Source organism: Pseudochaenichthys georgianus, chromosome 16, assembly GCF_902827115.2.
Source record: "Pseudochaenichthys georgianus chromosome 16, fPseGeo1.2, whole genome shotgun sequence".
Classification (NCBI taxonomy): domain Eukaryota; kingdom Metazoa; phylum Chordata; class Actinopteri; order Perciformes; family Channichthyidae; genus Pseudochaenichthys; species Pseudochaenichthys georgianus.
Genome location: NC_047518.2, coordinates 12,992,339 through 13,064,427, shown reverse-complemented (window position 1 = coordinate 13,064,427; position 72,089 = coordinate 12,992,339). Strand labels below are relative to the sequence as shown.

At 43.7% G+C, this 72,089-nt stretch overlaps 2 protein-coding genes across 3 annotated transcripts; one reads left to right on the top strand and one right to left on the bottom strand.

Annotated features, from left to right (window-relative positions):
- Positions 1–21,106: 21,106 nt before the first annotated feature.
- On the bottom strand, positions 21,107–57,593 carry LOC117460448 (teashirt homolog 1-like). Of its 2 annotated transcripts, none has more exons than XM_034101854.2 (3): positions 57,314–57,593; positions 54,884–55,416; positions 21,107–25,911 (listed from the first exon to the last, which is right to left on the bottom strand). In XM_034101854.2, exons 2-3 carry the CDS (start codon positions 54,921–54,923, stop codon positions 22,406–22,408), a joined length of 3,546 nt encoding a protein of 1,181 aa, XP_033957745.1. In that variant the 5' UTR covers positions 54,924–55,416; positions 57,314–57,593; the 3' UTR covers positions 21,107–22,405. The 2 variants fall into 2 exon arrangements, with proteins under 2 accessions (XP_033957745.1, XP_033957744.1); XM_034101853.2 differs by lacking the exon at positions 57,314–57,593 and adding an exon at positions 55,621–56,446.
- Positions 56,593–60,697, top strand: LOC117460449 (prostaglandin reductase 3-like). Its single transcript, XM_034101855.2, has 2 exons — positions 56,593–57,165; positions 59,468–60,697. The coding sequence occupies exons 1-2, from the start codon at positions 56,882–56,884 to the stop codon at positions 60,396–60,398; spliced, it is 1,215 nt and encodes a 404-aa protein (XP_033957746.1). The 5' UTR covers positions 56,593–56,881; the 3' UTR covers positions 60,399–60,697.
- The last annotated feature ends 11,392 nt before the right edge of the window (positions 60,698–72,089 follow it).

Sequence of the window (72,089 nt, the reverse complement as noted above, 5' to 3'; positions counted from 1 at the left end):
AGTTTGTCATTGGCATAGACATCAGAACTTTCCTTTTGTTTTACAATGTTAGATTCCAGTGGAGAAATCTTCAAATACATTCTCATTTAAAAAAGAAGACTATAACATTAAATATAAGACTAAAAGACTCAATGACAGTGAGGGAGTTCTTTCTTCCTTCTTGCAGTGATCGGAAGCGTGAGGAAATAAAGAGGAATGAGAATGATATCTCTCTCATCCTTCTTCCAGTCACACAGCCGGCCTCTCAGCCTCTCCGTGTTGAAAGGATGGAGTGAAAAAAGATGAGAATGAGGGATGATTTAAGGAGGGGAGAGCCAGCACCGTGCCCAGGGAGGCCTTGTGCCTACTGAGCGTGCCCAATGAGTGGCGGAGACTGAGGCGTGTTGGATCTATAAGCAAAGTATTTATCCTGCCAGAGACCCTGAGAGATTAGCCTCCGCAATGGTGATTTATACCGACACACCGCCATCCTTTACCTTATAGTACAGACACTCTCCCTCTCTGTATCCCTTCATTCCCTGTGGATTGTGTCTGTCAGTGGGCCCTGATGCCCAGTTAGCCTCCAGCTATGATATTTGATCATAGTAACTACTGACTCTGTCACCTCCATTTCTTTTCTGTTCCGATACATTATATATAAGGCTGCAGAGACTTGGATGTATGGTTGATAGGGTAAGGAATCATATGGAGATGGATTAAAACATGTCTGATGAATAGAGCGGCTTCGGAGTGCCATGCGAGGTTTATTTAGCTTCGTGACAAGCTGCTTGTCTCTCTGTATAAACATGACAGCGCCGAATACATCACAGTAATCAAATGTATGAGGTGTTGTTAAATTGTAGTTATTTAAAGCTTAAAACGAGTGTCAGTTACAGAGCGTTGGAGGAGTGTGGAGATATAAGCAAACTTTAATTTATTTGAGTTTCCAACCAATCCTCCTTTTAAATCCTCCGCTGCTCAATAGTAGGGAAAGTTCAATAACAGCGCTGAGGAAGAAAATCATATATCACAATATTTTGACCAAAAGGCTTGATATAAAACATTGAAGATATTGGGTTGTTGACTATTAATGCTTTGAAATAATATGAACACAGTGAAAGTTTTAGATGACAAAGCAGGTAAAAGAAAAGAAAAATCAGCAAATCAGGTCAATTCTGAAAATGACGTGCCTTCTAATGTTGTAGCCTTTAAAACAAGTAAACCTTTCGAATATCTAGTCTAATGTTACCGTATCGATATTATATCCATATATTGCCCAGCCCTACACGTAATGTAACCTGTACAGTACCTCAATGAAGTTGCTAAAAAATGTGAGCTAATGGATTGTATCATATAATAAAAATTGTATTTCCCCCTATATCCAATTCAGTGATTTTCGCCAATTCTGAGTACTGTACCTTTAATAAACTAGGTAAACGTCTTGCCCCGCAGTGTCCAAGCTAACTGACAGTGACACGGTGGTGAACAGTTAACAATAAATCCAATGTAGCCTATATTAACATACACTTATTTTATATATTTGCATTCGTTTTTATAATGCATAATTTCCTCTCTAATATCTATTCAACTAATGTTAACATCATCATTTACATTTGGCCAATACTAAATTATACTGAATAGAGCAATGTAAAACAAGAAACAAAAAACAATAATAGTGTCAGAATTGCACAGGAATTGCTTTACACCAATACTCAAGTACACACTTACTTAGCCAGTAACATCCAAGCCTCATACACATACATCAGGCTTCTATTGCGAGCAACAGCCAGTTGGATGTGGCTGATCACGTGAGCCTCTATTTGCCCCCAATGTAGCCCCCTCCCCCCCTGTTGTGCATCGCCTCTGTAATTGGCTGGGCTCAGACAAATACAGTGTGACAGCTAAAAGCAGCAGACAAGTTGGGACATTATGCTAATTATGAGATGTCATTACATCTTTAAGGGAATGGCTGGTGGGCTCAGAGAGAGGACGGAGGACGCCAGCAGAAGCCATATCAACACAAGCTCAATCCATTAAACGCCCCACACTCTATCCCCCCAACAACCCCCCAGCCCCCCCTCCTTCCCTCTTTAACATCTCACCCTTGACACCAGCACCCTACAGGCCTGTAATTGTCTCGTAGACCCAGTAATGCATCTGTCCAGTGCTTTGACATATCATCTCATGGCCTCACCTCAACAGGTAATGAAGAGATGAAGACTGTTACTGATAAAAGCAAGCGTGTAATTGACACCATCATCATCGAAGCAAATCTAGGTGTCTTCAAAGCTGTGCCCCCAAAAATATACAAATAAATGTTTATGTCCTTATGAAACATGAAGCAGAACTTTATTTTACTAGATCCAAAAAGGAGGCTATGCACATTGTATCAAATGTGACCCTTGACATTGAACGTTTTAAAAATAAACAGAAAATCTATGATTAAAATATTTATATACGTTAAGTTGAAAAGACTCCTTTGTTTTCTTCTGTAACATATTAGGCGCTTTCACACCGGAGTACTTTTCCCCCCGAACTAGGCTGATAAGGGGGGGGAGATTTGGGTTCACACCAAAAAGGATCTGGAACTAGTCCCTAGTTCCCGCAAACCTTTTCACCCCCAGATAGTCCCTGCTAGACAGGTAGTACTTTCCTGAGGAGGAAATGTTTCGTGGGTGCGTCAGCCACACTAACAATTTCTGACTGGCTGGGCCAATTGCAAACCACGGCCCGTAAAACTCTGAAAAGTTTTGTGAAGCCGTCATTTTATTTGCTCGCATTAGCCCAGCGCACCAACGGAGAGAGACTAACTTATGGCAACACAAAAGAAAACATGGGAGCGGTGGAGTGATGAGGAGGTGTCGGTGCTTCTGGCTATTTACTCGGAAGACGCAACCCAGCAGCTTCTACTGAAGACAGTCCCCAACTCCGGGGGACTCCGGGACTTCGGGTGGCAGTATAAGCGGTGAAGTTGTTTGCGGCCTGCCAGTAAACCCAAAGCAGAAGAAGAAGAAGTGACGTCAGCGGCTTCATTTGCCTCATCCTCCCTCGGGAACTTATTCCGGTGAGAACGCAATCTACTAGGACAGTTTGAGGGACTAAAAAGTTCGGGGGGAACAAGTACCGGCTAAGTACTTGGTGTGAAAGCGGCTAATGACATCACTATGTCACACTTGCATTTCGATTGGCTAGCGCTCCAACACATTGTATGTAAAATGCAGTTGACCAATCACAACAGAGCTGGCCAGCTAACCAATCAGAGCAGACTTGGCTCTGGTTTCAGACAGAGGGTGAAAAGAGGTGCTTTTTTTGAACATTGAAGCATGTAAACATATCACAGAAGGGGCACAAAATACAAATAGGAAACCTGAAAATAACTGCATTAAAAGGTAAGAATACAAATATGTATGATTGAAAAGTAAGGCCACTATCTGTAAGGCAAGTCAAGTCTATTTATATAACACCTTTCAACACAAGGCAATTGAAAGTCCTTTCTGTAATGCTAAAATTGCAGCTAATTTGGAAAGGAACACAAATGTCAATAATAACACATAAACTCACACATTTTGTATTCAGTCTGAAAGCACTAGTTTGATTGAATAAAGAAAAATGTACAAACAAATGGTCTTAAATGTCGAAAATTATTTTAAAAACTAACCCAGATATGGACATACACAATTTAAGTGTTTATTATTAGAGGCCATTTAATGGCTTTGTAAAAAAACGACAGTTTGGGGTGGACTCTCTCTTAGGTCACTGAAATGACCTGTCACAGCAAAGTGTCAACTCACACACTATGTATTATGTATGTTATTCATAGTAAATAAGTATTTATCAAATATGACTTTCATATCTAACTAAATATGCCACACTGTGAATCTAAGTGTATTTAAATGGCCATATTAGAGTATGAACCTCCATGGTTGTTGATTGTGTCATTGCTGGCAAATATGTGATATTTTCCCCCCACCGTGACAACAGGTAGAGTGGGTACTGGGTAATCAGAAACGCATACACACACGCACACACGTGGACTCACACATTCACACTCAGGCATTCATCTCTCACTAATCTAACCACAGGGATCCCTCACATGTGTGGCCCCTAATAGCAGGAGCTGTCAATATGGACAAGGTTAGTGAACCCTGGGCCATAACAAGCCCTGCCACCCGCCACCATATGCACACACACACACCCAGAATACACACAATAAACACACTGCCTGGGCTCACTTCAATCACACACATTAACATGGTTATCATTTCAGAGTAGTAGACAAAATAGCAATGAATGTGAATAAGCCCTTATACACCTCAGTCTGGTGCTAATTGAATTGTATCCATTATACCCCAGACTCCACGGTGGTATAAGGCACAACATAGCATTTAAATGAACCATTCATTTTCAATGGCATACTATTATATGGATGTTATCACCAGGCCTCTGTCAGGGGACTTGTATTGATGAGTTCATCTGGAGTAAAAATCTCAATGTAAAGAGGAAGTGCATGTGTTCCCCCTGCCCATAACTGAGATAAATAAATAAAAAGTCAAAAGAAGAATCATCTCAACGATAATAGGATTATTGTTTGTTGTTTGTTTGTTATGGGGCGGATTAAAAAGCAAACCAGGGTTAAACGCGGGGAAGATTAGCACGGGCTGCGTAGTTATCGCCCTGCCGTTTCATAAAATTAGCAAACGCAACAGACTGAGAGCTCATTTGCATGAGGAGATAACGCTGGCATTGTTGTACGAGTGTTGCCGCTAATTAGAGGTTGTGCGAATACTGTTATGATGAATTAAACCCTTCATCATTAACACTGAGAAAAACTCACAAATGATTGGACAGAGGGGGGAATAGCTGGAGCAGGAGCTTGAGAGCGTATTTACAGGGTGTCAAGTTGAATGACATCTCCCTTCCCCACCCCAAAAAAAAACCATCAAGGGAGGGGCGGCTTTCCTCTTTCCGAATATTATCAAAGTCAGTAAAGCCCCCAGATTGAAATATTATGGGCTTTAATAAGACTGGGGGGGTGTGACCTGCTTCTGTGAGTGTCTGGATGTGATGGGTGTGTGCGTTTCTGTACCATACTGTATGTGTGCTTGCTTTATCTAAAGTGGTTAATTAAATAGGAGAGTGGAATTGTCATTTAGTTTTAATTATGTGCCATAAATGAGGAGCAGCCGGCTCGCTCCCCCGTCTCTCTATGAACTGGTCCTTCAAAAACATCAGTGAATAAAAAACCCTAATATACTGTTCAGTTGGAAGTTATGCAATCTGACGAGAAGTGGGGGTGTAAGGAGGAGGAGGGAGGGAGGGTAAAAAAAGAGAGACGGTGCTAATTAAAGTCAGCTCTCTGTCAGTTCTGGTGGATAAACACTTCAAGAAGCTTTGCAGATAGACGAGAGATGCCTTTGTGTCAGGAAAATCTCTCTTACGTGGAAACGTACTCCGCAAAGGGTGACAATCCCCGGGGAGAGAGCGTCTGATAAGGACCTTGTCTCAGTTTTTTAAAAGCCAGAACGGGCCTCATTAAGGACCAAAGTCATATGGATGTGCCCTTCGTCTAGTTTCTATAGCCATCACCCAAAAAAAAACAATGGGAACATTTGGACTGCCAATTGTGCCAACAGAATGAGGGCTTTATTTATGCCACTTTCAAATGTGCAACGAATCTGATGCACTATAAAATGCCATGAAAACACCTGCGTCTGGCTTTTTAAAATAATAATTAGCAACAAAATAGAACAAACAAAGCTCTTGCTTAGGACCACGGCTAAAGCCTTTGACATTATATTAGGTGTGTGACAGAAACCAAGGGCTGCAGGATTTAGATTGGACTATCTTGACTGATAATACAATTGCTAAATGATTTGCAACATTAAAAAGAGTTATAATTTGTTTTAAACATTATTCTCATTATGGTTATGTGGTATGTGGGTCTACAGCTCCACAATTTGTTATTCTCTAGGATATATGTTAACAAATGTTGCCTTCACCAAATATTGTGGTTATAATATTCAGTACCACTTTACAATAAGACTACCCTTATAAAGGATTCATAAATGGTTTATAATTAGGTTATGAATTAGGTTGTAAACACTTTATTAATCATTAAGGACCATTTATAAACCAGTTATATATGTCAACACTTTGTTGTCAACACTTTGTCAAAGCACTTTGAGCACCAGGAAAAGCGCTTTATAAATGTAATGTATTATTATTATTATTAACACAGGCTCACTATTTGGCAAGATGACTAAGCCTTATATTGGCTACTTAGCGAGAATCAACTCAGTGAACAACAGATACCAAGGATGCTGGCTGATGAAGAAGATGAAGTAAGCTAGGTAGCCAATATAAGACATAGCAGTACAGATAAATGTGGGCTCACTATTTGGCAAGCAACCGGTCACAGTTGCCCTCTTTATCTCATGTCTTATTAAGCTTATTAATGATTTATAAAGTGTTCACAACCTAATTAATAAATTAATTACAAACTATTTGTATTGTAACCCTTTATAAGGGTAGTCTTATTGTAAAGTGGTACCGAATTGTACAACATCAATGGTTGTTTAAGAACTACACTTTTTTTAAACTACAATTTCCATGACCAACATTTTTAAATGTTGAGCTTTAATGTTTTGTAACACATTCCATGAGTGTTGTTTTTGTTTTAGTTCTGGTCAACTCTAGTAGTGGGTCTTCGTAAATTAACCATAATAACCATTAAGAATTTAACTTAAATTCCATGAAATGAAGCTTTTCGATATTATAACCACGGTAATCCACGACGACAAAAATACTATTTTTAGAACATCGCTTAAAATGCGGTGTTGACACTTACTTTATATTATGTCCGTTTCGTCACCATTGTTGCTTTCCAACGAAGGAATTCAGTCTGTATCCTCTTCACAATATTTTTAATGGAGCAGCGGTGTATTTAGAGACTTCATAAAATATAACAGAAAGTGTTAAAGTAGTTGGTGTTGTCGTTAGCCGTTAGCTTTAGCTTTACAGGGGTAAGGTGTGTGGGTGTTTCCCATGATGATTTTGGGTCGAGCCTGTTGACGAATCAGACGCTGTCTCGAATGCTGCTTTCATGTGGTGTCAGAATAATCTGAAAAATCACTCTCCATTAAGAAAATCCACATTCAATCATTAACAAATCTCAAAGTCACAATTTGCTAAATTGGTCATATTTTTATTTAGCCTATTCAATGACAGCTTTAATTTATAATTCAGTTTTAAGTTTATAAAATATGATTTTTTTGGTATGAGTTATACATTAAATTAGCCAAATGTACAAGAACAGTTTAGTTGCTTAACTAACTAACTAACTAACCAATTGACAGCAAATGAATTGGCACCTATACACATTTAAAAGCATCTGTTTCTGAAATCAATCAATGCTTTAACTACACTTTACTGATCATATCTTACTTTTACTTACATTTTAAATGCATTTTAAAATACTTTAACAAAGTATGTACAGTGTGGTTTTAATACATTTATTTAAGTAGAGGATCTGAATACTCCAACTCCGAGTCAGTGGAAGATGTGTTGCAACTTTGTGGGGTCATTGGCAGCTGTTGTCAGTGAATCATGGCTACATGCAGTGTAACCCTCTTTCTTGTAATGCTCATACGAGCTGCTTTTCCAGTGTTACCACATTTGTTGTCCTTAATTTGTACCTCACACACCATCTGAGGTTATTAGCAAAGTAACCTCTTTCCTTTTGTTAGCTGTTGATCCTGTGATAATGTGTCTGCTTTGCCTTGCTGATGTTATTGTGTTACTTCCTGGTCAGCAGACTCAGCCGCTGCTTCTATTCTGTAGATGTTGGTGTAGGGATGAAATGAGCGGCTGCTGCATCTCCGAGGGGCCCTGTGCCTGCAGGCAAAGCTGACCCTGCCGTCCTGTCTGCGATGAGGCGGCGATCCTCGCTTCAGGCTACAAACATACAAGGGGATGCAGGGAGGGATGGAGGGAAGGAGGTGAGGGGGAGGGCAAAACTGCATGGGGCTAAGGCTTAATTTGTCTGTTTTGTCACTACATTTGAAAAAAGGGAGCTGCTCAGAAGTGTAACATTTTACACAGTGTTTAATCCCACTCTGTCGTGGCAAACAAGGGGCTAATGGGGGGAAATGGGGTGAGGGAGTCGGTGGTTTTCCCTGAAATGTGGGAAGATAGTCGACTGGTGGTTTGCATGAATATTTACATCCAAGACACAGCAGAATTGCATCCTATTTATGACATGAAGTATATTTAATTATAAAACAATGGAATCTGCAATCAAGACAGTAACCTGCAGACTTTATGAAGGATTTTCAGTGTCTATTATTGTTATTTCTATGACTTTTCTCAATAATAATGAAACAAGTAGTTTTAAAGTAATATTAATTGTCTGCTTTTAGCAGCAAAGGGTAAAGACATTTGACATTACATCTCCAAGATAAACCTCTTAAGGAGGACATTGAGCTTAATGGTTGGCCTGACAACACCAGGAACTGCAGTTTGTATCCCATTCCTCCTCTCTAACACTGGTTTTCTTCAAACTATCAAGGCAATCTTTTCACAACCATTACCATTAACCTGAACTTGTAATGTTTGTACAGTATTTTCTTTGTTTCTTCTTCTTGTTTCTTTGTTATGCTGCCAAGTCCATTAGCAATACACTAGCGTATAGCTAAAAGTGACAGATTACCGCCCTTTTATGCTTATGTGAATAACTTTAAAGCCGTATTCTAGCTAGCTGTTTCTTAAGTAAATCAAAGATTGCACTTATTGTTCGTAATCCTTCTGGTTACCACCAACAGCAGACTTACTAACTTTTATATTTACTACAATAACACTTTGCACCACGTCCTAGTGGCTGTTAAAAGGAGAGAAAGCAGACAAAAAGGTATTTGGTGAAGGTTTTTTATTTGGACCTACACCACATTTCTCTTTGAGTGACAGCCAGCAGTATTTTCAAGGCTTTCCTTCCTAGTGTAGCCTGGGCGACAAACTGCACATCACAAGCCGGCCAAGATGGCATCCATCGCACAGCCCTGCCACTGATCTCACCGCCATCGGCCGCCAATCAGACTCGTATAGCTGCCTTCTGCTTGCTGACAGCAGCCAGGGCCAAGAAAGTTAACTCTTCCTCCACCAGTATGGACAACAACAAAAAAACTAGCCCTTTCTGAGACTCGCATTCTCTTTGTTTCTGGTCAGATTGTACCTGCAGACAACAGGACTGAACCACAACAAGCGATCACTCTCTCCAGGATCCACCTTAAGCCAACTCGCTGTCACCAGGGCAGAAATGCAGCTGTTCATTTCTTACCTCTTCTTTCTGTACAGCTAGGCCAGCCGTATCATCTCAGTTTGCATGCACAACACTGTGGTGGATTATTGTGTGAATGTGCATGGTGAACATCTCTAACTTAATTGGGAATATTGAATAGCAGATAATTAGATATTTGATGTGACACGTGGCGTCTAATGGGCTTGATGCAGTGGTCTCATGTTGTTCCCATAGCGAGAGGGATTTTTGATGTGTTGTCAGGCCCCAGTGTAAAAATAACTGAAGTGACAGCAGTGACTTGGTTGTCAGTGTTGTCGAGGCTGGTGCGGATTTTCACAGCCGTGGGTCCTGTGTGTGTGTGTGTGTGTGTGTGTGTGTGTGTGTCTGTGTGTGTGTGTGTGTGTGTGTGTGTGTGTGTATACGTGTGTGTATATACGTGTGTGTGTGTGTGTGTGTGTGTGTGTGTGTGTGTGTGTGTGTGTGTGTGTGTGTTTGTGCACGGCAATGTTGTGGGTGACAGTGCTGATCGCTGTGTGATGACAGCCTATCATTGTCGCTGTGCAAGAGTGAGAGTGGCAGGGGGGCCTTTTTGGCATGTGTTTTCTCCACGCCTTCATCTGTGTCTATGGCACTTCGAGCTTGGCTTAACAAAGGATAAGCAGGGTGGTGAGGTGGGGGGTAGCTGGGTGCCGGATGTTGGAGGCTGGGTGGGGCTAGCCGTGAAGAAAATGTGTTGCCAGCGCAGTCACATGGTGTCACTTCCATCCACGGTTCAGGAACAGGAAGCAGAATTCACAAACTCTGTGGGGCAAAAAAGTCACCATGGCAACCAGCATGGTATTTTTCTTGTGTGTTTGCAGCAGAAATCAAGGCTAACTGTTTAACCATCAGTAACATTTAAAGGGACAATTCAACCCAACTTAATAAAAAACATGCAATCATGAGTCCTAAGGCACAGTAATACGGTTAGTTCCTTTCCATTATAGTTACATTATAGTCAAGAGAAAGCAGACATCTCTACTGCCAGTATCTTAGTAATAGCTAGATGGTAACCCTTGATTTGCCAAACTCTTGCAAAATAGTATACTATTTTGCAATACCCTATAGGGGTTGGGTATTGTCCTTGAAGGGTTAAGGGCCGATGCGCAGAATTTTTGCAAGAGTTTTCACCAATTTAGGGCTACCATCTACTCACAACTCAATATCTCCAAAACTCTGCAAGTCACACCAAGTCAATCTTAATTGATACACAGCAAGTTAGGAACAGTACAGATTTAGGTGGGAACTGACCTAAGGTGTACACAGTAGTTGCTAAAGGTTTGGTGTTGGCAAATCCAGAAACCAAAACAGTTGCACCAAGAAGCTCAACTGCATTTATTAATTGGTTTTGATTGCGTAGGCTATAAGGCACCAACAAATACCAAGCAAACATGCCATTATCAACAAGTGCCTTGTGGGAGCAGTTATTTATTTCTATGGTCAGAAATCTGGTATGGGTAAGAACTCAAAAACGTGTCTTAAGCCATTATTCACAGTGTGTTTCAAGCAGACGGATTACATGCATCTCTGTCCAAACAGAGCTCAGCAGGTGCTGGTAAGGAAATGGTGCAAAAAGCATATTTATTTGTGTTGTTACCACTGTTTTCACAAACCAACCAAAACAGCATGATGCTGGTAATAGTTTCTCCACAATAACTACTGTAGGAGTGAAAATGCCCAGAGAGGGTCGATAGAGCAAAGACTCCGATTAATGCAGTTTACCGTAGGGCTAAAGGGGACATTATGGCGGAGCGCGGTGCGTTCAGGGACCTCTGCAAAAAATCGGCCCTTTCTGTGTCGACCCTCCATGGGCAGAACTTCCCTTCACGGGGAGATTTGCGGCCGAACGGGTCACCAGGGAGTACCACAGCTTTATAGCTGGGGGAGAGTGAGGTGAGAACGTCTGTCAGTCATCCTAGTGGCTCCGGATCGCGTCAGGGCGCCGTGGTTCTCAGAGATGACACAGATGAAGGTGGGCCAGCCCTGGGCGATTCCCCAGTTCTGGGGGGCGATGTCTCAAGAAGCAGGTGCAATTGTCTGACAGAGTTATTCAGTCTATCCAGGCAGCTAGAGCGGGATCCACCACAGCCTGTTACAGGTCAAAGTGACTGGGATTCCAGCGATGGTGTGAGGAGCGGAGAATAGAGCCCCTATCTTTTGAGTTGGGCTCTATGTTGTCCTACTTACAGTTACTGGTGGACAGGGGGCTGGCTCATTCCACAGCGAAAATGTATGCAGCAGCCATCTCGTCCTGCCATGAGGGATTTGGCGGCAGGTCAGTCTTTAGTCAGCCACTGATGTCACGGTTTTTGCAGGGGGTCAGGAGGCAGCGCCCAGTAGTGCACACCTCCGCCCCGCATTGGGACCTGCCGTTGGTGCTCGAGGCTTTGGTCACAGAAACATTTGAGCCTCTGGAGCTCTCCTCCCTGAAAGCACTGTTGTGGAAGACAGCATTGCTACTTGCTTTAACGTCAGCCAAGAGAGTGTCCGAGTTAACCGCTCTATCGGTGCCCCCAAGTTGCTTGTTGATCTGGGGTGACCAGAGAGGGGCGACACTCAGGCCGAACCCCTCCTTTGTGCCCAAGAGCCTAAGGAGTGCGTTCAGGTTGAAGGCTATTCAGTTAGGGGGCTTTAGTCTTCCACCCTATAGTGGGGCCAGGGAAGCTAAACTGTACCTCCTCTGCCCAGTGCGTGCGCTAGCATGTTATGTGGAGTGCACGGCTGCCTTTAGATGCACTGAACAGCTGTTTGTGTGCTTTGGGGGCGGGGTGACCGGGAAAGCTCTGTCCAAGAAACGCCTGGCAGGATGGCTCTGCGAGTGCATTGCACATGCCTACGGACAGGCGGGGAGAGCCTGCCCCGCAGAGGTCCGTGCACACTCGACACGGGCTGTGGCTGTGTCGACAGCCTTATTCAACGGCGTGAGTGTAGAGGACATATGCACGGCGGCGTCTTGGTCAACGCAAGGCCCCTTCATAACGTGTTATCTCTTGGACATGTCTGGCTCTTTCTCATCGTCTGTGCTTGCTGGGGCAACACAGGAGTGGTGAGGAGGGGGGGGGCTGTGGGTTAGTGGGCATCTGACCCCCACCCCGAACGTCATATAAGCACAGGTGGAGCCCTCTACTCGGGGCACTGTCGGTCCTATGCCGCTCGCTGAAGAGAGGTGTAGGATGACAGTCAGGAGGCGAGGCCTCGTTTTATACAGCTAGATACGCGCGCATTCAAGTAGGCCCGCCCCGGGGCCGGCTAGGTTTTTAGAAGTCTCAGTGGATGAATGCTTGTATGATATGATCAAGGGGTAGTACCCATAGAGTCCAGTAGAGGGCTCCGCCTGTGCTTATATGACAAGGGTTACCATACGTAACCCCTCGTTACGGCTGTTGAATATACACAAACAGCACATACACACATACCATGGGGGAAGTACAATTATTTATTATTATTAGGAACTGTAGCTACTGTACCTTCCTTACGACTACGGTGATGCATGGCCATTAGCAGTCTGTACTCTCCACATTCACCAAAGCTTTTCACTCATCTGCAGCCCCTTCCAAGCAATTGATTCTGATCTGTCAATCCTTTTAATATTAACTTTTATTCATGTTTTTTTTTACATTTGCTACTGTTCATTCCTCTGCTTTCATTTGTTTTCAAGTTCAGGCTGAGTTTACATTTTTCTTTCTCGGTTATTTATTCCAGACATACTGTGACAAAATCTGTCATTAAGTTTTTTTATCCGAGGCGAAAACAAACTTTTTCAGTTGCGTCAGAAACAATCCGCTGCATGTTCTAAACTCTGAGGACTGTGAGAAACGCATGCTTCATAAGTGTGGAGGCAGTTAACCTTTGATAAACAGATGGACAACTCCAAATGGTGCTGTGAAATTAACAGGCTCAAAATAACAACGGGACAATTACATGCAAGCTGCCTACAATGGCAGTCTGCTTAGTTTTTCGTTCATTTTACTTTTGTTTCTTAATACAGTAATCAGAAGTTCTCAAAGTAAGGACTTTCCACAAATCCAGTACATTTCATAGGGTATTACCCCAGCACCTATTGTGTTGAAACACACCTTCTGCTATTTCAACTGATTCATTTCCATTGTGAATTTAGACATTTTGCCCAAAACTTTATTGGAATCAGAATTAAAGATCACAGCATTCATGCCACACAAAGCCCACATGTCAGTTATTTATCCCAGCAACAAAAAGTCCAAGAACCCCTGTCAGCAACCTCCGACTACAAAAACCAATAATGGTAATGGAGGGTCACAAGGGAGCAGTGATTGAGCTTGTTGGGGGTAATGCAGGGATACCGCTTCCAAACAAACACTATGTAGTTCAACGGATGGACAATACATGCCCCCGAGGGCCAAATCCTCTGGGAAATAATCATTTTATACAAGTCTTAGAAACAGCGTTTAGAGCTTTACTGAACACTAAAACTCCCCATAAAAGAGCTTCCACTGCATGTTTTCCCCCACACATCATTAGAATAATTGTTGTGGCCGCACATATGATCTTAAAGTTATATTAAGAGATATATATTGACTACAGTTGTGGTCGGGAAGGAACCACCATTATCACCCAGGAGATAAGATCATCTGTATCAACACAATCGCACACACAGAACAATTACCCAGTATGTAGTTTGAAAAGCCTATAGCTTATTTTCTAAATTCCATACATTCTGATTTCAATAGAAGTGAAGGTCCCAGCCTTGCAATTGTCATTGGTGAATACAAAATATTCAATTTTAAGAATATATTCCTTAATGTTCGGAATGGGATTCATCAGATGTCAATTGTGATAAATGAATAGCAATATTTTAATAAATACAAAATAGTTGGTATATTGTTGTTTCTTAGCATCGGCTGATGGAGAGGCCCAACAAATTCAGGTCCTAGAAATACCTGTTAATCACGTTTAGATTAACCACTTTAATAACAATCAGGTTAAACTCGTCAATATAAAAAATATTTGTTAGTGAAGACTTCTTGACAATTCCTAATAAACATTACATACCTAACCTTCAACACTAAATGAAGTGGCCTAAGCTTGGCCTAAACGTCAGTCATACCAGAGATCCCTCTGATTGTTCAAGAGCCAATTGTTGATGGTTCAGAGGATTATTCAGGCGTTGTGACTCCCATCAAACTGCACATGAAAGGGCAACTGATCCGGCCAGATATGTACAATGTCTGACCGACTTTAGGCTTCATCGCAACAGACTGGAGCTAAAATTAATATTTCCCATCAGGCACCAGCATCAGCAGAGTAATACCAGTGGACAGGTGACCTACAGACCTATAGGACCTCCGAATCTTCATCCGGATGAGGCCTGTCCAGAAAAAGGCCCCGAGGGTCCATACTGTACCTCACAGTCATGTCTAATTTTGGTTACTGCGGCAACTGCAGGGATTAGGAGCGTGATGAGGGAGGGGCTCCTCTAACAAGACTGGTCATATGCATAATTCATGTAAACGAGCCAAGGAAGGGCGGGCAGAAGGAGTTGATGCGTGATGAGTACATCTCAAAGACACACAGCAAATCACAAATAACACTGAAAGCTAATTGATATTACAATATTGATGTGAGTAGTTGCTCATTTGTAAGACATCAACACATGTGCATTTAGCAATTCCAGTAAAAACCACCAAAATGTTGCCATTGTTTTTATAGCCACACCTTAACTGATATACAACCAACTCACACACAAACACATCAGCAACATATCTAATTAACGCGTTACTCACTGAGGCAAAAATCACGTGAAGCGGTGTCAGCGGAGCTTCAACACCACACTGCAGCTGAAGCTCGGAGAACAGTCGCAACGATGGAATGACAGAGGGTCATGTCAACAACGTTAGTCATTTTCACTCATGAACAGATGTCTTAAGGGACGAGATTATGGCTGTGATTTCGCTGTGACTGAACATGCACATCAACCAAAGTGTGAATGTGTGTTGTGTGGGTGGGTGTGTATTAGTGATTTTGAATGTTTATGTATATGTTGCTTCTCAGTGGACATGACAAATGTGTCGCCCCTTTCAGTGTGCGCTACCCCAAGATGTTCCACAGCCCCTCAAAAACACACTGCCACCTCTGCGCCCTCACCCCCCCCCCCCCCCCCACCCCCACCTGCATAATAACTCCCCCCCCTCTGTCTTCCCTGCCAGAGCGCCCATGTCCAAACCAAACACAACAGATCAACAACTCGGCATGCAGATCGTGTCACGGGATAAATTATGCGCAGCGTGTCAGCTTCATACGTGGGCTCTCGGCTGGCTGTCCGTGACATGTGTCAGGGTGCCCCTGCATCTCCGCCGCACAACGCTAATGACGTGATGCCGGGTTAGCCACTGATGCACCCCACCCCACCTCAACGCCTGCCCTCAACCACCCCAACCCTCTCTAACCCTTCACCCACTCCTCTACCACCACCACCCCCATCACACGACGATGAGAAAGTGTGTCACCTCCAGAAGGGCGGAAGGGAGGGGAAAAAACCCTGTTTTTTACGGAAATAAAGATGGACAACAGTGTCTGGTCCAGTGTGAGAGTGTTGTGGTTGAGGCCCTTTAGATAAAAGCGTTTGTCTAATATGATATTTTGAAAGTATATCACTATTAATTACCGGTAATATCTGTCATATTTTACATTTTTAGATTTTGGTGCTTAAAACAATTTAGTTTTTTTACCTCCAAAATGTGTTCAAATGTAACATTTTCAAATTAGTAAGAAAGGCATTTTTAAATAACGTTTGTATTCATCAATGATAATAATGCAAATAATAATGCATTGCTGTCAATACAACTACATTTTTTTCATTCAGAAACATTAAACCAGATGCCAAAGGCCAGTATCAGTTGTGTATATCGCTCTAACCCTTATACACAACATGACATGTAAGACCTTTTTATAAACAGTGTACCGGTCCCTCCCCTTCCCCCTTCCTCACAAATCTCTACCTTCTCTCTCCGCACAAGATGGTACATTTTTTATTTATGCCCTGTTTTTTTTTTGTTTTTAGTCTTTGTATGCAAATCCTGTCTGACTTGTCTGAATTATGTGTGTCTGTCCGGGAGCCTCTGTGATTCGGAGTGACTGAGGATTGCACACACGGTGATTGCATCCACTGGGCCTACTCTGAGCCTTGCATAAGTAATTGAGATGTCAGTATGTGTTCTCATATTCCCACAACAAAACTGTAGGAAAACATGCACTGTTGAAGGTCATTTGAATAATTCCTTAATGGAAGGGAGGCCTTGTTTTTCGGGATGCATGAAAAAGAAAATGTCAATGATCAAAATCAAGCAGCATCATATCTCATGGAGGCAGCACTGATTCCTGGAGCACTTCACCCTCTATCTCCTTCTCTTTCTCTCTGAAAAGATAGATAAGGGATAAGTGTCTTTGTGCATATCAAACGCAAACACAAGCCACTATTTCTCAAGGGTCTTTTTGAAACACAAATTGGTTTTGAGACATTTTCTATGTTGACCTCTTTGATTCCAAATAGGAAATGACAGGGACATTCTCACATTGAGAAAACCACTGAGAGGTCAATGACTGAATCATACATATACACGCAGGATAATGGGAAATATGCCATTAATCTTTCATATGTGGATTATTATTGTAGCTATAGACGTGTCCCCAGGTGATGAGGCAAATAGAGATGGATTATACAAAGGGAGAGGTGTGCACAGAAGACGTGTAGCATATATATTTAAAGTGGTCATCATGTCGGAATCTAAGAGATTAAGTATTTATCTCAACAGTATATGACTTAGTATGTGTCTAAATGCAAGTAAAAAAAAAGAACAAACAACTGCTCAGAAAGAAAAGATAAACGAAAAATCATTATAGTGCATTGTAAGGAGAGAATGGATAGGTATCGCATCTTGTTTTGTTAAACCACATCCCTCATCCGACCAAGATGGAGGAAACATTTCATCCCCAGTATTCTTTGTGTTTTGTCCGGGCGTGTGATGGATGAAGGGGCCTGGCGACACACACACCTGCAGTTCTCATCCACCACCACATCATAACTAAAGGCTTGGCAGACTGAGATGATCTCATACATCCGTTAGCCTGCCGCTGTCCAACACCATCATTCTCCAAAGACAACTCGGTCACATACACCCTCCCACCGCAAAATGAACCCACCTTGATGAAAGACTGCCGCGTGTCCATCAAAAAAATACAAATCCACTGCAGCTGACACCAGCTGGAGAGCTGCACTCTCAGTTACACTGAGTAGTAGCGCGTGGAATGTAGGATTAGAATCCTCATTTTAAAAATTCCATCTTGTAAAACCTAAAAAGATTTTCCAAAGCATCTGAATCCAAATAAGACCCATAGATTGATCACGTTATTAAATTCGATATATTTTTCATCAATGAAATATGTGCTGTCTTTAGTATGCCTGATCAGGTAACCATTAAAGCTAATGTCTTGCTCAATATTAGGAGGACCCGTAAATTATAGAATTGAAAAGTCCTTTAAATCTGAAACATTCGAATGTTTTATAAGTGACCATAAAAGTATTCCGTTTAACTCTTCGAAACTGTTTTTAATACTACATTTTATTATTTATTTTTTTTAACTTTAGCAGACAAACTTATATAAATTCTAGGAAACCTTTGATAAACACATATTTTGCCAGTACCTTAAATTCCTAAAAAAAAGTGTTCAGGCTTTTTAAAACCAAGCCCATGTTTTTGATATGTGTTTTTTAAAATCCTTTATCTAATTAAAACAACCTTTTGCACAAACATCTTGTACACTGGGGAATGGGGCTGATTCGTGTACTTTTTGTATTTGTTTCAGAATTCTGCAATGTGAAGTGGCGTCTAGAACATGTTATGTTTTATCTGTGGATGTCTAAGGTAAGGACAAACACACACACTTAATGAGTTAAACGGATGCGAAAGAATCACAGGAAATGTAAGACTTAAATGACGTTTTTGACGACTTGGTGTGCAAAGGCCTTTAGTTACAAAACATAGTTCTGGTGTTATAAGAAAATAAGAATAAATCGTAGAAGTTTCAGTATTTTTAAGTGTGACACAAACAACACCTTTTATTCCTGTACTAAACACAACAACTTGGTTTGTGCATGTATGGAAAGTAGAACTGCAGATCCTGCACATTCTATAGTACTCAACATAATTGAATCAAGTCCGCAAACTGACTCAAATCAACATAAAAATAGGCCGAGGCAGGTATCTCGTGCGAAACGTGAATACTGATAACTTCTTCCCGAATACAATTGCCACAATGAGGCGCTTTATCAGGATCCAAACAGATTCCTGCGACTTTAGTCCCTGATCCAGTGCAAAGGCTCTCAGTCGTCGTCGCTTTGTTTGTCGATTCTCTGTCAAGACATTGTTTGTTTGGTTTTGACATATTTTGGAAGGGTATTAAACCAATACGTCGGAGTTGTGTGCAAAGTTGGAGGTTTTATAGACGGCAGACATACGCACCGTGATCCTCAGCAGGCGCTTTGTCTTTGTTTATGGCTGACAATGTTCTTCATGCTGCTATACAAACCAGGAGCAAGCACCACGAACCGATGAAGCCAAACAAAAGACATGTCAGGAAACCACCTGTGTGTTCCCACTGAGCGTACATATATCAGAGGTAATGACACACCTTGGAGCTTTAGCTGAACTTCTGAGGAAACATCAAAAGCACCGCATTGCTTCCCTTATTTAACTTCTCTGTGATCTCCTAACCATAGAGTGACACCTCTCTATCATTGTCTCTAACGCATGACACAGTATACTTGATGTAACATCTGCAATGTGAACACCAATGTATCCATGTTCTATCTCGTCAGAGGCAGACGAGTTATGCAGGTTAATACTCCCTCCCCGTGTTCCCACCGGCCCAGGTAATTTTGTTATTCCGTTTGTGCCCTCTGTCTACACCCACCCCTGTCTGCTGTACATAATGGTCCCAGCCCTGAGAGGAAGCAGGCATTTACTTATACAAAACCTTGAGGAAATCCCTACCAATCCTCAGGGCTCACGTTCAGCGGCGCCCAAAACACAAAGGCTATGCAAATCTGCCCAGCCTGCGTTTATCTACCCTCGGTTTCCGTTTGCACCACGGGAACCAGCATTGTGCGGTGCGTGGCGATTATCGCATGTAATTTACATAGAATACGCACAGGAAACAGTGCACTGATCTCTAACAAAGCAGGGAAGAGTCTCTATCGGCTCAGCAGCTATCTGACGGCACAGCAAAATTACAGGTTTAGCTGTGGGGTATTAAACCTACAAGGTGTTTTTTTATTTCTGGTGTGCAGGGAACGCTATCCCCTCCAAATGTTGCGTGTTTATCTGCCTTGTTTGTTTTATAACCCAACTCTAGCGGACCCTTTTTCAGTGGAAGCTGCATCTTCAGCCGGGGCTAATCTGCCCTCTGCCTGTGTTTCCTTTGTCACTGAATCCATGTATCAACACAGCGAGGTGCAGCCAGATCGAGGAGGTGTGTAATTGCACAAAGACACTCGCGCTAATGTAGCCGGGAGAGAGTGAGTGTGTGTGTGTGACTGACTCAGCCGACACGAGGCATGTTGTGAGAGTCAGGGAATGGAAGTCATAACACTGCAGCATGGCGTCCCTTCATTCGTACAAAGGCTGGCACTGTAAGTACTTTATCAGAAAGTTGAGACACGAGGGCGATATGAGAGATCAAAAATCATGAAGCAGACTCTTTACCTGCAGGGCTGCCTGAGGAAGAAAACCCCACAACCTGCTGGGGGTCATCTAGAGGTCAGTGTACACAACGATTCACTTTCAGCTCTGAGTAAAGCTAAACGCTTAGGATGTGGTATTGAATAAAGTCAGACATGAAACATGAGCAACTACAACGGCAAACAGAGCTGAGCAAGTGGTGAAAATAAGCTGTGTGTAAAACAGACAATAAAAAAACGTTTTCTAACATTCTGTCTGCAATTAACTAGGCAAACATTTAGAAGAAAATAATGGCAATGGCATTCTGCACTAAATTACATTTCGTATGGACACAACCACACAGTTGCTGTGGGAATCAAAAGGTTTAACCAATAAACCAATGCAAAAGTATATCCTGTGGAAATAACCCTAAGAAAATAGATAGGCGTGTTGTAAATGTGCTATTTACTGCACATGTAATTATTCCAATGGGGCTCTGATGAATGATGCAAGCAATGTAAGGTCATTACTTGTTGTGTGTCATAAGTGCCATAAAAATCACTATATATTTTTAAGCCAATAAGAGAAAAAGACAGCTCCTTGTTCTTTGGTCAAACGAAAACCGGTGTTAACTAATGGCTTCAATGTGGCCAGTCAGGAGTGTTTATCAAGCAGAACAGACACCCTTCTGATTTTGTTCCAAGAAGACAGGCAAAAAATACATCTCCGTCATTAATATAACACTGATTCTTTCAGAAAGGGCTCTCCGAAGGCCAGTCACAAGCCTAGCATGAGTTTCCTGCCACAACAAGCACCCTTACAGGCTTATCACCCCCGTCATCTTCATCATTATAATAATCATTGGCAGTATAAAGTGATCAGTCATCAGTTCAAAGTATGTCACCACTGACTTTTCCTCTTTCTCTTAATATATTATATAAAATAAGGCCTTTTGCAGAACACAAAGTATGTATTGCAATGCATACTTTGAGTATATACACATTAAATAAACAGTTTGCAGTGCGTTAAGATTATAAATGGATAAATGTGTTTGATCTGAGTCTGGTGCACCGCAAAGACAAATAAACACACAACAACAAATGCATGACTGTTAACAACTGCTTTGAGGTTTATTTTACAATTGAGAAAGAAATGAAACAAACTAATCGGTGCTAAAAAGTTTTTTTTTTTACAATATTGTCGATAAAACATTGAAATGTATAGTCATTGTGCATCGCTTATTTATTTTCCACACCATTTTCATGCATCAAATTGGATGCAAGTATAATTAAAATCATTTCTGTAAACCAAGCCAAAGAAGCTACATTTGTATTTTTCTTTAAAAAAGGACATTTTTGTAGCTCTACAGCATATATCTATATACACCATCTGTTTTTATTTTTTTATCATTTTTGTATATAAAATGACAATATAAAAGTTAGAGAATGCACACACCTTAAGATACAAAGAATGTTGAGCCGTTTTCAAATGGTAAGATATGTCTTATGGAGTACTGACATTTCACTAGTAATCATCTACATGTAACGGACTGTTCTCTTTACAGTTGAATAGAGCGACACAATTTAGAAAGAGAATGTTGTAACAAACCATACAACTGGAAAATTGCTATAGGGTGATACTTCACAACAAGGAAAAGTTTTTTTGAGCAATCTTGCATACTGACGGCCATTCATTTTTCACTGATTGACTCGTAACCAGAAGCAGCATTTCAGTTTTTCCAAAGGTTCACATGATCTTTTTCTAATACACTGACAGATTTATGAGCAGGCCATTCATCATCAGAAACATTGCAGTGACAGGAACCAAAAAGGAGAGGGGAAGGAAATGATAATCCTTGATCTTTTTTAAATCAATCTGATTTTGACAAATGCAAGATATTTCAAAACATGTTCTCTTTACAAATTCAAATTTCAACTGTCTAAGGTGCTACTTCAGTCTCTCCGGGTATTCTTTCATTCTTTTGGTGTATACATTTAATTTTCACCTTCTTCATATCAAGTATTATACAGTTTTCTCTTCCACAAATTCTCTTTCCGCTCACCACTTTTACAATTGAAGCAGTAGTTGTATTTTTGCCATGAAAAGATTAAAATCTTGCATTTAATCTTGATTCACTAAAATACATGCACAGATCAGACAAATAGCATATAAATATATTACAAAATAAGTGTAAAAAAAGCTTGGCAAAACAAAAACAAATCAACATGAAAAGACATGGTCCAGTCAGGCAGTTATCACAAAAAAAATAATAATAAGAACGATATCTTTCTGGCGGCTCAGTTCGGCCCAGTGCAGTAACTGTGAATAAAGTCATTTTAGTGCAATGAAATTCTAGTCAGTTCCACAGCTGTCAGTGTCTACTGCTCTCAGCACAAGACCCCGCTTAAACCTTCTCCATCTTCTCCAGTTTCTCCAAAGCAGTGACAAACACCAGGTGGTCCTCTGGAGACTTGCCGTGGGTCTTGCTGAGATGCAGTTTGACTGCGTGTTTGCTGACGAATGTCCGATTGCAAAGTCTGCACTGATACACGGAGCTTGTGTCGTCCTCTGCCGTGGTCAATGCTGACAGGGGCCTGCCGAATGTTATTTTGTCTGTGATCACCTTTGAGGCAGCCTGCTGCTCCCGAAGGTGCTCCGTTGACAGTTTGGACAGGTCCTTCAAGCTGAAGCCCAGGTGAGACTCCAGGTGGCCGATGTAGGCGGAGGGAGTCCTGTACTGGGAGGCACAGTCACCACAGAGGAACACAGGCTGGCATGAATCCATGTTCTTGAGAAACTTGGTGCCCCCAGTCCGTCTCAGCTGGTACTTGACGTTAGCCAGCCAATGGGATATGGTGGTCATGGAGAGGCCTGTGAACTTACAGATGTGGACCCTTTCCTGAGGGCCTAGGTCAGTCATGGCGAAGCGGCCCTCTGAGGTCTCCCTTAGGCTGGACACAAACTGTGCCTGGAGGATGAGGAGGTGCTGGGGATTCCAGTTGGATTGCCTTCCTTTCCTCTTCTGCACCGGGGAGAGGTCCTCTAGGGCGTCCTCAAAAGCACTGCCGTCTGCATCTGACTTCTCTGAGATGGAGGAAGGGGTTGAAGATTTGGGTGTCAGTCTCCCTGTGAGGTTCTTTACCATGTCGGAAATGTCCATCAGAGCATTCTCTCTCAGAGGAGAGGAGACTGAGTCAGGGAGGGAAATTAGGGGTTTGTTACCATTTACACTACTGTTGGTCAAGAGCCCGCTGCTGCTGTTGTTGTTGTTGTTATTGTTGCTGTTAATGGTGGCCTTACTTCTACTCAGGTCAATGGGCTGGTCACTGCTCTCATACAGCGGATAGTGGTTGATGGGCTCAGTGGGTTTGCCCTGAGGAGTTGTTTTGAACGCTGGCTTATCCATCATGCAGTTGCTGATTTTGTAAAGCATAGATAGTGGGTCTCCAGCTGGGCTTACTGGTTTGGAGGCTTTACCCAGGTGTGTGTTCATGATTGACTGGAGTGCACTGAGAGGGTTGATGAAGGGACTTTCCAGTGAGTGATCGGTGATGATGCCAAGAAAGTTGCCATTAGTTACTGGGGATTGGCACATCTCTGAGCCATTCTTCGAATGGTTGTTGTGGCCGTCGACTAGGCTCTCTTTGGGCTCCTTCTTGCAGATGAGCTCTGAGTCTACACTGCCTGGGCTGCTACTTCTCATACCCGATGGTTTACCTACAGATAGGTCATTTGGAGATGTTAATTGTTCTCTCTGCTCTCTCAGTGCAGGAGAGGGGGATTTTAGTAACGATGGGGGCCGGCATCGTTCAATGCTCACCATCTTCTCTTCCTTTTCCTTCTTCACATTGGAAGCTTTCCCTGTCACTTTTTCTACAAGCTCCTCCATGGCACTGACATTGCTCCTGAGGGGGGTAGGGGAGGAAGGGCTCCGAGGCGAGTGGATGATTGAGTTTGGGTTAATCACAAGGCCTCGTAGCCCACCTGCGAACATTGGCTGCATCTGCATACTCTGGACCATTGGGGGTAGAATGGTAGAAGAGTTCTTCATGCCTTGCAGCTGGTATGCAGCATGAATGCTAGGGTAGCCCCCCCATGTGGGCGTGCCTGTCTGGGCCTTGCTGATGGCACTCGATACTGTGTTCTCAAGGGATTTAAGAATATCTAAACCCCCTTTTGGCGCCTCCTCTAGATCTTCTTCTCTAAGGTATTTGTAAGATGTGCCGTCATTGTTAGATTTCTCAACCGAGTCGTCTCTCTCCTCCTTGATTTTTCTCTCCATTGGCTCCACACCTTCAGACCTTTCATCCTCGCCTCCTTCTCTCTTTTCCTCTGAGCATGTAGAGAGGGCAGGGGACACTGGCTGGGACTTTACCCCACTGGGAACAGGGAGTCTGGTGGTGGTCGGTGGCAGTGGGATAGACTGAATCTTCTCTTCCACCACCGGATCAAAAACCAGCTGTTTGCCCTTTTTGGATGCAGAGTTTGTAACCTTCAAAAAGTGACCAGTAACCATCATGTGGGCAGTCAGCTGTTGGAGTGTATCATGAGAGCTCCCGCACTCCATGCATTTGAGGATCTGGGCTTTACGAGCTTCAAACTGCCATGTGTAGCTGGCACCATTCTGGTAGCCATAGCGGTTGTTTGGCGTAACGTAGGGGTTACCTGCAGATTTTGTGCCAACATCCCCAAGAGATGCACTACCACCACCAACACTACTAGCATGAATAGAGTCTGGCGAGCATGGGGACACTATAGCATCATGGAGAGCTCGTTTTTTAGCTGAAGAAGACATCAGCTTTGTGGCCAAGGATGGCACCGGTTCTTTGAGAGGCACTTTCTGGTAATGCTTGGTCTTGATCATATGAACACTGAGATCTTGAAGAGACTCAAACGAGTGGCCACAGTACATGCACTTCAGCACCTTTTGAGCATCTTCTTTTCCCTCCATCTCCATCAGGGAGCGCTTACGTGGTTTGGACCAGCGCTTTCCCTGATCCTCCTCTTTGTCCTTGTTGTCATCTCGATAGTGGCCCGTCTCATTCATGTGGACTGTTAAACCCACCAGTGTGTCATAGGCACCGCTGCAGTCTTTGCAACGGAACTTGCTTGCACCAGTGAAAACAGAACCATACAGTTTGTTGTTCTGCCGGTAGAGCTGCACGGTGCTGAAGAGGCTGGGCTCTGGCAAAAGGTGGTAGGGGTTCTGTTGAAAAGTCTTGGCAAGCGCTGCCTGGTGCCAGTCGTAGGCCACACCGCTACCATTGCTTGCCCCACCACTGTTTGCACTGTTGCTGCTAACAGAGCTCGACGCTGTGCCATTAGTATTGCCACTTGCGCTGCCTGTGTGGTTCACAGTAGCGTTGGAGCTCCTGCCATTATGGTGACTGCTAGTCATGTTTACCCCGCTGCTCTTGTTTGTGGTCGTGGTTAAGGAGACAGAAGCAGTAGGGGCAGGTTCCGGAGTAGTGATGGCACTATTGACACTGCCGGCTGCAGCAGGCTTAGATTTCATTAAGTCCATTGTGATGCTAGACCAAGAGGCATCTGAGATGAGGTTTGCATAGACGGCTTTCATCTGTGCCAGGCTATCCTGGAAAGACAGGCCGTTGTCGGGACGGAAGGGTAAAGTCGTGCCTTCCCTCTCCTGACCGTCCCTGGATGAGGTGCTCTTAAAGTCTGTCAGCCGGTCGCTGGTGTCGCTGAGCGGGGACCCATATCCAGCATCAGGGTTAGTGCCATTGCTGAGCGGAGAGTCTCTGTAGCTAGGTGGCTGGCCTCCATCCACATCTTCTTCTTCCTCGTTGCACAGAAACTCATTGTCCTGGCCGTCTAATGAGAGGCCGTCATCCTGCAGGTGCTCTTCTTCATTGTGTTCGCCTGGCTTATTCTCGTCTTCGGGCGCGTACGCTGGAGAGAAAGACAGAAAAGAAAGAAAAGAAGAGAGGAAAAAAGAGGTCAGCTCAATGAAATCAAAGATTTACAGCACGCCAACAGGACCACTATCAAAATAACACGGAGTGAATACTCAAAGAGGGGAAATGTAGGCTTTAACTCTCATTGAATGTTAGTGTGTGTATGCATGCATGCATGAATGTGTGTGTATTTCACACACATGTGGCTCTGAAAGCCAGTGGTGAAAAAAGCCTCCAAGGGAAAAATAAATCACTGAGCTTCTGACAGTTGTCCTTTTCCTTCCCAACTCCCTATTCCTCCACACATGCCTCATGTTCCCCCGGAAATGACTGGCTGTTTGGCCTTGTTAGCCAGCTGCATGCTTGCATGTTTAACTCCCCCATTTCTCTTTCTTTCTCTCTTCCCAAAGCTTTATTACCTTTCACTCATCTAGTCAGTGGAGTTCAGCTCCTCACAATATCACATTACACAACTGATCGGAGAGGGAAAGAAACAAAACACTCATTTGGAGATATCGCAGCTTTTTTACTATCCCACTATGATTAGCTGAAGGTCATTTTTATTTGAGCTAATAAGCAGGAACTAACAAAACAATGGTACTTAGATTCTGAATGCAACAATGATTGCTGAAGAAAGGAGTCTGGGGTGTTTTGAAAAATGCTACAAAAATGCTTTACAAAAAGACAGATTAAAAGAGGAAAGGGAAATAAACAAGGCTGAGATGTAACAGGTTTACCAGTAAAATAGGCAAATAAGATAGAAGGCTACACCATGTGTGTGTGTGTGTGTGTGTGTGTGTGTGTGTGTGTATGTGTTTGCATGCTAGCGAATGCACAGCAAGCATCAGTAAGTAGGAGAGACAGGAGGTGGTTAGGGGGAGAACAAGTGAATGTGGGGGAGAAAGAAAAAGTGAGCAGGAGGTGTTGGGTTTGGTGGGCGGGGAGAGGGGATTTCAAGAAAAAAGGGAGCAAGACGAGAGAGAGGGTGAGGGAGGCAGAGAGACAGGAAAGACGGCCCCCTAGCTTCTTCCTTTATCTCCTTCCTGCATGGTGAGATGTGTGTCCTAGATGCCAGTATCAGTCTCTCCTGATGAAACAGATGTGCTGTCAGCTTCAAACGGCACGCTAACCTGTCATATAATAATCTAAGTGGACATAATACCTGATATATATACACTGGCAACATTTACTGCTGCCTGAGAGGAGAGGAGGAGGTGAGCAGCTGCACCATCGACTGTGACTGCGTGGTGATGTGCGTGTGAGTGCCTATTTTGCGGATGGCGTTTGCCCGCATGCTCACCTCCCAATGCCTATGTAATGTACTGCTCATACGTGTTTGCTCTTACGGTGCGAAAAACCTGAACGAACAGACCATAATATTGCCTATAAGTCTGCTGTGTGCTACTGATACACCCCTTCTCCAAATGAGCAACACACTCCCCTAACGCCTGACAGGATTTCAGTGAAATGAGAGCACTACAGGAGAACCTGGCTGCGCTTCAATCCCACTGACAGACGGAGACCGAGACAGTTTCTAAAACTCCTGAAAATCCCTAACACAGCAGATTAGCATTATGTGCTGTACTCTCTACAACACATCTGCAGAGTGGCTTCTGTTACAGTGCCTTCCCCCCCGAGCTAACCCGCTTCTAGTAAAGGAGGCTATCAATACATATCAGCCATTTAATATACAAAGCATCCTGCAGAGCGGCTATCCATTCTTCACAAGCCCACACGAACAGTGCAAACATACAGTAGGAATTACCTCAGTGAGTCAGTCACAACGGCTACAGCCAAAAAATAGCTAAACCCCAATAATTGGCAGTGCTTAGTACACACACACACACACACACACACACACACACACACACACACACACACACACACACACACACACACACACACACACACACACACACACACACACACACACACACACACACACACACACACACACACACACACACACACACACACACACACACTCACACACACACGCACACACACACACGCACACACACACACACACACACACACACACACACACACACACACACACACACACACACACACACACACACACACACAGGGAGACAGCAGGAATGAGCAGCAGCAGATCAGAAATATCACTGGGTGAGTGACAAAACACAGACTGCAGCAGGGAGGGGCTACGAACAATGAGCAGGTCGCCAGGGAACCCTTTGACGATCTCTGTCAATCAATGCCTGTCCTGCCATGTTGTCATGGAAACAACAAAGAGGGAGATATCAAAAACACACAGACAAAAGACTGGCAGAGACCGACATCTGTAAAAATCACAGGCAGCAAGTGGACTGTTTCGCAAACCATAAATGTAAAACGTTAGTGATGAAACGTGAGCCTGAAATAAATGATCATCTTGTTTGAGACGCCGCATTTATCCTGACATGATGCTCAAATCTGAAGCGTGAGGAAGGGGGAAATATTTGGTTCAATCAGTGCAACTTGAAGATGTGTGATTCTGAGTGGCGGCCAGATTAAGCCCCCTTCTCCCGTCCTGGACGCGCATATGCGGAGCAACACCAGCAGCAAGGGGCGGGCTCGGGAAGGGGCAGGGCTGGCGCGCCGTCCCTGGTGGTTTGGTTTGCCGAGTGGGTGATGGCTGTGAGCAGGGCCATCTGCACGGGCGCCAAAGCGCCTGTCACTTTTGCTCGGGGACGTGCCGCCATCAAGGAGACAGGCGGCAGCGTGGCCAGGATAGCACTGCAGACTCTCTGTCAGAAGCAGCAGCGATCAAGCCCGCCACCAGCCACGCCAGATCACCAACAACACACACCGAGGAAGCAGGAATTAGCATCCAACTGTATCACTGATCTCCCAATGCCTACACATTAAACTGTTAACAAATAGGGAACCAAAATATGTTAAGTCGGAGAAGGCTTTCTAGGATCCCCTTTGGATGTGTTGAAGAGCCTTTTAAAATATGTATTATGCAAACATTGATTGACATTTACATACACATATTAAGTGTGTATATTCTTCTCATCTGTTTTTTCTAAAAGAATGTCATTGATGGACTTAGTGCGCATGAAGCACCCTTGATTCTGATTTGTACCCAATATGTAAAGATTAAAGAATGCTAGATGTCATTAAAGGTTTGTTGAGTTATCAGAGATCAGACCATGGCTAAGTAAATCCAATTGCCCCTTTGATATTGTGTTGTTCTGATGAAAAGCCTGTGGTGAACGCCCAGCCTCAACACAACACTGGGACTCACTCTGGGACAACATGATCGACCCTAAGCGCAGATCATCTCGAAAACATTCTCCCTCGCTGACACGCGGCTCAACTTTGGGTACGACTTGATTCTTGTAAACGGCACCAAATGAAACACGACCCTCGGACACGTCAGTCTTTGGTAAGGATCGAAGCAGAAACATATCACTCCGTTTCAAAACTTTGCTATCTGTCTCCGCCCTGCCAATTTTTGTTCTGTTTTGTTGTCTTCACACTTTGCTTTGCTGAGAGTCTGCTGGTTGTTAAATCAATAAAACTCTATGTCAGGCGCGCGGAGCCTCACCATTTGGCTGATGTCAAAGCCAAACAAACCAGATAAGAAAGGCAGAGAGGCGATGAAATGAGAGAGAGGGGGGAAAGAAGGGGATGAGACCAGTCAGCTTGCCCCCCAACACCAGCCCCATTTCTCCAACACCCCTCCTTCTATTTATTTACACACATTTCTTTATTTGATGTGAGTTGGGGAAGAGGGGGCAATCACGGCAGTCATTTGCGGCACTAATGTCCAATCACGGGCCCCTTCACTCATGTGATTTAAGCAGTGTAGGAGTGTGTTTGCAGCAGAGAATGGTGGGGTGTGTGTGGTGGTGGTGCAGGGGGGGGGGGAGGCCGTTTAGGCCGGCCCCTAATAGGAAACTGGCAGTCTTATTCCTTCCCCAGATTCTGTTTGTCACCCCGCTCTCCATTACGTGCCTCTCAACCCTGATGGCTTTGGACAGGAGCTGATCAAAAAGCCATCGCTTGACCTACACGCCGTGGCAGAACGAGACTCGCGCCCTGCACAGGCAGAGTGGGAGAGAGGGAGATGAGATAGACGAGATGGTGGGGGGGGGGAGGCTGAGGGAGGGGTGTATGTCAGCATTATGTGCGGAGAGGAGGAAGAGTGCGGTGGCAGGAGGGAGCGGAGGATGTAGGAGGATGGAAAAATACGGTGGGGGGGGGGGGGGTGATAGCTCTCGGACCGGGACAAGAGGGCTGTAAATAAAATGACATTATTATTTCCTCTGTCCCGTCATGTAGAAAAGCCAATTATGGTAATGCTGCTGCCGGCGTGTCAGAAGGAATGCTGGGATGTGCTTCCCGTGAAGCGGCTAACATGAGAGCAATGCCCTGATCAGGAACACAGGCCTCAGTCTGACAAGAGATGCTACAGATAGGGAGAAGAAGAGAGGGGGAAACGAAAGAGAAAGAGATATGAGGCAAATAACAAAGCTGCATCTGGGCCTTGTTTTTTTTAACAAAGATATTAAGCCATCTGCAGGAGTCTCAGATAAGTGTTATTTTCACCATGAACCCGATATCAACCTGATCCTAATTGATCCTAGACACATATTAAAATAAGTTGCATTAAGTTGTGGAGATCTGTCTTTCATTTCATTTTTATTTGTCCCACTCATGGAACGCACAACTCAATGTACAATAATTGCCAACAAAACCTGTCTCGACAACACACCATTGAGTCTTCATTTTGTGAATACTCATCGAAACAAAAGACGAGGTATGACGTACAGAATCGTATCTTCTCTAGCTCCGAAATGATTGAGGAGGCCTAACCTATAAAGAAAAAGCGATCAACCTGAAAAGTTCAGGAGTTCATGAATTATACTCCGTCACACCTCAAAACTTGACGTGATGAATTATGCAAAGACAACGGTGGCGAGAGAGCCGGATATTGAGGGTGAAGGCGATCATTTACTTTGGGAGCTAATTCGTTCTCATCTCCTCTCAGGCTTCTCCAGGTATCCCGTTCTTAAAAGTCCTCCTACGCTTGATAGGAGGGGGGCTCTCCTTAAAATAATTCCTCAGCTATTACTTTCTCCCTTCACTTACCTCCATCACCCCCCCCCCCCCCCCTATTTCTCTTTTTCTCCCACCCTCCTCCTCTCTCCAGCCCTTGCTCATATGCCCACATGAGCCCCTACCAAGCGGAATAATGGGAGCATATGGCCCAGGCAGCACCTACAGGGCCTTAAATAACTGCTGCAGCATTCCAGCTCGCTGTACCAATTTATCTCTCATCCCCCTCCCCTCCCCCACCCCCATTTTCAAAACACTTCTAGCCTGAGTTGAGCTCGGCAGACAGCGGCGGATGGCACATGTTGTTCTTGAGACACATAGCTACATAATGGACTGACGTGGAAAAGTGGTGTGAATTTGAATAAGTGCTGTGCAAACAGGATTAGCGGTGTATTTCTGTATTATTGATATTCATTGAGTCAACCAGCAGCTTTCCCGGCGATCGTTTGCGCCGGCGGCACAATGCAAACACTTCAAGTCATGGTGAGTTACAGTTAGCCAGTAGCATTATGTAAAGCCAAAGCACTAGAGAGTAGTTTGTTAGTGTGTTTTGCTTTGCAAGCAGGATGGTAAAGTTGGATAGCCTTACAGTCTGTGTTCCATATCAAGACAACTACGGAAAGAGATGGGACAAAGTCTTCCCCAACTTTGAGAGACCGTGCTGAAGGCCGGGCACAATCGCAACCTTTTTTGGACAGTATTGTCTTTGAAATAGTTGCTTGACAACTATATTATTGTTATTTAAGGACCATTTTATCAATCAATGAACTAATCAATCAATCAAAAATAAATGTCTGTGACAATTGCACCATATTAGAATACAAAAAACACATACAAACACAAGCTGAAGTAAAACATCTACAATAAAAGTCCTTGTGCCACAGGGACACAGCGTCTTGGGTAAAGGACAACATGGTAATATAGTAGGATAAATATGTATCAGAGATTAGAACTCAGATATAAAAAATCGATGATAGGGCTCTGTATAAAAGAATGGAGGATATTTATATTCTCGCATCGTGGTTATTAAAATGTTGAATGTAAAAAGACATGTATGTAAAGAAAATGGGCAATATCGTGTTCAGCAAAAATGCTCAAGAGCATATCCATATATTATACAATAAGTCTATACTGTCGAAATGATTGATGCAGTACCCAAATATCATACAAAAGGTCGAAAAAGCTATTTTTTTAAACAGGTCTACGGTCTTTTTTAGCCAACGCTGTTTAATTGTCCTTTTCTGGGAAACATATTGATCATCCGCTTGCTTCAGTACAAGGCCCTTTTAAATAAAAGAATCAGAATTAGCCAACACCATGGATTGTTGTGCAGCACCATCGTTCTGGGGTCAGAGGTCAGGCAGGTAACCGGTGCTAAGCTAGTTCAGGTCACGCTCTCATGTAAAAATGTCAATACGTCCCAATGACATCCTTTCACCTGACCTCTATCTGATGAGTATGATGCATGGATTGAAGGGAGGCCTATGTGGAAGTACTTGTGCATGTGATTGTGTACAGGTTTTGTTTGTGGTTGTGTGTGTATATGGGGAGGGGGGGTAAGTGAAAGAGAGTGTGAAAGGTGCTGCTGTTTTATTTATAGAGCAAGCGCTATTTATACCATACGCAAAGATCAGTTCGGAGGAGCGGCTAGTGGGCCACAGCCAAGATCTCTCTCCATTACTGCGCATGCAAAACAAAATCTCACACACACACACACACACACACACACACACACACACACACACACACACACACACACACACACACACACACACACACACACACACACACACACACACACACACACACACACACACACACACACACACACACACACACACACACACACACACACACACACACACACACACACACACACGATTTACTGAAGCTGGGGCTGCACTTGCAATCGTAACTGATTTTTACACATGCATGCACTAACAACAGTGGAAGACATTTACAGTATATCCAGCCGTTTGCTAGTTGTTGAAGGAGTGGGTGAGGGTGCGGGTGGGGGGGGTCTGGGGGGGGCTCCACACTGACAGACTGAGTGTTCTTCATGGAGTACAGCAGGGTTTAACATGCTGGGGGATCAATACGGTGAACCAGCGCCGATCGATTGCAATTCATCTGGCTTTTCTTATTTCTTTTTTCAAATTTCATTCTCACCCACTCACACGGCGCACTGGGCCTCTCCTGCGAGGCAATACATAAATAAACATACACACATTATGCATACACATAAACCCAACAACACTTACACACACCTGAGTGGCTGGAACGATTGCACCCTATGTGCAAACGCCGGGTTCAATAAACCTGTATGGAATTTATTTATTTGTATTGAGCATATCAGCCCGTCCTGGTCTTCTCTCTGCATAACAAGGCCTGTATAATTAAACCATAAATTCCAGCGCGCTCCTTTAATTACCACAGACAATGTCAGGAGGCAGCAGAGTAAACAAATGGCTTTGAAGTGAGCAGGAAGAAAAAAACCGACCAACCAAAAATGAACAGCTTCTCCACTGCTGTGTCGAAGCTGTTCATTTTGGTTGGGGATGTTGTTGCACTTGAAAAGGATGAAATGTTCAAAAGAGTGTACGTGCACGGGGAGGACAGTGTGCTTTTCTCCCCCTCCTGTCTTTTCCCACGAATGCTTTTGAGGGATGCCGCAGAGTGAATGGAGGAGAGCAGAGTGTATCGCTGCGAGCATGACGATGTGTATATTTGGATTGCGACGACTAATAAAGTTAGGAAGTGTTTGCATTTGTTTTTCCTGAACACACATAATCGAAATGATTGGAAGTTTGTGTCCCTCTTGACCGTGCCTGGAGACATCTGTGTGTCCTATACAGTATATATGTTTGTGTGTACTTTAGGTCAATGTCAACACGCAGACCTGCTTCCCAGCAGCTTAGCTAATTACACAAGAGCCCCGAAGGCCACTTAGAACAGGTTAGCTAATTAACAAACAGGCTGATTGCAGATTAATTGAGAGGTGTTCCTAATCTTCACCCCTAAACGCAATGACAAACGCTAACTGGCGCTAATTAGCCCGGTATGGAGAGCCGAAATTGGAGGTTGTATTTACAGTTACCGTCGCTCATATGGACGTGTGGCTTATATCCAGCTGCCTTTTTTTTTTATGGATCTGCCAAGCCAATAAAACTTCTGTGAAACTACTTGGATGCAAACACGAGAAAGAGACTCTTTCATCAGCCGCCTTTTTAAGCTGTTCGCAATCCAAAACATTGCATTCTTTAATTAGTTTGTGAATTCGCTCTTTGGTTCTATTCACTTTTTTATTATTATCATCAAGTTTGGCAGGAACGAGAAGTGAACAATTGTGTTTATTGGTGGTATTTTGATCTATTTAAAATATAACTATGATATTTGTTTACTTTTGCATTACTCATGTCAACATAACAATTATAATGTTTTCTTGTTCAAGACAAACTGGTGATGATAGTGTCCTGCACTTTCTTTAGATGTTAGTATGTTCCCTTAACGGAGTGTTCAGACTATAATGTTTGCAGTTGACCTTTCTGTGCGTGTGCGTGTGCTTGTGGGATTTGTCAAGTCTGCTCAGACATGAATGGCGTGCGTAGATCATGAAACCCGAGAAGTCTTCAACACAATGGGTCATGATGGATTACAAACGGTAAAATGAGGAAAAGAAGGCCCCTCAGCGGGGATCTGAACCAGCACCCATCTGTGTGACCATCACCTGCCAATAGAAAATACCCCCCCCCCACCCCTTTCTCCACACCCTCAGACTTCCAATTTTCACAGCTACTAAAAGTACTCCCCAAGGCCCGACTTCTCCCAACTTCCATCTGCGCCAATGCATTTATCATACCGCTCCTCTTGTCTACCACACACACCTGTGCCTTTTAAGCTGCCCACCCCCTCAAACACACACACTCTCAAATTCCACCTGGCCTTATGCAACCTTTGACCCCACCCTTTCCCCCCTCCCCTCCTATAATCCTTCCCTCCATCCTTCGCTGCCTTCTGTCTTCAACGCCACCTGCGCTTTTTAAATCCCAACATCAGGATGGACCACTTTACCTGAACACACACTGCCAGTGAATACACACAAGCATCACCTAAATCCCAAGGAACACACACACAAACACACGGGTATGTACACACACATGCACTGTCCCTGACAACATGACAACAGCCAGCGGCAGCTGCTTCCATCGCCTAGCAACGGCCAGCCTGATAGATGACCCAACGATGGATAATTACCGTAAATCAGCGCGGCTCACACGCTAAAGGAGAGTAGGGAGTGAAAGGGATCAGAAATGGAGGGCTGAGGCTGGTCATGTGTGCGCTGATTCACCTTGATGAGCTCAAACGCATCTGCTTTTAAAAAGGCACAAAAAAACGAGGAAGAAAAGCACAATGCACAATTCATACACTCCGGTACACAACTTAAACCTGCGCAAATGCATGAACATCTGCATACAATATGTACACAAATGCTATTGTGCAGTTTGTCGTGTCCTCATACTGGCAGCTTTGGGGCTGTAATGTGAAACCGCAGGCCCCGCCTCCCTACAGAGGCGCTTGTCTGTCACAGATACATCCCTTTTTACGAAGAGGCGCCAATCAAAGGCCAAACAGGGCTGAAGGGCTCTTTTGTGTGTACTGAAAACATGATGTATTGATTGTGTTGGTCAGTGATCTACACCGGAAAGTGCCCCTCAATGACTTTATTTTCTTACTTTTATTCTATGATGAAAGTCTTTCAAAGCACATTAAGGGCTCATCCGATTCACACACAGTCTGTATTATGTATTCTACATTAAGCAAACATGACAAACTACCTCCAGAAGTTTTACATAATTGCACTCCGGACGAAGTTTACTCCCAAATTATCATCAGATCTTCGATATGCACACGCAGCTGCTCCATTTACTTCCCCTTCATTTTCTGCTCTCCCAGACATACAATCTGTCCCTCTCTTTCCCTTCTTTCTTTCCTCCCTCCCTCCTTGCCTTCTTCCCTCCCTGTGCGAGTCCTGGCTGCTGTAGACATTTGATCTGGCTGCCTTGTGATAGATTGACAGGTAATGAGTAGGTTGAAGGGGCGTTGGAGACAGGAGCAGGTGTTCAGCACAGTCTTTTTGGCCAGCGCTAAGCTGCCATGTCCTTCACTGCTGCACTCCGCTTCCTCCCTCTCTCCCTCACTCATTCTTTCCCTCCTTCTCTCCCTTCCTGCCTTCTTTCCACCATCCCCCCTCTTCTCTTTCCTGAGAGAAGAGGACTATGCAATCCATCACGCGGTGACACGGTCGGACATGGACTGTCTTTATATGAGGAAAAACGCACGGGCTGTGGAAATAAATAGAGGAACGAACATCGGGTCCCATGCCGGCAGCGGCAATCTAGGCCTTGGACTGATCAGTCAAACTGAGTCACGGAGAGACTGATTTGGAGCATCCTTTGTGGAAGAGACAATATGGGTGTTTAAGAAGCTGATACTACCACTGACATGACTCCCATAAGTTTTAATTTAGATTTATTACACTACTTAGTTGAATACTCGATTCTGATTGGTCAATCTGGATATTTCAGAGGTTGGTAATACTGATTGATGGCTAAACTGTCCCCAGAAAGGAGAATCAACAAACGATGACAGACAGGAAGTAAACACAATAAAGGGAACACGGTATTAGCTCTGGAAGCGTTTGAAGACCAGTTCATTGTAAAGAAAAGATCAAAAAAGACTTGGACAGTTAGAGAAAACTGTTACGTTGTTTTCGCAGGTCAAGCAGTTGGTACACCGTTTATCAGACTATGTGTTCCTTAATGGAAGCAATACAATATTTTTTAAGACAATTAAATTATTTTTAATCTATATTGTGATTAGTCATTGGATTATTTAGTATGTGGGCATTTAATAAGTGCGAGCACATTATCTCTTATATGTATCCCCCAAAATATAAAGCTAGAAAAGCCTTTGTAACCACATTCAAACGTGCTAATGCTGGTTTCATTGCCGGATTTACACACTTTAGTCAGTGAGTAAATCCTCCCACACCTCAACCGCCTGAAATAAAAACATTGCTAACAGAGTCACCGCTGCAGTCAGGGAGAAGTGGTAACTACCGCACAAACCAATACTACACAGTATGTATCACTCTGACGCTATCTGAGTCACTCTGCACTGTGACCTGCTTCAATCCTGCTGACATCGCGAAGCAGCGCTGTGCATCATACCTCACACACAAAGGAGGAAAGAGCAGAGAGGAGGAGGAAGAGTGGGAAGAAGCAGAAGCAGAATTTGGAGGATGTGGAGAAGTAAGGAAGAGTTCAATCAAAATGCAGTTGATGTTACTGTTTTTAGAATGGACAGTAAAAGTTACTCGGTGAGGTCAAACTTGCTGCATTTAGGCGTTGTTTTGGTTGCAATGAAAATGTCTAGCAGAGCTAGTGTCGCCAGAAGTACTTTATTGTCAGGAATTATTTTCAGGACACATCTTTGTTGTGAGGTTCAACTCATATTTAAAAGGAACATTTCAGCCAATTATCAAACATACAAATGTAGGGGTTAGGGTTTACCCAAGCTATTCATCACGTTTTGTTCTGATTTCTTTCTCCCAAACTACACCCACCAACAAGCTCGCAAGAGCCGTTGCTCCATGATTACAGGAACACATTCTTGTTGAGCTTGGCGGGTGTAGTTTGCTAGAAAGGAAATAGTTCCTACACGCAACTGCTCACAACAAGGTCTGTTGATTACCATTATGTAGCAGTTCATGATTTCTGGAAAGACACGTTGCTATTGATATTTTCAAATTCATTTTTTTAGCTTCACAAGTTGAGTGCCAGCTTGTTCCATTCATTTTAGAAAAGGAAGACATCTCTACTGACGATATCCCCAACGATCAACAACTCACACCAAACTAATCTACATTTAAATAAAGCCAAACAGGTAAGAGTATCCTTTGACACTATTATTCATGGTAGGTTTAACACAAAATGACTAGCTGGCCAAAGTTGGCGTAGTGATATACAATTCAAACTGACACCCAACTTTTCTCTTGTTTGAATTTCTGTGTGACATATGGCACATGAGGCCTGAGGTGGTAACCAACGGCTCTCCTGAAGCCTTAAATGCACTGAAGGTGGAGCTTGCACTGTCGTCATAGGAGAATGAAACAAGGCTTGAGCCTGTAAATCCACCCCTCCAGTTTATTACCCAACATTAAAGGACATGTCACCCTCCTAAATCAGAGAGCCGAGGGCAGACGGCGGGGGTAAAACAGGGAGCATCTGCATGTTCCCTCAAACATTCCTGAGAGGTGAGCAAAGCACTCCGCCACCTACCGCCGTCAAAATCAGAGTTTAAAACAATTTGAGATGACTATCCATTATGGATGCAATAACGGACCTTTCTGTTGGGTTCCAAAACAACCAGAAACTCAGGTGTGCTTTTATATCGGTTTCGTTTTTATCAGAATGTCCTCCAAATGGATTCAAAGGGCCGGCACATGGTCAGACGCCTGACCAGCTTTCCTTTCTTATTCACAGCCGGACAGTCATACAGACAGTTTAATTATTTCAACTAAAGCCAGATAAGAGTGTGTAGAATTAAAGAGGAAGCCACCGAGCTTAAAATTAGCCTTTCCCAATTGTCACCCTACTCAAAGAGAACCTGTTTTCTGAAGGAAAAAAAACCCCGTCATTGACGTGCAATCACATTCAAACACACTCGCCTGTCAGTTTATAACTCTCCTACTCACACACACGGCGACAAACTCGCGCTCGCACACACAGACCAAAACGGTGTCCAACACACAAACAGACACACACACTTTTTAAGCCCTCGCCTGGCATCAGCTGTCACACAACCTGTCTCTGAGAACTAAGCGGAGACAGACACTGTCAACTTAGAGTGCCTCAAATGCCCACATCCAGCAAGGCAGAGGAGAAATCAAGCCTGTCTCCCAGTATAATTTGCGCTAATCCTTCATGGGAGATAGTAAAGTCTATGGCATATCTGCCTAATAGCATCAGTCAGCGGCAGGTTCTAATCTCATATTTAGACCCTTTTCCATCACGGGCTCACGACAAAAGCACCAGCACAAAGTGTGATTACCTTCTTATTTTTTTACATTTCTGCATGACTTGACTCCTGATAATGGCGGTGGTGACGGTGGGTGGGGGTTTAGAAAACACGAGAACAAAACGTTGAGGTTCTTTTCTTGGAGGAAGAAGAAAGTCATTACAGGCAAAGACAGGTAGGAAGAGAAAAAAAAACAGGGAGTAAAGTGAGTGTATTGGGAGGGGAAAAAGTGGAGGTAAAGAGAGTGAAAACCATTCAGTCAGCACACACTCACTTCACATTCACATTTACAAATCCTCACACACACACACACTCTTACACACTCTGCTTTTCAAAGCGTTTACAACCTGTGGTGTTTGTCCTGCTCTGCTGGCTGCTTTACCACGTGCATTTGAATGCCGACTGGAGTGCATCCCTCTCTTTCAGACAGCGCCATAAAAGAAGACACACACAATGAGGGCTCTTTTCAGCCGAGTGGGGCGGCCTGGGGGTAGGGAAGCACCTCGGAAAAACCGCCACGGCACTTCAACTCTCGGGGCACACAATGAGGTGCGGGGCCTTGATGAATAATAATAAGAGATTATTCATAAAGATGACAAACAGAACAGAAACAAGCTATACAACGTGTATGGGGATGAAAAGTCCTTTGGTTGTTTCTCCACAGAGTGTGTGTTGTCTGAGTGTGTGTCGGAGAGTGACCTGGCAAAAGCAGGGAGACAAAAAGAATGGGTCCTAATGAAGCCGTAAATCAGAGTCCGATGAGAACGGGCTCTGAAGCAGGATCACATCACTGGAGATCAATGCAGACAGCTCCACACACACACACACACACACACACACACACACACACACACACACACACACACACACACACACACACACACACACACACACACACACACACACACACGGGAATAAAGACGAGAATACATTCCCAAGTGACGCCGACTTATGAAGGTATAAAGCAAACACATGAGCGTACATGCATTCATTCCACACAAAGTGACACACACTCTCATCTACAATCTATTAAAGCCCCCCCTCCAATCAGAACCCACCCATGGGCTCAGGAGTCCCACCTCCTTGTTCAATCCCGCTCGTCTGAATAATATCGGCCGTGATGAATGGCGCCATAACTCTGATATCCACAATCAATCTCTGCTTTAAAGACACATCCATCTTCTGTAATGCTGACGGTTGAGGGGGGGGGGGGGGGGAGAGAGGAGGAGGTGGGTGTTCGCCTGACCTCCTAGCGGGAGGGGAGAGAGGGGCTCAAGGGTGCAGAGGGAAGGCAGAGGAAAGGGTTGTACCGAGTGATGTCTGTCAGCTCACATCTGGCTGCAAAAATAAATGAGGCTTATGAAGACAAATGAAAAGAGGGCCGTCCTCCAGGTACCACCCCCCCTCACCCAAACACACAGAGAGGCTAAAGGAGGTAGGTGAAAAGACACGGAGAGAGATGAAGAAGCTACGTAGGAGAGGTAAGGGAAAATAGAGCCTGTTTCTCAAAGCTACACTGCGTCTTCATCTCCTTAGAAACCCTGTTGAATGCACACTGAGAGAGTTGAGTTGTCCGTATGTGCCAACACGGGCTTCAGAACTGAATACGATTGTTTTCTTCTGCTAAACCGTGCTGCGCGTTGCAATCAATGAAAAGCTTTCACTGCTCAAGAGTGTTTTCTCCACAAGAGAAAAAATGAAAACAAAGATAACAAAATGGCCACGGTGAGAGAGAAACTCTCCTCCCTGAACTCCTTCGGCTGTGTGTACGGTGGAAGGGTTGGGGGGAGAACACTAGGGAGAGGAGGGAGGGGGTAAAGAGTGAACTATCCATGACCTGTAAGAAGGGTCACCCCACAGTGACACAGCCACTGAATATTCCTCTTAATGATGTACCACGTCTTGTAACCCCCGCAGACAAAGCAAGTCAACATTATACTGTCAGGAGGCCCCCCCCCCCAAACGCCTCACTCACTCTCTCTGTCCACTCGCTACTTCATACTGCCCGGAGTTATCATTTTAATTATTAAAATGAGAATTTCACCCAATGTTTTTCAGCCGGGTCGACTGCCAGAAGTCGAAACACACTGTTGAATATAGTATACAAAGGTGAGCACAGGTTTCAAAGAAGACACATGCTTTGTTGAATATGTTAAGCATGGGAAATTCCTAGAATGCCTTGAGAAAAAAAAGTACTTCGACAAGATAGTCCTAACCAATGGAAAATATCCTTGCATTTCAATTGGTAGCCACGCCACCAACACTTGGTTGTGTTAGCTTAATTTCAAAAGGACACTAGATTGGATATTAAGTTCTGGCTACTAAATGGTATTATTGATCTGGAATTATATGATTGATTTAGATATATTAAGCACAATTAGCTTCTAGTTTGAATTGTGTTTAGGATGATGATAACGGCATTAGTGAAGGTCTGCACTCTCCAAGTGCCTTTTTAGTTCCAAATGACTTCAAGCTGATTTGACTGCACCTCTTCCAATTTGTTTGCACTTGCTCAAAAGGAAACACAATGCAACGCAACCGTCTGTAGTGCAACTAAACACAGGTCCCGAGGCAGATACACTGTTTTAAAACTCTAATCTTGCCGTGGTGGAGAAAGGGAAGGGCACCAAGGTGAGATAGTTTATTGATTCTGCAAGTGCCTGGTCTGGTGTTAACCCTAGCCAGGGGCCGATGATGGGGGTGCACGAGGGCCGGGGATGAAAGGTGAGCCGATGATGGATGAGAGGAAGCTGGGAATGGAGTGCGTGCGGTGAGGTAAGACATTAACACAAAAGAAAAAGTTGTAAGCAGGCATGCTATGACCGGACTGACACAGCTTGCAATTGTAACTGACACACCGCTAACAACAGGCGTTCCTATGTACAAGCTGCTCGGCGACGTAATGCGTTCTTAAACGGGCCTCGAGCGTTCAGCGCTGTGACCTCGAAGACCTCCGACTGGGGCCCGAGAACACGGGAGGGCTGTAATCTCTCTGTCAAACATCTCCTCAGTAGCAGGTATGGAGAGAGCGTGTGTGTGTATTTAAATGTTTCCAGGCCAAAATGGGATCAATTGAACACAAATGACAGCAAAGTAAAGATTCATAGAGGCAGCTTTGGTCTAATAACGCTACTATAAGAACCTTCAGATCAGTGTTTAGCGCAGGCAGCAACAAGACAAACAACCTCTTAGACACACACACACACACACACACACACACACACACACACACACACACACACACACACACACACACACACACACACACACACACACACACACACACACACACACACACACACACCCCACCCACACACACACACACACACACACAAATGTGATTTGTACTTTCAGAATATACTGGACTGAATTTGGCTTTAAGGTATAGCAAGTGACTGTAGTCAGTGGAGCCACACACACACACACACACACACACACACACACACACACACACACACACACACACACACACACACACACACACACACACACACACACACACACACACACACACACACACACACACACACACACACACACACACACACACACACACACACACACACACACACACACACACACACACACACACACACACACACACAGGCTGTGTATGAGTACAAGGAAGACAGAAAACATTACAGAGCCCTTTTTTTGGCACCAGGCAAAGTGAACAGGGAGGGTGGAGGTGGTCAGAGAGGGTGAAGGGGGGTGGGGGGGTTAGAGAGGAGAGAAAACGAGGAGGAGAGTGAACGGCAGGGGCGGGCTGAGGGAGTAGAGATGAGGGGAGGGAGGGAGGGAGGGAAGGAGGGAGGGTTGAGCGTTGGAATGAACTCTCTCAGGCTTTGTGGTGCACGTTTCCCAAGGCCCCCGCCTGGCCCCTTTGATAAATGACACATGTCATTCTGTCAGCTTGTGACACTGCAGCTGGGAGGCCCTGTGATGTATGGCTCTGCTGAAAAAGGAAATCAACTTTTTTCCCTTCTCTCTCCCCCGGTTTCTGTCTCCCTCTCTCTTCCCCTTCTCTCTCCCTCCCTCCTCTGCCTCGGCCCAGGCTGAGAGCATGGCCTTTTTATATGAGGATTTAGGTTTCCTCTGGTCCAGTAAGCCCCCCTCCTCCTCCCTACAGCGACAGACAGGCATGCATGCAGCCAGGTTGCGGCTGGTTTGTTTTCCCGTACACACACACACACACACACACACACACACACACACACACACACACACACACACACACACACACACACACACACACACACACACACACACACACACACACACAGACACACACACACACACACACACACACACACACACACACACACACACACACACACACACACACACACACACACACACACACACACACACACACACAGCTATTATGATCGTGTACGAAGCCGTAACCCGAGGAAAAGGGGGCAACGCCACCTTGGAGGTGGATCCAGGATTTATGGCTAAAAGCCGAGAAAGTAAACAAAGTATGCACTTTTTTTTTTGTAGGCAAAGAGGGGAGGGGGGGCAGGTGGAGATGGGGGGGGGGGGGGGGGTGAGCAAGATTCCGGTTGGGCAGGATGGCTGGTGTCTCCCACTGGGTCATCTGTCATCCATGTGTCTGACTGGAGGACGTGCACACACAGCAAACACCGCACATACACACACTCCTGCTCCCACAGGAACTGGGATGAACTAAGAAAAAGTATGCCTGCCACACACACACACACACACACACACACACACACACACACACACACACACACACACACACACACACACACACACACACACACACACACACACACACACACACACACACACACACACACACACACACACACACACACACACACACACACACACACACACACACACACTTACGCGGGCACATACTGTACAGATGCAGGAAGATAAATATTCACACTCCAAAAGAGATTTCAGAGCAAATACCCGCACTATCAATCTTCAAACGGTGGTATAAAAAAATGAAAACAAAGACGCGATGAGATTTTGTTACACAGGACACAATGAGTGCAGCCAATGAGCTGCTCCCGCGAGGCCTGCCCTAACCCTCCCTTCCTGGCAGATTAGCCTATCACAGCATCCCATTGACCCCTCCACTCTATGCGCCGCCCACGCAAATGGGTGAGCCAGCATTAAAGAAGACCAATCTCTCCCTCTCCATTTTTTTGTTCTACGTCTACATGCACACTTTCTTACTCACTCTCCTTAATCATATCCTGACTCTTTTACTTCCTCACCCTTCCCTTTTTCTCTTTCTCTCCACCCCTCCTCCTCCTCCTCCTCCTCCTCTTTTCTCTCTCTCAACGGCTGACCTGTTATCAGCGCTCTGGAGATTTAACGGCCAAAATAAAAGCAGAGCGTGACTCAGGCGTGACGGAGGGACATTTCCCAGTGTCGCCTCTCAATCTTCATGTGATCTCACACACACACACACACACACACACACACACACACACACACACACACACACACACACACACACACACACACACACACACACACACACACACACACACACACACACACACACACACACACACACACACACACACACACACACACACACACACACACACACACACACACACACACACACACACACACACACACACACACACACACACACACACACACTTCACTTCCAAGACAAACACATTGATTTGGAATCAAGCAAATGTCCAAATAGCGTCTGTTAAAAAAAACAACACAATGAGGTGATGGCTGTGTTGGTATGAAATCACAGGAATGAGGAAACAGAATTCCAGGCCTTTCAACGGTGCTGCATACACACTAATGAGTAAAGAGTTCACTATGTGTTGCTATGGGGACCAGTGCTACTTTGACTAAAGGAGAGCAAAAGAGCGAGACACACGGAAAGACACAGGGAGCAAAGGGAAAAAAAAGAAAACAGCAGGGAAAAGGAAGGGGAAGTTGGTGAGGATCCAAGAAACACAGGACAAAGGTTCGGACATATTTGTTTACCAAAATGTATTATTTACTAAAAGCTGACCAATTAAGATGGATATATTTCATTACGTATATTATTATGTCTGAGGTGTACTGTATTAATAATGAAAAAGCACTCTGATTGGATTACAATATTTGAAGTGTTTTTCTTATTACGTTGCTATGATTATTAGCATATTGGTTTGTGGTATCATTTCATTCAGGTTAAAACAGAAATCATTTGGAATTTTTGGTGGCATGAAATTTGTCAAATGAATCATTATAAATATCACATTTCTAGCATAGAAAAAGTAATAGGCTTTTTATTTTACTTAAAAGGAATATAATGTCAGGCATAGAAGGGAGAGGAGGTGAAACAATCGTCCGGCCACCTAGGGGTCACGACCTGCCTTCGACCCCATCAGATGTGCACTGGTCAAGGTGGGGGGTGGGGATTGGGGGGGGTCGGTAAAACAAGGCATCATTAGGGCTGAGTGATGAGGACGACTGCAGGGTAGAGCTCCGCTGCCGGACCAACACTGCATTTATAAATGCCAGAAGGCCTTCACAATGCTGTCAACAGCACCACTGCAACAACTGTGTGTGTGTGTGTGTGTGTGTGTGTGTGTGTGTGTGTGTGTGTGTGTGTGTGTGTGTGTGTGTGTGTGTGTGTGTGTGTGTGTGTGTGTGTGTGTGTGTGTGTGTGTGTGTGTGTGTGTGGTTAGAGGAGGGGGGTTAAACCACCACTGGCATGAGTCCCCCCCTCCCCCTGTTAACAAGCTGCCTCTGTGACCCACAGGATATTGCTATACACATGTAGACAACAAACACATTGAGAACACACAGCGCCACTGGAAAAGCATTCCCACCGCTTAAGTCCATCTCCGCGAATACTGTAGCCACTGTGGCCATTTTGTTTTTGTTTAGTCTCCTTTTTTTCGCCCCCAAAAGTTTGGTTTGAGCGGTTTGATTTTCTCTTTTAATCACAGCTAGAGCAAAGGAAGAAAGAGGAAATGAAGGGAGTGATATGACAAGTGGGGCAGTGTATGTGTGTGTAAGAAGGCGGCAGTGTTGGGACTCCAAGGTCAGCCCCGATAAACACCGCATTCACGAGAGGAAGGAGGAGAACCCGAAACCTCCCGTTTTGTCCCCGATTCCACCAATCATGGCCGAGAATTCGCCGCAATTAATCACCGGGATTGTTACACCATGGTAAAACCAAAAACAATCTCCATGATCACACGCACAAACAAAATTTCAAATTGCTATCATCCATCTCACCTGCCCCCCTGTTAAATGCGCGGGAAAGGGGAGGGGAGGGGCAGTGTGTGAGCCATTCACCGGCCTCCTTCTCTCAAAAGACCTGGCCAGTGAGATGATGGTGAAAAATTAACGGAAAGCAGCCACACAAGTAAAGGTGCCGGGGCGAGGGGATCAATGTGCGGCAATCCAGGCGGGAGCAGCTATGTAAAACACTTGCCTTAAACCAGCCGCATCCGGTTAATATTTAATCCCTCCATCCATCTCCACAAAGAGCGTTTCCCTTTTAGCTTTATCTGCCGTTTACTTTGATTACACACAACCGTTTGGGTTGGGGCGGTGGGGGTGAAAAGCAGGGAACGATAAGAAAGCATGGTGGGGTGATTTGCATGAGGATGGAAAATATTCTCAGGTTTGATAATCGCTCGGAGCAGTGTAGTGCCGGTGTGAGACAGAAGAGAGGCCTGAAGTAAGAATTAAATGGAGAAAAAGGGATAGAAGTAAAAAAAAAAAAAAAAGGTGATGCAGAATGAAGGTCTGACAAACAATCTGAATTTCACTCCGAGGGGTTGCCTTATTTAAAACAAGAGATATGCAAATAAAGCCAGAGAAGCAAAATAACACTGATATTATCTTCCTCGCCTTTTTTCCGTGGCAAATGATTCCTAGGGAGGAAATCCAAAACTGTAACTCCCAAGTGAACATGCAAATCCATCTGTGTATTCCTGGGGAGCCTTCTGCGCTCGCTCTCATGTTGCTTATTTTCGCGTTGCTGTTTTCGCTTCCTCCTTCCTACCGATTGAAGCTTCTCATGTTTATTCTGCGCCGGCACTGAAAACTGCATTTATTACAGAAAAACTAAGTAATAACTACACAGTGTCAACAGCGTGGCGTACGACCGTAGAGTAACTTTAACATTCATTGAACATGTGTGCATGTAAGGGTAAATGATATGGTGTATAATTAGAAGGAAAAGGTATGTGACGGTAACATTTCTTTACGACACACACACACCACACACACACACCTGTTAACACTTTGACCAATTCCATGGTCTCACACACACAATGCTTTCTATTTAAATTAAAGGGATATTAAAGTGCATGCCACTGTGCTGATTTAAATCCTTAAACATTGGGAGAATGGAGAACACACACGCTTGCATTTGTTATCCCGTTCCGAACCCACAATGTGTTTGTCAGCCAGCAGCCGGTTTACTGGAAGGGAGCCTTCAGGATGGGCAACGGCAACTGTTCATTTTCTCACTCATTGACCCCAACTCCCCACTTTACAATGAGCAAATAAATGCGGCGTTGTGTTAGCCAAGCAGCAAAGGATCAAGGCAACCAGAATCTCTAGATTACTCTGCAGCCACTGCTTTAGAAAAAGGTCAACACACCAGATGCACCGACACACACAGATGCAATGAAGGGGCTTTTCAACCTGTAGAATGGAGTTAAATAGCATACTGCAGCCTTTAGAAGTGAGGGTTATTTTAAAAAGGTGGATCTAATGGAAAGGTCTCATACGGAATGTAAATCGTAATTTCTTGACGCACGCATTGATACACATTTCTGTACATTTCTAGTTAGCTGATTGGCAAGTAAGATTAAAACAATAGATCAGAGTTTGAACCTCTACAAATTGACTTAACTGGACTTCTCCCCCACCCCGTCTGTCCACCCCACCACCTACAGACACCATGACCATTAATATGCCGGGCTCTTGATCAGCTTCTATCGCTGAACGCCGTTCAAAGGGGGTAAAAAGCCTCTGACAACACTGACAAGGGTAAAGTGTTATTTCACTTGCATGCCGACAGCTGGACATAAGGGTGGGAGGGTTGGATAGGACGTGCGTGTGAGTGGGTGGGGGTACGGGTTTAGAGGGGGGGGGGGGGCATACGGCCAGCCGGGCAGTAATTCTTAATTGACACCTGTCAGGATAATGGCAGCAGCCACAGCTGTTGCGAGAGAATTTGTCCATCGTCCCGTTCATCCGTCAGCTCTAATACCCGTCCTAAAAGCTGCCCCCCCCCCCCCCAACGCCCAGCTTCCTCCAACACCATCCCACCACCTTGCCATCCATCCGCCCACATAGACCCCCGACCACTGACACCATCGTCTTTGAAGCGGCTGTTGGACTAAACATGGGGGCCCGCTGCCATTATTGAACATCCTCTCTTCCATGACAAATGTAACCATTTCATTATCGCTGCACGCGTTCAAACCAAGTATTTGCCAAAAAAAAAGCAGCTCCAAAAAATAAATCAGGGATTCACACTTTAAGTCTATACCTCCTTCCTTTATTTGCTTCTTTAACAGCTTTTCATTTCCCTGAAGATCTCCACCCAACTTTGTCTGATGAGGTACAACTGACAAGAGAAAGAAAGGCGAACTGTTTAAAAATGAAAATCATCTGCTTTTTTTTTTATTCACCCTTTCCTCTCCTTACTCTTCTTTCTCTTTGCTTAATAATAAGTATTTATCCAAAATAACAGAGGGGGATGTGAGAAGAGAAACGTGCCGGAGTGAGAAATGAAGGGAGAGGGAGTGCCGGGATATGAGAGGAGAGATGAGATGTACGTGAAAGAGTCAGAGCGAGGGAGAGGTAGAGAGGAAAAAAGAGACGGAAGGGAGGGGGGAGTGTTCAGGGGTTGGGTGTCCCTGGATGGGGCTTTTGCTCTTCTGTAGTGGGCCCATCTCGTTTGTCTTGTTTGTTTGTTGGCATCAAAGAGCTGCCTCTCACTCCCCCTGCTAACTGATATAATGAGTGGGTAAGCTACATGTTCTTTTCCTGCGCTGAGGAATTCAAATACTTATTAGACAAAATATTCTGTAATTGCTCATCTTTTATTGATACAAGTAACATGTTACATTTGGATCTAGCAGACTCTCCCATAGCCTCTCGAGGAGGCACGGCACTGATCAAGAGAGCAAATGTACCCTCGGAAAATGTATTACTTTACTTAAGAAAATTTGAGATGTCAATGTTTCTGCTTTAAATCTTGCACGACTACTTCTCTTGAACGCTTCCCCTCTTATCTCCCTTGTGTCTCAGATTATGTTCGGCAGAAGAAGAAAAAAATACACCCAACAACATATGAACAATTTTTCATTAATGAGCTCTAAAGCCTTACATCCCCTAATGTGGAGCCTTAACAAAATGTAATTACTCAGCACAACACAAATATTACATAGTAATTAAGCACACTTAACAGCGGGCTGATAACAGCTACACCATGCCGTTTGTCAAAGCTTTGAGTCCAATCTGGATTTCACGAAAGTTAAAAAATCCAGTTTGTCATGCTGCTGCAACACTGAAAAATGAGAACAAATATTCTTTATTTGGGGGAAATTGTTTTCTATGGCAGTCAGGAGTAAGACTGCTCGTCACCCAGAGGGCTGCTTTCTATCTGTTTCAGACTTGATTTTCTCAGACTTGGGATTTTTTTTGGGATCCCATGACTGCTGCTCTTTTTATGTGCTGCAAGGCAGGCAACAAAGCACATCTGGCTGCTTTAATGATATGATTTCCCATCATACTAAGCCACCTCCATTATGACCTCCCACAGAGACATGCTGGCTGCACTTAAGCATTAGGTGTAGGTGCGTGTGTGTCAGTCTGACTGTCTGTGTTTACGGTTGACGGTGTGTGTACATTACGCGCGTGTGTGTGTGTGTGTGTGTGTGTGTGTGTGTGTGTGTGTGTGTGTGTGTGTGTGTGTGTGCAGCGAGGGCAACACACTGCTGGTGATGGTAGCAGCGTACCCTGAGGGCAGCTTTCTGTTCAGAATCCCCCGGAAAGAATCAGAAAGAAAGACAGAGAAAGAGACAAGGAGGGGTGTTGTTGCTATGGTGTGAAATATATCCTTATCTATGTGAAGACAAAAACACATGCGGCTTGCTAATACCTTCCATTTGATTATATTACTTATTCACTGATGATCAATACTAAATAAAACCTTTCATGCTGGTCTTGAAGCTGTAAAACGTTTGTGCAAAAGGATTGCAATTGCAGGGATAATAGCTAATGCATGTAGCTAAGAAACTAACACACACACACACACACACACACACACACACACACACACACACACACACACACACACACACACACACACACACACACACACACACACACACACACACACACACACACACACACACACACACGCACACACAAACACACACACACACACACACACACACACACACACACACACACACACACACACACACACAGGGGCACTTGTGGTGACTCGAGGAATTAGAAGAGCGAGCTGAGCATGTTTGACCTTTGACTGCCTGAAATCCCTGATGTAAATGTAACTAATAGTTTGGGAGGGTGGTGCAGGAGCAAAAGTGGCTATCGACGAGGTCGATCGATGTCACCTGCTAACGACACCACCGCTCCAATTAGCGTAACCTCTAGCCGAGTCCAACACACACATGCGCGCTAAAGGGGAATGCCCAGGAAACATACAGCAAAACTGAAGGGGTAAAACGGGTAGTGTGGATCAATATGTGTTCCTGCACCCTCTGTATTCTCTCGCTTTGATCGGGAATAGTGGGCAGATATGACAGTCAGGAGTGAGAAATATGTGGAGCTACTGGTGGAGGTTGTGTTCGTGCTCCTGTAGGGGAACGACGGGGGGGGGTTGTCTGAAGGCCCTGCTAAAGAGGATGACTAACATGGCGTGGTTAGCGTTACACTCGTTCAAGTTATTCATTCCAGGAAAACTAACACCGGTCAGTGCTAAGCTACAAACACACACACGTTCTCTTCGTCTCTGTCTCACCCCCACTCTTCTCACACACACACACACACACACACACACACACACACACACACACACACACACACACACACACACGCACACACACACACACACACACACACACACACACACACACACACACACACACACACACACACACACACACACACACACACACACACCGACTTCTAACATAAAGTTCTTATTTCTCAGAAGCTGCAGAGCCCTTAAGCTATCGGAAGTAATAAACTGGTCCAACCTTCAGGGCGAAGACACTGGTTCCTTTGCTGAAAATCTACTTTTTTTATCAAACAGATCTGGCAACATTAAGAGGGAAGAAAATACACCTCGAGGCTACACACTCCTCAGGACGTCGATGTAGACAGAAGGGTGGGGTGGTGGGGGTAAGGGGTGGGGGGGGGGAACATAAATCTCAGCATGCTGATTATTTCGAGGGGAGAATATCACATAACAGAATCGTCAAGTAAGAGCACAAAGGTCGCTGTGTAATCTTAGCCACCCCGGGCATGCAAAATCATTAATGGGCACGGTGATTCTCCAGCTTGGAAATAAACTGCAGGCCTTCAGCGAGGCGGCTACAGCCCCGAGTTGGGAGGGCGATCCTCAGCCAAAAAAGTACGAGGAGACCCTGTTATGATGTGCTGCTGATTTACTAGCAGGGCTGCAACACATTGCAAAAGTGTAATCATTCAGGGTTATTTAAAGAAATACGGTGCCTGGGATTACTTCGTAGTGCTGATACATCAAATGGTTAAAACAGGTCTGAGCTGTGTCATTAATATAAAACATACATCTTGCTACAATTCCAAACTCCTGGGGAAACTTTAAGAAAATGCGCCGCTTTTTTAAAACAGAAATGTAGCTCGGGAATTAAAAAGGAAATGACATAAAAACAAAGGGGAATTAAAAAAAAGGGAAAGGTGCTGGTTTGGCTCGCCTAATGCAAGGTTATATGAGCGGTGGAGGTGGGGGGATGTGGGTGGAGGTGGGGGGATGTGGGTGGAGGTGGCGAGGCTTACCGAGGTCATTAACTGGCATTGTCTCCTGACGTGATTAGTCAGGTAGCAAAGTCCATTTGTCACCTGCACAGGCAAATTGAGTTGGTGCTGCACTAGGGGCTATGGGGACTGTATAATATCAACTTGATTACATCAAGGCAGCTGCGGACTTGACACCTTACTGAATTTGTCAGCATTAATCGTTAGGGCCTGTCACAAATCCATCAGCTGCACAGATAATTAGGGCTCTCTCTAATGAAGCCAACGGGAAGCAACCTTACCCTCAACCCCCCCTACACACACCATATACCCACACACACACACACACACACACACACACACACACACACACACACACACACACACACACACACACACACACACACACACACCACACACACACACACACACACACACACACACACACACACACACACACACACACACACACACACACACACACACGCACGCACACACACACACACACACACACACACACACACACACACACACACACACTCTCTCTCCCTTATAATTAACCATCGTACTCCGCAGAAGTAAGAGCGCCTATCTTATCTCCTCTTCCTCCTCCTTACTCGTCTTCTTCCTCCTCTAAGACTACCTAAGCCTGCCTGGGATGAAAGACGGTGTCACTCAGTTATGTCTTTTTTATTGTTCCTGTCTTACTTCCTGCCCAACAGTAAGATTTCCCCTAAAAACAAATTTTTGTATGACATTAATAAAATTAATTATTTGTTTCTACAAGACCTTGAAACAGATATCATAATAAGCTTCCTATAATTTAGATAAATTAAATGTGTACAACTCAAATACATTCGCAATTATGACGTTCGCTAATTCTGATGTTCTACTGCGAATTTAGCCTTGACATACTACAATAAAACTTTAGTCAGAAATATTATATTCTCCCAAAAAAGGTACAAGGGGAGAATAAAAACTTGTCAAGACAAGTCGGCTATTGTTGTTTTAATTGACTGAGCTCTGATTTCCATTCAATCCCACCATGCGCAATTGCCTCTCAGAGCAGCAGCACAGAGGGGAAGCCACAGGTCAGTACCAGCTCCCAGTGTGTGTGTGTGTGTGTGTGTGTGTGTGTGTGTGTGTGTGTGTGTGTGTGTGTGTGTGTGTGTGTTATGTGTTGCTACTGGGATCGGGGAGTGCAGGGTGTTATATCTGACCGACTGTCATGTTCATGGAAGAATGGAAAACATCCCGTCTGCCAAGCTGTGATTGAGCATTACACCCCATGATGTGCATGGCACTCTGGACAGTATAATGGATCAATGATGTGTGTTTCGTGAGAGTAAAGGAGGGCTCACAGCCATGTCATGTTTGCATTGCTCCATCTACGTGCAGAGGCTAAAACAATGGACTTTTCCTGGGGGCTAATTCGCCAAAACAACAATGCACATTTTGAAAAATAAAATCTCTAAATATCAGGATTTTCTTTGAAAATAGAGGCCTCAAATCACGTGAATGGTGGTTTGCTAGAAAGGCAAGTTAGAAAGAAAGCAGTCGACAGCGAGCACTGGTTGAATGCTCTCCATCCTACACTCTCGTCTCATCCTCCTCCTCATCATCCTCACCACCACCACCACCACCAGCTCACTGCTTAAAATTATAAAACCTGCTGAGTTCAAAGTCTTCGACGACTGGCCCTCCTGTTCGACCCGCTTTGCACCTCATATTTCAAAATCTCTTTAAAATTCTGTAACTGTCTTTTGTTCACTCCAGTTGTTAATGCCTAACTTCAAAGGCTTGGCCTCATTAGCACAGAGGTAGAAACCCCTGTCACTCATTTACATTAGTTTAAAGGCTGCAGGGGGAGACGAGAGGGGGAAAAGGGGGGAGTCCAAATCCAAACCACTAGAAGTCAACCTTGTCGGTCGTCTACCAAGACCTGGTTTTATCAGTTGGTCACATTGCAAACTCCCCTCCAGCAGTGGATATTGATTTCATTACTGGGCTGATTCTTACAGTGAATGTGGGCTGCATTTGGATTGGAACAACGTTTATCTCTATGAAGAAGAAGAAAGCACATGAAAAACAAGTGTTTGGGTTGATTTTTCCTGTGATCTAGTGAACACACACACCACCCTTTCATCTGCTGAAAGAGTTCCATCCCTCAAATTAAAACAAGCTGATTTAGCATCAAAATTCTCTAACTTTTTACACGTTTTAGTTTCGCTTTGAGACAACAGGAGGGGTTGCGTGTAGGAGTGTCTACACCTTACCAGAGGCATGGCTGTCTTCATGGTAGGATTTATTGATGTTTATCAGGGATGAATAGATCAAAGACTGCCACATGACAGGCGATCAATCACGCATCAAATCAACGATGGCAATCCTCTAATAAAACTGAAAGAAAGGGAAGGAAAAAAACCGGCTCTCACCAGATTTTCTCCCCCTTCTTTCCCAGTCAATTATTCATCATTACTCACTCTTGAACCTCAAAAGCTCCCTTTTATCCCCATAACATGCCATTTAGTTTATCTCATCATTCTTAAGAGAACTTTTACGGCAAAGGAGGATAACAAAATAATCTCAAAGTGGAAGATATTTGCGTAGTAAAGACACATTTTAAACACAGCTGTGGGTCAGGGGTCGAGTTGCGCGCTACGTGTTAATAACACAACACATTTAAACAGTTGTTAAATACATATCAGCATGCAACACAACTACCCGATGTGATAGGAAGGAGATAGTTTCATTTGATACTTGTAAATGAAAAGTAGTTGTGATGGGAATAAATGAGAGGCGGGGTATACCTGCTGCTCGCCGCGGATCTTGCTGCTTTCTCCTCGGCATAGTGACCGTCACTTTCCACGGTGCTTCTCATGCAGGAATTACGAGCAAATCAAGTCTGTCAGTTCTGGAAAAGCATCCCGCTTTTCGGGGGTAGAGGTTTTGATCTCGGGATTGTCTTCTTCTTCTAAAACTGCGTGCTCTTTATTGGAAATAAAAGCTGTGTTGTCTCGGACTTTAAGCACAACATACGAAGGGGTTCGGCCAGCTCCTGACACCTTCATGTCCATCAAAGATCATCTTCCTTCATGTTTCTCATGGCAAGAAAAAATAAAAAGCAGCCGCAGTAGTGAGAACCCTAAAACACCACGTTTTCAGCTCCTGGAAAAAGGACCAGTGCTGTTTGGAAGGGGGACGAGACTTTGCTGCGCCTTTTTACGCAACTAAAAAATAAATAAAGTCTGGCGGTCTCAAAACAAATAAGTCCCGTGTGAGCGCAGCGCACAGCTCTGATAAGTGAAGTATCCTTGTGTGTCCTTCTTATCGAGCCAGAGACCTGCAAGACAGAAAGGGGGAGAGGAGAACACAGACAGACAGGCATTAGATGGGTTAATGTCAGTCCCGTCACCACCACGCCACCTCAGCCCGGATCCAGCCTCCCCAAGTCCGGCGGACACTTTTTCCTCCCTCCCCTCATTCCCCCTTTCTCTCCCATTGAAACAAAAATAAATGGCACGATGTGGATTTCTCTCTTACTTACCGTCTTTTTTCAAGAGTAGTGGAAATGATTCCCAGCGTTCATCTCATCGCATCTTGGAAGAGGTTTTTTTTGGTGGGCTGATGCGGTGGAGAGGACTTAAGAGAGAGGGGCAACACACAAGACGCATCCAAAGCTTCGCCAACAACAGATCAGGTCGACATGGACTACAATGTGTCTCTTTAAAAAAAAGCAACACATATAATAAGAGAGGGGAGGACAAACCTCCAAGGGTCTGATCCGAGGTCTTCCAAAAGAGAAAAAATGGAAACGCGGTGGATCCAGAAGCTGTCTCAGACAGTCTCAACTGATAGACAGACGCATCGAGTGGCTTTTCCTGCTACATTTTTACTCCTCCCCTCTCCACAAGCGTCACCCCTGACAGAGGAGCCTACCTGTCAATCTTTTTAATTGTCTTGTTTCCCCCCCCTCTCTCCCTCTTCCCTTTTCTTCTAAAAGCTCCGACAAAAAGGGGGAAGGATTCTCTCGGAACTTATCCACTGAAACTTATTTGAACATGTGATCGCAAACCACAACAAGTAATGCGACTGTTAACAACATACATGTCACATTTAGTGTAACAACAGCGTGGCACTGACACTGCACGAGTCCGTCTCCCACTGAGGGGGTGGGACGAGGGTTCAATGGTCCAATATGTTTTAGTAATAGTTACATGGCTTTGACAGCGAGGGGATAGCAATCTAAATGAAACGTCCAGGAACACCCTGATAATACACACGCGTTGGTTACAGGTGTAGGCTACATGTGGGAACAAACATAGAATACAATGCGTAATAAACCGCAGCGAAATTACACAACACGTTATATTTAGCAGATTTGTGGATGTTTTAAAAAGATACCCGGTAGAATTTGTTTCGTGGGAGGAAAAACATTTGAGGATATGTTACGAGGATTGATTTGTTTCACCTTACTAGGAAGTGAGTGTTGTGTCCGGGAAGGGGAGGGACTCCGACAACAAGTCTGTGGCAGTGCTGTGCTGCTGCTGCTTCCAGGACTACACCAGAGCCACCATTTAACCCGAAATACTCCATTTATAGATTATTGTTTTTGCATCGTGACGCTAAACAGAATCGCTTCTTGTATTTCTGTTTTTACCCCGCATTTGCACCGCTTCGCCCGGCCCGGCCTGCACACAGAGCGGGGAGAACAGCCCACAGCGCTGGCTAATGGCAGCGGGGTTTATTGCTGCCGTAAAAAAAAGGAAAAATCAAGTTGTCCGTGAACTTTGTCACATTTCGGAGCCATGTCCACCCTGCTCCTCGTGAGGAACGGCAGAAGAGCGGTTTCGCTAACCGGCGTGGGTCGCAGAGGCACGGACGCACTTTCAGGAGTTCACCCGGTGGCGCGGCGCTCCATCATAGATCTGTCCTACGCCGCACACTTCATGGATTTTCAAGGATCCTCCATACCGAGCAGCATGAAAAAGCTGGTCGTAAACAAGCTAAGTCCTAATTTTAGAGAGGCCGTTTCTACGCAAACCGTCGCGATCCCGACACCCGGGGACGCGGAGTTGCTCGTCAGAAATCGGTAAGTTGTTGTTTTTTTAGGGGGCAGATTTTCCCTCTCCCTGCGCGTTCAGAATAGCAATAAGTGACCCAAAGCGAGTCTATTAGTGGATCATTTCGTCACGCCAATATATCACATGGATTTTATTGAGAAGTTGTATAAAGCTTACCTTGATTTACTCATGTCCGGCACCTGCGAGCATCATCATCATCATCACAAGATGGCAAAATACGTGAGGAATAAGCAGTGTACTGTAATTCCAAGTTCCGCCCTCTCTGCATTTGTCTATCAATCCATCTCGGCATCTCTCCCTCCCTCCCTCCCTCTCCCTCCCTCTCTCTCTCTGTCCTCCTGTCTCTCTACGTCACCAAACTGCAAACAGAAAGTCACGGAGGGGGGGTTCAGACTGGCATCAGGAGATGGAGATGATGGAGAAGGGGATGCAGTGTTACATGGTGCGGGAATTGCAGCATAATTTCTCTCATTCGCAGCTGCAGCGGTGTACTCACCGTTAGGGGAGAGTAAAGCCACCTGGAGTCAGGATCAATGCCTCTTTCAGACACACTAACACACTGAATGATCATCGTATAAATTGGTATAGTATTAAAGTACGCTTAAGGTGGAAAAAACCTTGAATTAATTTAAAAGGCAGGATTTCTGATTCCAGCTGGAGGTAATATTCCAACCTAATTTTGATGTACTACTACTGTATGTATGCCTGATCTGATTTTGAATGTTATTCAAGCCTTACATAAATGTACCTCAGGGTTTATTATGGTATTCACTGTCAATACAATTTACAATTCCTATCAGATTTTGTGTAAAACATAGCACATTAGTGTCTTATTTACTCACAAGACAGATATTAGTAAAGACTTTTGACCGTTAGGTTTTCTGTATGTGTATGTGAAGACAGAAATGGGATCAGTTAAGAGATTTTTATTAAAATAAAATGTTCTGTAATTGGATTAGTGCTAATTCAAAACTACTTATTTCATAGCGCACAGCATCAGTGCATCCTAATTAAAAATTGCAAAGAGAAGTGTTAAGCGACACATTTCAGAGTGAGAAAAATAAAAAGATCATGACTGCAGTTAAGAGGCATATATATATTTATTAGGACGAAATTAAAACAATATACTTGATTTTAAAATGTTACAGATAATATAATTGAAGCAGGTCTTTTCAACATACTGTAATTTCTCAAGTCTCTATTTTCGAGTTCTCCGTACCTCTGTGCATGCTTTTTAAGTACAACTTGTATAGTCAAAGATATGTATATAACACATACTCTGCGTATAAGACAGAGGTAGCATCAAACTGCATGATGTGCTTTTATGATGTTATTCAAAGTGGACTGTCATATGTCAAATTCTACATTCTATATTAATTATTTTTGATAAGACTGCAGTCAAAATTATACATTTACATCAATTGAGTTGTCGGTTTTGCTATGAATAAAACCTATAGGCCTTGAAATCATACATTTTCTTTAGTTTCTTTTCAAAATGTGCATCAATAACAGCTAAACTGTTATTAAAATGTTACTGTAATAAGTCTTGGGGTGTTTAAGTTACCTTTACATAATATCATTTGCCATGTTGTTGCTCTTAGACTTAAAGGTGTGTGTGAACAGACTGTATCGCCACAAATATCAGCTGTTTTAATCTCTTACCATTTCAAATTCTGTATACCTTTTGATGCGAACATAATATTTCCCTGTGAAGAATCTAATTGTATAGATGTAAACTAGTCAAATCAAGGTGTTTTGTTATATCCCTGTGACCCGTCTTTAAAACCACAGAAGCATTATCTAAAGCTCAAAGTACACGTGTGACATGCACAGTAATGAGGCACAGCATGCGTCCCGCTCTAAAGGACATACATGATTTATTTATACCTTACTACTTTCTCACATATTTGTTCCTAACACGTAAGATGAGTATGGCCGTCTTTGTGTCGAGAAGCAAGAAGCAACTATCTAAGATTTTTAAAAGTGTAGTTTTGTTGTGGGTGTCTCTGAAGACAATGAATCATGACATCATGCAATGTGTTTTGTGATACAAGCCTCTCCCTGTCAGTGTAGGACCGTGCTCTTCCAGAGGAAAGGGAATCATTGCCAAAACAAACCAGAGTGTGTCTGCCCCGTGCAGACATGTCTGGAGAAGGAAGCTGAAATCTTGACCTTCAGACAGAATTCTGGGAATATGCACTAATGACCACCGAAAGCTTTTGTTTTGTGAATGTATGTATTTCGTTCACAACTGTATTTGTTTTATTTCTCTCACATTTCATAATAATGCTTTTTGTCTCTGTTTCTCAGTTTTGCTGGAGTGAACGCCTCTGATATTAATTACACAGCAGGCCGTTATGACCCCTCGGTGAAGCCCCCCTTCGATGCCGGTTTCGAGGGTATTGGTGAGGTTGTTGGCCTCGGCCTTAGCGCCAGCTCCAGTTACACCGTCGGGGACACCGTGGCCTACTTCGGCAGCGGTGCCTTTGCAGAGTACACGGTGGTGCCAGCCAAGGAGAGTGTTCCCGTCCCTGCGGTGAAGCCAGAGTTCCTCACCCTGCTGGTTAGCGGTGCCACGGCCTACATCGCCCTGAAACGCCTGGGCGACCTTACCAAAGGTGAGACGGTTCTAGTCACGGCGGCTGCAGGAGGAACTGGGCAGTTCGCCGTGCAGTTTGCCAAACAGGCCGGTTGCCATGTGATCGGGACGTGTTCAACCAACGAGAAAGCCGGCTTCCTGAAGTCCATCGGCTGCGACCGTCCGATCAACTACACCCAAGAAGACCTGGCGAAGACGCTGAGGAAAGAGTACCCACAAGGCGTAGACGTGGTGTACGAGTCCGTTGGAGGAAGCGTCTTAGAACTGGCAGTGAACAGTTTGGCCACCAAGGGCCGGCTCATAGTGATCGGCTTCATCTCGGGGTACCAGACGGCATCAGGGATCCCACACTTCAAAGGGGGAACGCTTCCAGTCAAGCTGCTCCAGAAGTCGGCCAGCATTCGGGGTTTCTTCCTGCCCCACTTCCTCAGCGACTACAAAGAGGCACTGGGTAGCATGATGAAGATGATTGCCAAGGGGAAGCTAGTGTGTGAGGTGGATTGTGGGGATATGTCGGAGGAAGGGAGGTTCGTTGGGTTGGAGTCGGTGTTCCGAGCCGTGGACTACATGTATGCGGGGAAAAACTTGGGCAAGGTTGTGGTGGAAGTGGTACCACCCCCTGTTAGCAATAGCAAGCTGTGATTAAAACTAATCGTTTATGCACTAAAGAATCATACTTGAAGCAAATGATTGTTGGGTGGGAAAATATAGGGCTTTAATTGTGTTGAAAAGAGAATATTGACTTTATTTCTGTTACATGATTGACACTTTAATCTACAAAATGCTTTCACACAAAAAATAGCAACTTTATTTTCTGCTATCATTGTGTTGAAAGATTTGTTTGCAGTATTTGAATCTGTTTACAGTATTAAACAAAATATTAACTGATAACTGTCTGATGATCATATTGTACAATTATCCTGATAAAAAAAGAAATCTGAAACTAGCCTCATTTTTTACAGCGTTTCTCAATCTTGTGTGCCCACCTTCTGGTACAAGCCCACCTTTGAAATTAATTTAGACCAGCTGCCATAATGTGCTCTCTTTTTCGCACTCAGGCACTTTATCTACCATAAATGTTTTATGATAGACTTCATTGTTTTTCTAATAGGGGCTTACAATGGTATGCACTTGTCAAAAGTGAGTGCTGATCCAGGTGTGCTTGGTATTTCATCGACTGTTGGTGGCTGACAGAAACGGCATTCGCACAATCAATCTTTTCATTCACATGCCCCGAAGCTGCACATAATATAACAAAAATTAGTCCAGATAAACCAGGAGTTGGACTTGAAAATGCCATTACTTTTCCCACTGCGAGTAAAAAATAACACATAGTGAATGTATTGTGGAATGCCCTTTGACATAGTTTTCCATTTTTTGTATTTTGTTTTGGAAACAAGAAACAAAGCAACACAACAGATGTTAGTAAGTTTAGTCACATGGCAGATCATTCCTACATGAACTCAAAGACTTTCACTCATTGTGAAAAGATAAAACTTAGATAAGTGTTTTGCAACTTTAAGAGTACAATAGGTGTCCAAGGTTCCTCAAAAAGCAAGAATAGTACATGTTAAAGCAGGCCGTGCTGTATTTGGTGTAAAGCAAACACCTGTTCCTACCTGGCAGGGAGGGCTGTAGTGTCCATGCACTGTGAACATGTTATTTCCTCATCCAGGTGGCCACTCAAAATATAACCCAGTGTGAAATGCGTTACAGGTGTGACCCCAGCATGCAAAGCTGCTCCTTCACGGGACGGAGCAGGAAATCAGAGACACACCAGGCCAAGGCAGATTTACATTCGTAGTGTAGGAATCCAGAAAAACACGGATAGTCTTTGAAAAAGACACCAGTCACTTTTGGATTTACGTGAGTCCCGATGTTTTGCTGACTTTACAATACATTGTTTTATTTTTTATTAAGTGTAGATGTAAAATAAATATTTAAGTAACACTTTTGAAATTATGACTTTAACACATACAAGAAAATAATTATTGTGAGAAAGAACCTATAGACATTATCTTTCTCTCCTATTATTATATTTGATTTCCTTTTCCTTTCAAATCTTTCAAGCCTCCTTATGTTCACTAAATGTCTTGTTAGAAAGTATGTTTTATTTGATCTAATACTGTTATTGTCTATCATTACACTATGGAGGATTATTAGGAAAGGGCAGAGGAGAAGAAAAAAAGGGAGGGTGAAGAATATTTGTAATTTATTTGCAATTCTAGACATTGGGACGAAATTCAGAGAATAAACAATAGACAATAATAAACCTGGAAGATTTTAGATTGTTTTGCATTTTAAGAATACAGTTGAAGTTTATGTGGCGGGAATTAGAAAAGTGAACATTCTTTTGATTTTATATATCTTTTTGTATTTTATCAATAAAGTAAAAATGTCAAGAATAAACTTGAAAAAGTGAGATGATGTTTGAACATTTGAAAATGAAGCGAACTGCTGGCTTTAGTGCATATACTGAAATGTCCACCTGATTCTAAACATTTCGACTTTAGTCTAGAATACAAAAATGTCCTCCTCCAATTTGTCCCTCAGGCCCTGATACACTGGGGTTTTAAATTCTCCAAGAGGTCACGTCTTTATTTAAATTAGGCTTTCTTTGTCTTTACTGAAGGCTACATCATGCACACACCCACACACCTTTAGCTTGAATTAAATAATAGTATTACATAAAGAAGAGATTAAACTAACACTGTGAAATGCATTAGGTCCATATCAAGAGCAACTAATTGTTAAATTATTGCCGTCACCTCTGCAGCACCGCTGTTTGGTCAGGCGTTATGATGCGAAAGCAAGCTGGTACACGCAAGGTGAGAGAGGTGACGATGCACATGTGTGTTTAGATGAAGTTGCTGGAGCGCCGTGTGCATCCATGTTTGCACGGTGAGAAGGAGGCCAGGTTTAGCATCTCTTCAATTAACAGTAGAGGTCTCGTCTGGGCGTCCTCCAGGGCCTACCTGTACCTCCGCTGATTAGTGAGCAGTCACAGCCCCAATTAGAGAACACAGGAACCTGGAGAGACAACACTCTTTATTTAATTGGACTGTGTTGCAGGCGGAGGCTGCTAACTGGCAACGTATTGAATGCAACCTGGAACTGCAGAGCGTAAACAACACAGTAAAGATAGAGAAGCGCTCACAGACTTCTTTTTGTGTGATGGTGAAACTTTGGAAACATTTGAGGAATTATGCTAAGTGCCTGTTTTATTTTAGTCAAGGGTTACTGCAGTACTTCCCCTCAGAAAGGGTCATTCACACAGCAGTTTCATTTAAATATTTCTGCACATGGAAGTAATGGAGGGTAAATCAAGTGTGTCCTTTTTAACGCAAATGTAGGAGTATGGATTATACCAAGTATCAACCAATACATCCACCATTTTAATTTATTTTCATTTGTGTGTATGCCTTTATTGCTTTGTGAATAGCTTTTTTATTGTAAATGTAATTGTAGTGTTGGTTTTCTAAGGGGTGCTGATATCAGCATACTGGTGTACCGTAATGTCAAATAATGTCACTTTTGAAAGAAGAAATACCAAAGATGTTCCTGATGAAAATGTAAAGACTAATTAATAAGAATAAAATCACACCCTAGCTGAAATAAAAAAAGTAAATTTCAGCACACTCAGGGGTTTTGCTACTTTGGTACTACTTGCGCTGGTATTCCCAGTACACCAGTAGTTTAGGCTAATTGAGACTAAACATGGGTATTGCTGTATAAATGACTCAGTGAGGGTTTGGGTTCCTTTCAGCACAATAAAATATCGCATCAATTATTTGGGCAACCATAAGATAATTTCTGATAACACAAAGTCTGCCACGATGTGATTTTGATTAAATTCAAGGCCCTTCAAACGTTATGAAACAATATGATATGCCTAATGGTGACACAGACGTGCCACGGGAATATCAACATGAGTCCTGAAGATGATTATATGTCTACACCTTTATATATACAGTCTATGTCTATGGTTTACACTAAGCATTGATGATTGTGGACCTTGATTGAATCATTGCCAGAATGGACGCTGCTCAGCATAGGCTACACATCCTACAACTTCTTGAAATCACAACTTTTTGTAGCTTCCAATCCATTTCCAGAGCTGTTTTTTTTATTGCAAGTTCATTGTAGTGAAATTCTCAAAGGTGTCTTTCTTCGTTTTTTCGCACTGAACCCTCTTTTTTCCCACAGTTTCCCTTCACCGGAACGTGTGGCACATAACAGAGACATCACCCTCTCATTGTGCGATGGTAGTCTACCTCCAGGCGCCTGAGGGACACTGGCCGACTGCTTGGTGCTGCCAGGATCCAGACAGTCCAGTTTCTCTCCGTGCAAAGTCAGTCAGACCCCCTTCAACTCCCTAACTCCCCGAGCCCCCGTCACTCCTACCTCCCGCCTAATTACCAAACCTAAAACCCCACTCGACTAATTAGCCACAGCAGACCCAGGAACTGTGAGTAAAGGTAAAGAGATGGCTTCATTCAACAGCCTGTGTGTGTGTGTGCGCGCGCGTGTGTGTGTGTGCGTGTGTGTGTGTGTGTGTGTGTGTGCGCGTGTGTGTGCGCGTGTGTGTGTGTGTGTGTTAAAGAGTGAAAGAAAGAAGACAAGAAGAAAGGGAAATGGAATATTCAAACCTCCTTTAGCCAGCACATCTCTACAGCCAATTAAAGTCATTTATTAAACTATTTGCAAAACCTGAGACGTGCATGACAGAATGATAGGGGAATGTGTTTGTTTGTGGCCGTGCATGTGTTTCTGGATGTGTGTGTTGTTTTCGCTCGCACACACACGTCCACATGTGTCTCAGTATGGCTGGCAATCTGTCGGCTTCTCTGTCTATCAGCGGCGCGAGAGCTCAGTGGGACATAAATTACAATATGCAAGCAGAGCCACTTGTGTAAGTCTCAATGAAGGGGAGGAATAACTTTCTTAATCAAGTTCCCCTGATTAATTGTAATAAAGGTGTCATCCGTAAATGTGTCCTCCTGATTGAGTAATTCAGGGCCGGAGACAGTAAGCACATCCCTGGTGATTGGGGAGGGGGGGTTGTTGGACAGAGTGAGGGGGGGGGGGGGTGTGTGGAGGACATACTGAGACACAAATAGCTCCTGGGCACACTGGCAGCCTTCGCACAACTGACAGTTATGAAATACAATTATCGCTGTGATCTGCCTAAGAATTCATCAGCGGCTTCAGCGGCCAGTAAAGACGTTCATAGAGAGACGGGGGGTGACACCAGAGGAGAGGAGGCCTCACTGATTAAATGACATTTTTATTTTGTCCAGCAGACTGTCCGCATGACGTTTCACTGTTTGTTGTGAGAGGATGATCTTTTTCTTACTGTAAGTACACTGTTGGTCAATGTTATCCATAAGTCAGTACACTACCTGTTCAGAAAAGGTCTTTTGCTGTGACTCAGTGCTTTGATGATGTGTAGGTCAAAAGGTGTAGTTTAGGAGCTCGGAGGAAGCTGAATTTTGTATAAATGTAGTTTTCAAATTCAGCGTTATGTGGCCCTTCAAAAAATGCAATACCGTCTAATCATTTTGATCAAAATCTAAAGCTTTCTTTTGGAATAATATCATTAACATAATCTTTAGAGAACCGCAGGGATTGAATTACCTATATTCTAAACAAATAATTGTTATAATTGACAGTTATACTGTACAAGCATCTGCTGAGGAAGACCGAGCGCAACAAAATATAGTAAGTAGACCTTAAAGAAAAGTCGTTTTTTCGTTGTAAAATATGTTTTGGAGGAGATATTTTTCAATTTCTTAATTTAAAAATCATAAAATAGACTTATGATCCCCTATCCAACTTAACGTTGGTTCTGTGTCGGTATCTGCTGGTTTTGGTTTCTCATTACAGATCTTTCAATGTTTTCAAAAAAACATTCTAAATACAAGGACACTCAGAGAGCACAGACCGTACCCAAGGCCATTTCCACAAGTGAAAAATAATGTGTGTATCTGCCCAGGAATCCTGCTAAAAAAGAAAAACACAAAAGCAAACAACCTCCTTAGCGAAGTTAAAACAATGTAGATATTTAGGTGCTATGAAAACAGTGGTTATATGTAACCTACACCTAGGCAGTCTGACTTAACAACAAAGTGTGACTTGGTTAAACCACAGAACACATCGAGGCATGTAGATCATCCATTGTTACTGCCTACATGATCATTTGCAGGTATGTTGCCAACTTCAAGAACAACACCATTTCAAAAGCACAATTTACCAGCATGCTGATAAGAAATAGAAATGATACTATAACATATTGTATTAACCTCTATCAATGCAGTACAATAAAACTTTATTCTAGCTCGCTGCACTGCTCGTGAACGTATTGAATAAAATATCAAAACAAGCACTACCGTTTCTATTTGACAGATAAAATCATACTCGACAACATTCATCATCTCTCTGTACCTACATTAACCCTTTGGGGCACCTTGTGTAGCCTCTGGAGGGGGCCGAGGGTCCCTCGCTGTGTCTGTTCAGATGTAGATATATATTCAGGTGAAAGGCAAGGGCGCTTTTCACCACCTCAGGATTAATGACAACATCATCGCCATTGCCATGCTGACCAGACCCATATTTCCATTGGCTGAATAAAGAGATGAAGAGAAGGGGTGGGGGAGTGTATGAGCATCCTGTCTGCGGGATGACGGACAGGTCCTCAGTCCTGCTCCCCCAGGTCCCCCCCTGTCCTCATTCTTTACCGTCCTGAGCTGGCTGGCGAGGCAGCGTCTCTGCGGCCAAGGACACGGGGGTGTCAGCAGCGCGTCTGGGTAACATCGTTCATCAGGCCGCATCGGTAATGGGTAGCTCTCTGTGACAGTGGTCATCAGGACACAAAAGCAAAAGGGCCCATAAACATCGCATGACAGATGGCTGGGAGGACAGCTTCGGACAGGGAGGGAGGGATGGAGAGCGGGAGATAAAGTGAGACGGAGGGAGAGGGAGAAGGACAGAGGTGGAAAAGAGATCTCAGGCTGGATTGTTAAGTCTCTCGTGAAAAGTCTCGAGTACGGGATGGTTTATGAATGCCCATGTTCAATGTCAGATGGGGAGGGAAACGCTGGCAATCACAGGGGAAGTGGTTTGCAACGAGACCCTAATGTAAGGCAAAATAACTCCTGTAAATCAGCTCATGTTGAATTTAATGCAAACATTTTGCGAAAAAAGTGACTCTTTTGCGTAAAATAAACTAATTTTCAAAAGTACACTTAGTTAAAGGAGCCCTATTATAATTTGTTGGGGTTTCCCTTTCCTGTCGTGTGTTATATAGGTTTTTGTGCATGTACAGTAAATGGTCTGCAAAGGCTAAAATCCCAAAGTTCCCTCCAGAGGGAGTTTCTCTCCCACACACTCCCCCCCTGCCTGAAAGGCCTCCATTGGACTCCTTTGATTACTTCCGTAACATAGTGACATCATTATGTAACACTCTTATTTCTGTTGGCTAGCGCTCTAACACATTGTACATGATAGGCTAGGGGGCGGGACATCTTAAAGTGGTTGACCAAGCAGAACAGAGCTGGCCAACTAAACAATCAGAGCAGACTGGGCTCTGGTTTCAGACAGAGGGTGAAAAGAGGTGCTGCAGCACAGGCAGTATGAGAACAATTAAAACCTTTTTGAACATTAAAGCAGGTAAACATGTCACAATAGAGACACAAAATATACATTTTGTTTCATAAATTAGATGACCACCTACTGCAGACGGCAGGTTGGTGAAGATGATTCTTCATTTGCATGTGTTTTGGCACATTTGCGTTTTTATATGTACATCAAGTGTTTCTCCTATCGAAGTTAGATTTTTTTGTCTGCATGTCACTAATGACTCATGGCCAATTAGTGGGGTGAAAACATGTAACCTTTAGCGTTATCTGAAAGATTGCTTCAAAGCCGAATGTAGAGAGAAAGTTCTAGAAAGAAAGGTTTAGAAATTGTCAAGAAGGCATCTTCAGATCTTCAAGCCTGCAGCGCCGATATGTCAGAAGATTTCATCAAAAGAACATTTGGCACAACTCAGACTTTGAAGAGTTTGACAGATATGATTGGCGTCAGAAAACTTGGCCTGAGGAGGAGGATGTTTTTTCAGTAAATTACAGTCTAAGCAGTCTTAGGCAGGGTGGAAGTTAAGGAATAATTACAGAGGTGATAGCAATGACAGAACGCGCGAAACAGGTTGTGTGAAAATGAGGTGAGGTGAGGGTGTCGAGGGCTGTCATATAAGTGACTGCGGAACCAGTCATAGGTCCCCACAGACGGGAAAACAATTGTTGTGTTAGCAACACCTTTTGTCACCTCAGGATGTATACTTTGTCTTCACGTGTTTACAGGGAAATCAAGTCCCAAATGTGAGGTATGATCTGCAAAAACACGGGCAAATGTAGCTTCCATACCCTCCAAAGTGACGCCGCAGGCCGCGCTGCGTCTCTCTTTGTTTTTGTGGAAACAGCCTTGCCCGTCCATTAATCGTCATCCATCCATCCTGTGCACCTGTATATAAAAGGGAAATTAGAATATCCATCACTCGAGCACAACGTCAGCGTGATTGATGGGTTAGTCACAGGATCCCCTCCGTTTCCTACCCAAGTCTGTGTAGCAGGAGTGAGAAGTGAACATTATCTAGCACCATGATCAGATGTAGTCTGCGCATTTCCATCTAGGAGAGCGTTTTGAGTGGATGATACACAATCCCAGCCAGCAGAAGGTTTATGGAAATCTAATATCATAAGGCCTTTTGGTTTGTTAGACGTGTTATTCGCAGAGTGGGCTGGCGACACTTCTGATGCAAGAATATAAGACAATGTAACGAGACGGAATCTCATTTTGTTGAAGTGTTTCTGTCAAACTGTGGTCTGAGGGATGATTGGGAAAATCTGTGCAAACAGGTTTTGAGTGGGGTGTGCAAAGACTAAAATACCAACTGTTCTCAGAGAAAAGCCTTTGGTAAATAACAGGAAACGTCTTTTGAGAAGGCGATGTGAATGCCAGGGAGCGCGGGATGCACGCTCGCCTTTTAAGTTTTAAGCAGGCAGTGTTTAAACAAAAGGCATTAATAGAGTCGACGCAAACAGATGATGAAAATTAATTACATGTATCAGATCCATGTTGGGCTTTTATTAATAAAAGGGATGCATTTAGTGCAATGTGAGGGTGTAAATGTGCCTTGAATAATTGAATTCAGGTGATAAACGCTCAATCTTTGCTTTTATTTTGTTGTTAACGAGAATAACGACTGAAAGTGACCTAAAGATTGTTGTATATCGGTCAAATGTATGTCTCTCCTTCTCTGTCATCTCTCCCCCTTTGTGTTTGTGTGTGTTTGTATGTGTGTGTGCTTTGATGAGGTGGAGACAGGAGCCCTAACGCTGCAGGATGGAGAAAGGTGAACAGGAAACAGAAGGTGCCCATGGAGGAGGTATATGACATCTGTCAGGATCCAGGGTGGGTGGAGGATTCAGCGCCCCCCCTCCGCCGGCCGAGGGTCACCCATCGCACCGCAGTCGCTATAGTTGTCACGACATCATGACACTTCCTTGGCAACGGTGGCGCAGAACCGGACAGCCTCGGACGTTCAAGACACACACGTATTTTTGAGTAAATTTGTCTGAGGGGGAGTGGGGGGGGGGGCATTTTGTATGTGCTGTTTGTTCTTCCTCTGTACAGAAATGTCAGCGTCCTTCTCATTGTTTTTTTTCTCGCCACCTTCCCCTCTCTTCAAGGGTCCTGGATGGAGGAAGGTCAGCTGACACGACAAGGTCGACAAACAAACAAACAAACAAACAGAAGGAATTAAAATGGAGAAAAACAGCAGATGAAAAGTGGCGGTGTGTTTTTATCGCTGTGAGGACGATTGCATGTAGCAGCCATTACTCCCCGATGTGTCCTCTGCCCCCCATTGGCTCCAACAGCACCGCCTGGCAGGGCTGCCAGTGTCACGTCAGCTCTCACTTCTGTTAGCTACACGCACAAAATAAGGGCCACTTCACACCAAATCGCTTCTCTGTTTCTTACTTCTCGGGTCGCTTTGTTTGCTGATGGTGGCCAAAGTCATCGCACGTTTGTATTTTAAAAGTCTTCTTGTCCAGTGAGTTAACATTAGAAATCAGTTGCATCACCTTTGGGAAGGGTTAAAAGAAAATCCAAAAGTATCCACGATAGACCTTTGACTTATAACCACATCTCTAATTTGTATTTTCTTTATTAGACCACAATTCAGTCTGATTGCCTGGCTAATTGGAGCACCCCCCATGTTCTCTCTAAATTGATGATGTTTGGTGACCTTTTTCTTAATTTGTCACATACACCAAAGGGTAACCTATTGTCTGAGGTTCAGGAATTAATTTTGTTTGCAGAAATGTTGGTGATTTGATTGGTCAATAATCAGGAAATTAGGAGGAAATACGACTCTGAACTTTTACGAGATCCAGTGCAAGTGTTTATTAGGGTGGACGAAACATTTTATATAAAATTGTAACGCAATATTTTAACATTTAAGATTCATAGTATTGTCTCAGGAACCCCAAGTATGGATATTTTATGAGATACACTATTAATACTGCAAATACCTTTATCAAATATCTTTTATTTGACTAAGGTGCTGAGTTTTAAAGTGGTAAAGTCAGGGGGATTGGCAGGAAGTAAGTTAAAACAAAGATAAAGTCAAACACATATCAGTAGAGAAAGGCAATATATTGCAAGTTGCAAATTAACATAATAATCAGTATATTTCTTTGCAATAATATCATATTCCGATATTATCGTAACTTGCTACCTGTGGTGTTTTAAATGCCTAGTATCTAAAAATATATTTAAAAACAAATTACTTTATTTTTTCCAGTTAATTGGACCTTTTTGGAAGTCTCATTTGTTTACATTTTCACAATACATTTTACATTATTGTGTATTGAGGGTGGTAATCTTCTCAAAAGATGCAGGAATCTTGTTGTACATCAACATGATAATTGATTATCAACGTAAATATACTTTTATTTTTTATTGAAAATATTCATCGTTTCACTCAAACTGACGTAGCAAATTGAGACTCAAAAGTGTCTGTGATCAAGATTTTGAAATATGAAAAAATATATTATTATTGAGCTTGAATAAGTTGATGTCTCCCACTTCTAATTGGGCAAGAAATATTATAATTGCTTTATTATAAGACTTCATCTGAATATCCAGCAGAGCCCCTTTGTCCTGACTTTGAACAGGCTCTGCAGGTGGAGCGGGCCTCACCCTCAGATCTGTATGCAGAGTGTGCTTTTAAAAAAGCATGTTTCTTTTGTTTATTCTTTGCGTTGTCTTTCCCTTTCTGTGTGGAGTTTTGACATTGGAGATGACAGGTGTCTGTGGGGTGGAGGAGTCGGAGTGGGGGAGGAAGAGATGCTGGTAAGAAAACAATCTTTGACTGCCTGTGGGTGAAGGCAGACTCCTCTAGGCAAGGCGGCCTTCAGCGTTTAGCTGGGGGCGCAGTATCAAAATCACAGCCACTGCTGTACCCCTAAGGCGCTAATCTCAACCAGTTACCGTCAAGTGCTGCTTCTTCTTTATATAATCCTTCATGCCCCCCTTTCCCTCCGCTCACTCCATCTCCGCCATTCCTCTACTGCTTCAGACCCAATCCACAGAGGTGAGAGGATAAATGACAGTTTGAGAAGGTGCAGGGGATGTCAGGCATCTTGAATCCAGTATTGTTTCTTTGTGAGTAAAATAGATCCAAACGGCAGCGCTTTCACAATACGCTTTACTGGAATCATAATATCATAATTAGCACGGCTTTCCGCACCAAACCAGGCATCTCACCAGATGCTGAGGAGACCTCCCCCGTCATTCAGACGGCGAGATGGAAAAGGATTGTTGTTTGATCACTGGATGACTGCTAATTTAATAAGTGTTAAGTATGGAGCAGCCGAGTGAGGGGAACAGGGAAAAACGAGGGAAATGTAGGAGTAAAAAGCATTAAGATTAACTGATGACATGTTCAACTGTGCGCATAATATGAGGCTTAGTTAAGTACGCACATGCTGTTTGTCAATTATTTAAAAACCCAGGAAATTAAGTCCAGGTAATCTCATAAAGTGTAAATAACATCCTTTTTTTTGTGGCAGCTTAATTGAATTAATTTCAGTCTAATTTAGAAATAGCATAATTAGATTTGGTTTCAAATGCAGCCACTGACTGTCAAGAGACGTTTTTTTGTAAAGGTGTAAGGAAGGAAGACATTAATTTATAATTCATAGAGATCTGAAGGGTTCATAAATAGGGAGTATTGAAAATGCATACTCTTTGTGCCTTTTAAGCACA

Coding starts and splice junctions, on each gene's coding strand:
- LOC117460448 (XM_034101854.2), bottom strand. CDS start 54,923: ATGCCGAGGAGAAAGCAGCAAGATCCGCGGCGAGCAGCAG. Junction 25,912..54,883: donor AGATCCGCGGCGAGCAGCAG/GTATACCCCGCC, acceptor CTTTCTCTCCAG/CGTACGCGCCCGAAGACGAG.
- LOC117460449 (XM_034101855.2), top strand. CDS start 56,882: ATGTCCACCCTGCTCCTCGTGAGGAACGGCAGAAGAGCGGTTTCGCTA. Junction 57,166..59,467: donor GAGTTGCTCGTCAGAAATCG/GTAAGTTGTTGT, acceptor TCTGTTTCTCAG/TTTTGCTGGAGTGAACGCCT.